We start from the raw sequence: 72,089 nt of genomic DNA, 5'->3' as shown, positions 1-72,089 counted from the left end.
CCTGCAGAGCAAGAAACAAGGGCTTGGGGCAATTCTTTCGGGCTGTTAAGAAATGTGGTTTGGGCCTAACTCAACCCTACAAAACCAACTTGTAGGGTAAGGATTGCCGCCACTTATAAGCACATGTCCAGGCCATATATTGTCCTACATGAGATTCTTAACACACTCCCTCACGCCCGGGACTGGACAATTGGAGCGTGGAAATAAATGGTGGGTGACCCGATAGCAGAAACCTGATACTAGGTGGCTCATAGGATCTTAAATGAGGTTCTGATATCATGTTAAGAAATGTGGTTTGATCCTAACTCAACCCTACAAAACCGGTTTGTAGGGTGAGGTTTGCCCCCACTTATAAGCACATGTTCAGGCCAAGTGGGAATCCCTCACGTGAATGTCATGCTAACCGCCCAAATCAATCCAGTGGCTAACTGCATTCCACGATGTTTCACATATGCGTGCAATTATAAATTGTTTCTTCTATTTAAAGAGGAAATCGCACTACTTCACAAGTATTGAAATTTTTTTCTCATTCAAACACCATATTTCAATTTCATACTAACTTAAGTATTGAAGTCTTAACCTTGCTGGTCAGCCACCCCTCTACCGCATCAGAAAGCTCTAAACTAACTTAACGAACTCTAAATCCATACTTTTCAATCAACTCGAATTAAATCACAAAACAATACTAAATTTAAAAAACTTTTATAATAAAGAAATTAGTCATAAATTTTTCCTTAAACTTTCATTTTATTTAATCTTATTGATAGCTCTGTGTTAAAATTAAAATCAACACTACCGGCGCCTCAAATATAGTTGATCTTTATTTCAATGAACATATGAGTACATAAAAAAAACGTCAACTAAAACATACAACTAGCCATGACAAGTGGGAAAATAGGTGGTGGAGTTATTGCGGTGGTGAAATTTCAACCATTTCAAAAACGAGATATCTTTCAGCACACTTATACAAAATACACATCGTGAGAAAAGGATCAGAATATTTAGATCTTAGTACCAAAAATACATATAATGATTAATTTAACGAAAATAAAAGGAATAAAATAAAAATAAAAACTCATATAGTAGTGTGAAATGATCATGTTTATCGACAAAATGTTGTGCTTCTACACTGAAAACCATTCGAGATATAATAATGTTATTGTAATATTCTAGCAGCCTATGATTGGTCAAGAGTTTCTAGATTTTGACTCATTTTCACCATTCATTCTATATATAATTCCCCATATTTTTTGAAAAACCAAAGTGTGAGGATATTGAGACAAAGATCAAAGATTCATAATGATGATAAACTCTAGGATTATGAACATCAATATATGGTTTGTTGGTTTGATTATGTTGTTTGCTATGACACATGGGAGAGGAATTGATTCAGAATTTAGAGTGAAAGCAGTTAGTCTTGGTGGTTGGTTGGTAACTGAAGGTTGGATGAAACCTTCTCTCTTTGATGCCATTCCAAATAAAGACTTTTTGGTTAGTATATTTTCTTTTACATGAAACAATTACTATATTTATAGTGCCAATTGTAAGAAACATTAATCTATTTTTAAAGTAAGGGGATTGATTTTGTTATCTAAAAAAGAGTAGCAGCGCAGTTTATTGTCCGTTTACTTTCTATTTCTGTATAATATTATGATTTATATTTTATTTATTTAAAAATATTATAAATAGGTCCTAGAAATATTTATGATATTTGTCTTACTATAGTCCCATATTTTCATTCATGAATCATATGATCATGAGAATTTTTTTATTTCTCAATATCTTTTTATAGGATGGAACTGGTCTTCAGTTCAAATCAGTGACAACAGGGAAATATCTATGTGCAGAGTCTGGAGGAGGCACTATTCTTGTTGCAAACCGCACAAGTGCTTCAAGTTGGGAAACATTTAGAGTAATATATATATAACCTAATTACTATTGATTTATCTATAAGAATTTGTTCATGATAATATTAATATGCTTTGATGATATGCAGTTGTGGAGGCTAAATGAGGAAACTTTCCGGTTCAGGGTTTTCAACAAACAGTTTGTAGGCTTAGATGAGATCAAAGCTGTTGCAGTTACCAATAGTTCCACTGAGTCTGAAACTTTCCATATTGTTAAGCAAAATGATAATTCAACCCTTGTTCGAATCAAAGCATCAAATGGATACTACTTGCAGGCAAAATCAGAGGAGTTGGTGACAGTTGATGTTTCAGAGGTTAGAGGATGGGAAGATAATGACCCAACTGTTTTTGAATTGACAATTGCTGCAAGATTGCAAGGTGATTTCCAGATAGCAAATGGTTATGGCCCTACAAAAGCTGCACAAGTTATGAAGGTAGGTATTAGGTACAAGAAACATGTTTTCGCAATTTTAGTCTGGACACATGTTGCGATTCTGATTGCAGTCGTGACAGTGTGAACAAATTTATAAAGAATATTTAAGTGATTTGTACTTGTGACCGTAACAATATTTCGTAGCCCTAACAACATTTTGTTGCGGTTGTTTTCGCGTTCCCTTTTTTAAGGAGCATTGGAGCACTTTTATAGTTGAAGAGGATTTCAAGTTCATATCTAGTAATGGATTAAATGCAGTTAGAATTCCAGTGGGTTGGTGGATAGCAAGTGACCCAACTCCACCATGGCCTTACGTTGGAGGTTCATTGCACTCACTAGACAGTGCTTTCTCATGGGCCCAGTAAGTCCATTAAGTGTTTATAATCTTAGAAAAAACTAAACTCTAAAATGCAAATATTTATAATTTTATGTATATGCAGAAAATATGGATTGAAAATCATTATTGATCTTCATGCTGCACCTGGTTCTCAAAATGGTTTTCAACATAGCTCGACAAGAGACGGATCACAAGAATGGGGAAAATCAGATGAAAACATCCAACAAACTGTTGATGTTATAAGTTTCCTAACTGCAAGGTTAATATATATAGCCATCCTTCAAACATGACAATATATTTGCACATTGTTTTATAAACCACGCATTCTATATTTCAAATTATTTCAAATCGATGATTTACAACATGTGTTATAGGTATGCAAAAAGTCCTAGCCTATATGCAATTGAGCTCTTAAACGAACCACTGTCTCCTGGTGTGACACTTGAGATCTTGAACAAATATTATAAAGCTGGTTATGATGTGGTGCGGAAACACTCGACCACGGCTTATGTGGTTATGTCGAATAGACTTGGACCATCAGAGCACAAGGAACTCTTTCCTCTTGCTAATGGTTTTACGCGGTCCGTGATTGATGTCCATTACTACAACATTTTTGATGATTCGTTTGAAAACATGACTGCACAACAGAACATTGATTTTATTTACAACAACCGCTCATCAGATTTGAGTTTTATTACAACATCAAATGGTCCTCTTACTTTTGTTGGTAAGTCTTAAAATGATTCAATTTAATTTTCCATATGAATGTGTTAAAAATTTTGTGTCCGGTAAATAAAAATTCACCTTATTAAAATGGATCCATTTTGAATTTAAGGCGAATGGGTTTCTGATTGGCGAGTTAAGAATGCTACGAAGGAAGACTTCCAGAGATTTGGCAAGGCCCAAATTGATGTTTTCGGTCGAGCAACATTTGGTTGGGCTTACTGGGCTTTTAAGAATGCAAACCTGCATTGGAGTCTTGAGTGGATGATTAATAATGGTTACATAAAGCTTTAGAAAGTTGTTTCTATATCCTAAAAAAATAAAATTAGATTCAACTTAGTTTTGGGACTTGTAGTTCTTTGTGATTTTTTATGGGTTCTTTGTGATCCACAAAGGAAGAAACAAATAGATTGTTTCATAAAGAAGATTGAAAATAGTGATCCTTACTAGAAATGTATAATTCGACTGTTGCTATCACGGGAATCTATATTGAATCCAAAAAAAAAAAAAAAATTTAGTAAATCCATTTTGTTCGTATGCATACCTCTATTGTGTAGTTGTTCTCCTATAATTTCATATCAACTATCTATGTTTATTCAATTATTAAGTATTATTTCTTTATTAATGCCTATTTAAAGATAAGCCTATGACTTGTTTTAGATAGAGAAGTGTTCTAATTTTTTATAGGTGGCATATTTGGGAATTTGTTAAAGTGCATTTTCTTATCACGGATACAGATAGTATCTATGTGAAAAAAAATTCACATACTAAAGTATTGGATTGCTAACCTTGTAGATCCACTCCTTATCTATTATACTAGAGTCTAATCCACTAAATTGGAAGATTGATCCTCTACATTTGAGCTCTATTCCATCATTTCATCACTTATCTCTAGTTCTTGAACGGAATAATGTTGTCGTTGTGTGAATTGGAAACTAATTTATACCATTTCTTCAACAAAAAAAAAGAACAATTATGACAAATATTGAACTCTTTCTCACGAAGCACCGATATTTTCTCACGAAACACCAATCTCTTTTTGAATGAACCCTCTTCTCACGAAACACCGATCTTTTTCTCGAACGGATAAGATCATTGGTCCTCTTCCCATGAAGCATCGATCTCTTTCCCGAACGAATCAGATATCAAACTTGTGAAACCACGGTGACATCGAAGATTACTAGATGTCACAATGAACATCACGCCTCTGTTGCGGGCGCTGAAGCTAACAAGTTTCCACCTCCTCCGATAGAAGTAGGGGCGGAGCTAGGTACACTCGAGGGGGTTCACTTGCACCCCCTGGATTCTTTATATTACACTTGTTTTCTATATTATATTCAACTTTGAACCACGTACCTTGTGCACCGCTTACTTTAATTTAAATAAATTTGAACCTCACTGACATATCTACAAGTACAAGCGTAGATTTTAAGAGGGCAAGGATTTGGTGCCTTTGTGGCGCCAAAGGCACCATGCCTTTAGTTCATTTTTCTCAATTTTGAAGAAAGAGAAAGTCAATAAAAAATAGAAAGTAGGATGAGAGAGAATATGATGATGAGAGAGATAGACCTAAAGGTATGGTGCCTTTGGCGCCTTAAAGGTAGCAAAACTCATCTCATTTTAAGATTGACAATATAGCTCTTTCTGCCTATTGTTTTCTTTTCATCGTTTATTATTATTAATTAATTTTGTTATTAGAATATTTTATAAAAAATTATAAATTGTCAAACAAAAAACATAATAAATATACATATTCTAATATGATTTTTTTAATGAAGACATATTTAATAGAGTCAAAATATACTAAGAATTACTTATTTAATAGAATGAAAAATAATAAAACTAAAAATACATATTTAATATCATAATAATTTGTAAATATGTCAAATATATATATATATATATATATATATATATATATATATATATATATATATATATATTAATTGGGTAGAAGATGATCCAATTATATGACTTCTCCATCAATTCTTGCATAGAATATTTTGTTCCTCTGATAGCTAATCGAGGAACTTTTCAAGATCTTCCGTTATTCCAACATTTACAACATCTTTTCCAAGCCCAATTTTCGCAAGCGTGCGACAATATTGAAGTAAGAAAAAGAGTTATTGTCCTCATAGACCAATGATTAATTACGGTTCTCTATCGTGTCTATGTTATGTGATAATCAGTTTGTTTGAGCAAAAAAGAAATAATATTTGATTTTCTTAATATAAAAAATAAGAGTCCAAGACTATAATTCTTGTCCCCTTACTTCACTCATACAAAATTGTCGTATTGATTGCCACGAGAATTGTGATTTTTGTAGAAAGTACTAAAACTAGTGGTAATGCCCACTTTTGTCGGCACGTCACTAGAGTCTGGACTCTAAACCCAAAAACATGATTTGAAAGTTTAAATACCTTTTATAAAATAAAATCGATTTCTCAATTAGCTTAGAAATGTTTTCACAATCTCAAAACTAATTACTTGAATTTCTAAGTCAATTATCGTTTACGCCCTTTCAATGCATAAACGCCATCTCTACGTTCCTAATTTCATAATGAACATCTTTGTTTTTAAAATAGAAATTACAAAACAAATCTTTCATTCTCGTAAAGATTAATACTCATACAATTTGTATGATAGTTAAATGTTTCATTCACTATTTTCATTCAATGGCCTTAAACAAATATTTGTTGTCCATATAAAGGTCATCAACGCTCAAGAATCCACCATTAGTGATCCATAGTGAATATCCATTAACAAATCATTTTGTTTTGTTTTGTTTTGAGATAAGAGGTTTCCACATCCCAGTATTTGATCTTGCCCAGAATATCAAGGAATTGAAGATCCAACATATGATCTTCATGGACAATTAATGTAATATTCTTTGTAAACACTGTGACGAGTTTTATTATAATAAAAACTAATGACCCATCGGTTTTTTTGATAAACTGCAATAAAAAATTCGCTAGTTTTTGTAAATAATAAAAGTGCAAAAACTGGGGTTCGGACATAAGCCATAACAAACCTTTATCTCGGTGTTTTAAAAACTGAGGTGTTAAGTCATTACTTTTCAAGATTCCATTCGTTACCTCGATGCTTTTTCTGAGGTAAAATACATTTCGCGCCCGATGTTAGAAGCGCTTTTTGTAGTAGTGACTAGATTTTTGTGTAAAAAATACTTAGGCTGGAAGGGGTGTAACTCATTGCACATTTACTGCAACCTGTTGCTCCAAATCTCAGTCTGAAAACGAATCATTGCAGAACAGGGGTGTAACATGTAACATATTTACTGCAACCTATTGCACTGACTTGAATCATATTATTTTTTTCAACATACCACCTTAATTCAAGTCCTCAAAATCTCTCATACTCATGCGCTCCTTCAACCTTTTGAACACTTTAAATGTTACTCTTTTGGTTAGCGAATCAGCCACTTGGTATTCACTTTTGCAATATCCCAACTTCAATTTTTCTTCACTTACAAGCTCTTTCAAGTAGTGAAATCTCATCTCTATATGCTTGCTTCTCCCATGTGCAATGTGATTCTTAGCTAGTTTATAGCATAAATGTTATATATCATCAAAGTCACAAATTCATACTCTTTTTTGCACAAATCTTTCATCAAATTCATCTACCATGTAGTTGGACATACACACACACAGACGTTGCAATATACTCAACCTCGCAATAAGAGAGTGCAACAACTGGTTCCTTCTTTTAACACCAAGAAATTGGTGTTTTGTTGTACATAAATATGTATCCAGTAATGACTTTTCCATCATCTTTATTTCCACACTAGTTTGAGTTGGTATAACCAAGCAATTTGCAACTTCTACCTTTATCTGTTGCGGGAAATAGAATTCCGCGGCCAATCAAACCTTTAACGTATCTCAGAATTCTCTTGATTTCTACCAATTATGATGCCTTTGGCTTCCCTATAAATTAACCCACCATGCCAACACTAAATGGCTAGTATGGTATCGTATTGTACAAGTACCGCAATGATATAATCAGTTTTTTATACTACATTGGATTAATATATTGTTCGCCTTCATTCTTTTCCAACTAAAATCTTGGCTCTGCAGAGGTAATTGTCACATTACAATGTTCCATTTATAACTTATTCAATATCTCAAGAGCATACCTCTTTTGATGCATGAGTAGTCCCTTTTCGGACATGTGAAACTCAATGCCTAGAAAATATGTCATGAGATCAAGGTACTGTTAGCTGAAGATTTCGTTTTACAAATTTGGTTCTTCGAAGAAGTAAAAATTCGAAGGAAAGATGGTTACTGATGACCATCCCTTAAAAATAAAAGAATGGCTCCTGATGGCCATGCTTCAAGAATGAAGACTTCTAAGTTCGTTATGAAGATAATGAATACTGAAGCTAGTAGAAGTGTATGTCTTTGAGGACTTAGACAAAATTTATGAAATATGTTCAAGTATTACTACTTAGCGTGTTTTCGTAGTGTTTTTAAATACACTGCCACGCGTCGAAGAAGGACTCAGGCGGGAAGATTTGAAATTCGAAGACGGTTTCGTAACTGTCTAAATAACAGATGGCGTCCCTGGAGTTCTTATGAGAAACGTGGCATTAGATTAGCGTAGGGCCGTTAAGGTCGAAATTAGTATAAATAGGAGTCTTAATGTTAGGATTCTGTGTGTTTATTTTGTACAAATCACTCACATATTACTCAAGTATCAAGTGTTAAGAGAAAGAGTTCGCTGAGAAAATGTACGTATGACACCACCATTTTAATACATGTGTATTCTCTTTCGTTTTCAAATATCTTTCAGTATTATTACATTTCATTTACTTCTTGCCATTTACATTTCTGTATTTTTACTTTCATGTCATTTACTTTTGAAGTATTTAATATTCCTGCATTTTAAGATTCTTTACGCTTTAACAATACTTTCGTTTCATATGTTATTTTACTTATCCTTTCACTGAAATTATACTTACGTATAACCAAGTGATTGTCAAGATTACTCGTTTTATTCGAAACAATTCTTATTAACGAAGACGAATCATGACTATGGTTCGAATGACCATTGATAACAATCTTTTTGACTATGTGTCCTAGGATCAATCTAGTCGATCCTGCGAGTAACCAAATCATATTTATTATAGTTTGGAAGACTAGCGGTTGTTTACCGGAAATCACCGTATACAAATTGGCACGCCCAGTGGGACAGTGTCAAGCAGATTGTTTTTAATCAATTGTTTTATTTTTTGTCTAGACAATATCAAGACCTTGTATGAACCTTAGGAACGGTAAGTTAACGAACAGTGCACAACCGATTCCCAAACGAAGGTACAACAAGAAAATGGTCGTTACGGCCAGTGCAGGGGGTGACCAAGGTCCCCCACAAGGTTCAGGATCAGGAGCGGCAAATTCGACTTCTAGTCAGGGAACACGGGATACACCGGGTCCAAATGGATCGAGACCTGCAGATAATTCCCAGGCTATGCCTGAAAATAATACAGGACCTTCAGGGACTATTCCAGTTTCAGTATCGACAACCGCACCTTCATCCACAAGCGCAGAGGAAATACCGTTTTCCTCGACAAATGCTGCAAATAACTTGTTTGGTCAAGGCACGAATTCTACTTTCGAGTGGAGGCCAAATAATCCATACGGAATGCCATATCCATTTGGAACAGGCGTACGAGGGGCAGGGCCCACATATGCCACAACTAACAATGCGACGTTTTCACCGAATGTTGGTTCAGTGGATCGAAGTGCACACAACACTAGTTTTTCTACCCAGATGCCCCATTTTACCACAAATAACCAAGCAGCATTTCGGCAAGAAATGGATGCAAGCAACCATGATATGTTAGGGGTCTTGGCCAAAGAATTGGCTTCAATTTTGAACCCACTAGCCACAAATATTGCTAATACAAATCGGGATAATGTGGAGACTTTCCAAAAGATATCATCCCAAATGAATCGAATGGCAGATTTCATGGGAGTGCCACAACCAAGAAGGAAAGACAAACAGCCTTCGAATCAAGAAGAGAGGCCCATTTTGGAACGTATACAAGATGTGGTTCCACCATCTAGGACAGCCACTAGAGATGTAGGCCCCTCACGAAGAACAGAGATGACCGAAGGAACTCCAGTAATTAACTTAGAGGCTTCAAATCAAAGAGCCATTCCCGTTCGACAGGAAACGGAAGAAGAGAGACCCAGATTAAGGATCGTGGGTAGGGACGAGCATCCAGATGAGATTGTCCAAAGAGTCAGAGGAGAAAATCTGGCTACAGAAAATAACTTAACTGCCATGATAGAAAGGGTTATGGCCAATAATGGCCTTAGTACTGGACTTCGACGTCCAAATTATACATCCCCCGTATCAGATTATATCATGCAGATAGAGTTGCCTAAGGGCACTAAGGTACCCAAATTTACAAAGTTTTCAGGCGAAACTAACGAGTCAACGGTGGAACATATTGCTAGATATTTGACAGAAGCAGGGGACTTAGCAGGAAACGAAGATCTAAGGATCAAATATTTCCCTAGTTCGCTAACAAAGAATGCTTTCATTTGGTTCACTACCCTGCCACCAAATTCAATAGATGCATGGGCACACTTAGAAAGGCTGTTCCATGAACAATTCTACATAGGCCAAACTAAGATAAGTCTGAAAGAATTGGCCAGTATTAAAAGAAAGTTCACAGAACCAATTGATGATTACTTGAATAGGTTCCGTCTGTTGAAATCAAGGTGTTTTACAACAGTCCCAGAGCATGAACTAGTCGAAATGGCTGCGGGTGGTCTAGATTATTCAATTAGAAAGAAACTAGATACCCAATACCTTAGGGATATGGCCCAGTTGGCAGATAGGGTTCGACAGGTCGAACGCTTGAAGGCAGAAAAGGTTAGAGCAAATAAAAGTTATAAAAAGGAAAGGGTAGCGTACGTCGAAGCCGAAGACGCTGATGATGAGTCTTTCAATGACTCGTATAACCCTGAAGAAGTCGAAATAGACTTAGCTGAGTTGAAAGAAGCGCCACCTTATGCCTGCAAATTGCTAAACCCTGCAAATGGAAAAAATCCAGTAGAAAACGATAAGAATGATAGGTTCCCTAAGAAAACTTATACATTCGACGTTACCAAGTGTGATGAAATATTTGATTTACTGGTAAAAGATGGCCAAATGATACTGCCTCCAAATTCCAAAATTCCTCCGTTGGAACAACGAAAGAAAAGAGGTTTTTGTAAATATCATGGTTTTTTAGGCCATAAAACTTCACAATGTTTTTTTTTCAGGGATCTAATTCAAAATGCTATCAAAGATGGAAGGTTGAAGTTTGCTGACAAGACCAAGAGTCACATGAAGGTCGACACCAATCCCCTGAACATTGCTGACGCTAGCCTCTGTGAGCTAGAAGATATCAACATGGTGGGGGCATCTGAAGTCGAAGTTGCGGAAACCAAAACAATGTTCAATGGAAAGCAGGCTACTGAGAGCCTAAATAATGATATAGTCTTCAATACTGATGTTGAAGAATCTTCCAAGACAGAGATACCTGAAGGGTCGAAGGGAGAGAACAGTGAGGCCACTGAAGACCTCAGAATGAAACTCCAGAAAATCCAAATCTCTGAAGTTCCTCCAGCAGTTGTTAACATGGTCAGCGCCAGACGTCCAGTGTCTGAATTTGGCGAATTAGAGACATGGATGACGAGGCAAAATGGGGGCATCGAAGCTCCTCCAAAAGGTGAAAGCCTCAAAGACTACCTTTGGAATTGCCATGAGAGGAATGGTGGAAAACAATGGATGTGTCCAAGGTGTTCGATCATGCTGGATCGAAGGGTCGAAGCTAACTTCGAAAGGGCTCGACGCGAAAGATGGGAACACCCAGGGAGAGAACCAAGTCCCCTACTACAAGTGTACCCAAGGATGGAGGAAAGCTTAGTAGGATTTTTGGTCAGATGCCACAAAGGAAACACTGAAGTTGCACTATGCCCCAGATGTGGGGCAGTCTATGATGAAATGCTGGCAAGATCATTCGAACGTGTGTACTGCTACATGGGTCGAGAAACTCAGGGGTTGCGTCCTAACCTATACGGTTTCGACATATGGACTCCAACGAAGAGGCCTGATAGCCCACACCCTAGAGCTCGAAGGGTAACATTCAAAGTCCCTGCAGATGCACCCAGGGATAGATGGGTGCAAGCTAATGCAAGAAACAACAAATGGCGAAGTTGGGACCAAGGAGGAAGAACTGCAATGGCATATAGGAAGCAATTTCAAAAACCAAATCGAGAGGCGTATCGATTGGAGAATTACAAAGGAAAAAATCCTATGTCCCGATCCCAGTGGAGAAGGCATCAGAGAATGAAGAAGGCCCAAAGAGAATACAAACCAAGGGAGATTGGAGAGTCTAGTAGCAACCAAGTCCCACACCAGGGGGCAAAGTCAAACAAACCTCCGGTGGAACGCAGGCTATTCGAAGCTGAAAAGATCTTGGACGAAGAAGAAAAGATGCGCTCCAATTCCTGGAAAGAAGAGGATAGAATGACAAATGATTTCGATTCTGATGGAGTGTCGTCTATAAACCTCAATTGCAACGTTGTATCCGTACTCCCTCATGAGTTTAATCAGGAGACTGAAGTTGAAGACTGTGAAGAGGCTGATATCGAGGAAATGGCGAAGCACAGGCCTGTGTGTTATTATGTGCTGAATAATGGTGCAGTTGAAGAACAGAACGCTTTCTTCGAAAGGCCTGATGAGGGTATGCGAAATCATTTGAAGCCACTCTATATCAGGGCTAAAATTGAGAATGTTGGCATTAATAAAGTCCTAGTCGATGGGGGAGCAGCGGTGAACCTAATGCCTCAATACATGCTAAAGAGAATTGTGTGAATACAAGATTACAATCACAAAGATGTTTTTGATTCATGGCAAACTCAATAAGCATACAAGCAACAAGGTGGAAGCAGAAAACTCAAAGAAAAGCAAGCATTGATCACTCATGTCAGAACAGGTCGACCTATTATGCTTATAGGTTGACTCAACACAAGCAAAACAAGAAGAATGCAGAAAAGCAGCAGTTAGGTCGACCTACTGTCAACCTAGGTCGACCTAAAATGGAGAAAAATCCATATACTTCTGCTAGGTCGACTCACACATCATCTAGGTCGACCTAAATTGATGAAATTTACATACCAGTCTGCTAGGTCGACCTACACAACAACTAGGTCGACCTAATCTGAGAAAATGTCCCCAGAATGCATTTGAAGAGGATTCTGGTCGACCTACTCCTTAAACAGGTCGACCTAACTGGGAGCAAAATTCTGCAAGCACTGCTAGGTCGACCTAAGCTCTACAAGAGGTCGACCTAACTGATCAAGAATGCCAAAAATTCTGTTTCTCTCATCTCCAACTGTTAAGCTATCATATATATTATCAAAGGTTCATTATTCTAAACAACACCAACGACTGAAAGATACACAAACGCTTCTCATCTTCGTTCTTCATCATCTCCAACACAATTACACATAATCATTCTTGCGTTGCGGGTTAGTGATGAGTTCGATAACGTCCATGGAACGGAATTGAAGATTCCTAGTGGGTGAAGGTTTGTGGGGTTTGTTGGTGAATAAAATCTGCGGGTTTTGTCCTCCACGACGGGTGGTTCTTGGGGGTTTTTATCAAGAGACGTTCATTGAGGATTCGGCTGAGTGTAACGATTGAGGAACGGGGAGTTCAAGGAATTAAGACACTGCAGAAGGGAATCAAAGTGAAGCTCTTGGATAACCTTGATCTTGCTTAAGATTAAGGGGGAAGAAGATTCAAAGGATCGACATAATTGGTTTATCGTTTATCGCTTTGCTATCTTCTTTGTATATACTACTTTCAACATTAATGAAAGATTACCCAATTTCAATTTGGAATTGGGGGCAGACGTAGTCGTAGCGAGGACGATCGACGAACTGCCTAAACAAATATCGTGTTCTTGTCGCTTTTACTTTTTCATTTACATTCTGTTCATATTTGGTTATAATAGCAAATTGATCAACGATTCGAGTGTTAAGATTGTGAATTAAGAACCTATATAAACATCACAATCCATCACATATTGAATCACCATCAATTTGATCATTATCACCAAGTGTTTGTATATTTGTTTCTATCACTCTTACTGCATTGCAAATATTGTCCATCATACAAGAAGTTAATCTGATTTTCAATAAGAGCAACGCTTTGATTCTGCAACATATACTCTTATCACTTATCTCAAGTCTTCGACTGGCTTTAAACACATATACAATCGTTTCGATAGTGGTTTGGAATAGACGCGAGTCGATTCAGAATCACTTCCGCTGAAAAGTCATTTAACTCCGCAAAACTGTGAACGATCTATTCACCCCCCCTCTAGATCCTAAGGCCAGCGTCTAACAAGTGGTATCAGAGCTCTGGTTTATTTCGTGCTACGTGAAACACTTATTGGAAAGATGGCTTCCGGACCTAAAGGGGCTCACAATAGAGCTCCAGTTTTCAACGGTGAAAACTATGGCTATTGGAAGGATTGTATGTGTGTCCACATCAATGCAATTGATAGGAACATCTGGACAGCTATTGTCAATGGTCCCTTTCAGATCACCATGACAAATGCAGCTGGTGCAGTTGTTCCAAAACCAGAAAATACTTGGGATGCTGAAGATGAAAAGAGATATGCATACGATTGGAAAGCGAGAAATATTCTAATCTCAGCTCTAGGAGTTGATGAATACTATCGCGTTTCCCATTGTAGATTAGCTAAAGCTATGTGGGACACATTGCAAGTTGCCCACGAGGGAACGGATGATGTCAAACTAGCTAGGATCAATACGTTAACTCAAGAGTTCGAACTCTTCCGCATGGAAGATGGTGAATCCATCGAAAACATGCAGAAGAGATTCGTTCATCTGAAAAATCGGTTAAATTCTCTTGATAGACCTGTTTCCAATGCAGTTGCTACTAACAAAATCTTAAGATGTTTGAACAGGGAATGGCAACCCAAAGTTACAGCAATAAAGGAAGCAAATGATCTAAACACTTTAGACATCACAACTCTATTTGGTAAACTAGAGGAACATGAACAACACCTTAAATGCCTTGACATGCATGAGAAAAGGACAAAGAAAGAAAAGAACATGGAGAAAGAGGTAGAGAAGAAGTCAATAGCTCTAAAAGCTTCGAGCTCCAAGACCTCAAAACGAGAGCCAAAGGATAGTGACACAAGTGATGACGAAGACTCCGATGATGAGGAAATGGGACTGTTTGTGCGAAGATACAACAAATATCTAAAGAAAAATGGAGCAAAACATTCCGACAAAGGCTTGATCAACTATAGAAAGCAATCAAACATGTTCAAACAAGATGACGACAACAAGGGAAAATCAAAGGTCTTTGCTTCAATTGTGGGAAAGCCGGTCACTACAAACCGGATTGTCCATACCTTAAGAAAGAAAAGGAGAAGAACCAAAGCAAAGGTCATAACAAATCTAAAAGAGCTTACATAGCATGGGAAAGTGATTCATCTAGTGAAAGCTCATCAAGCGATGAAGAAGAATCAGCAAACCTATGTTTCATGGCTCATCAACACAAGAAAAAGAAAGCTGTAAGTCATCTTAAACCTGAACTCGTAGATAAGGTATCTCATTCTCAACTAAAACTTGCTTTTGAAGAATTACATAGAGATGCAATTAAAGCTTTCAAACTTTTGGCCTCAAATAAGAAAATATTTTCATATCTTGAATCAAAAGTTGAGAAAACCGAAAAGGATATGGAAGCTTTAAAACAATCTATGCTAGACATTCAAAAGGACAAAGTTGAAATAGATCCTACATCATGGTTTGGTTGTGAGACATGTCACATTTGGCAAAAAGAAGTAAGAGATCTAAAAGCCAAGTTAGACAAGGCTCTACAACCAAAAGTGACTTTTGCGGTTGATCCAAATAAGTTCAAAAGATCGTATACTCCTTTATATAGTAAATACACTTTTGTACCAAAAGTATCAACTAGCAAAACTCCATATTCTCATCATATTACCTGTCATTATTGTTGCAAAAAGGGACATACCATTGAAAAATGCAAATTTAGGAGAATTTTAGTTCCTAAAGGAGTATTTCAATGGTTGCCTAAGTGCAACAAATTGTGTACTCACTACCAAGGACCCAATGAAAATTGGGGACCTCCCTCTTTAAATTAATCTTGCAGGAAAAGTGTCTTGACATCGCCGAAAGGTTGTGGTTCCTTGATAGCGGATGTTCAAGACACATGACTGGAGACCTATCTCTTTTCGTTGAGTTTCAAGCAAAGAAAAAGGGGTATGTCACCTATGGAGATAACAATCGGGGAGCCATACTTGGTAAAGGAAGTGTAGGTCCGTCCACTGAAGACATTGTCAAGGATAAGGAAGACGAGAATGAAAGTATTGTAAAGAAAGATGCTGAGAGAGAGAAAGATGAGTCTCACAATGAAAATGAAAAAGAAAGCATCTCAAACAATGAAGAACTTCCCAAAGCCTAGACAAATGTGAAAGACCATCCAATTGACAATATAATAGGAGACATCTCAAGGGGCGTTACAACACGCTCAAAGATAAGTAACTTCTGTCATCATTTTGCTTTTGTTTCACAAGTTGAGCCGAAAAACGCTAAGGATGCATTACTTGATGAGCATTGGCTAATGGCCATGCAAGAAGAATTAAACCAATTTAAACGGAATGATGTTTGGGACTTAGTCCCTCATTCGGGAGATCATCAAGTAATAGGCACTAGATGGGTTTTTCGTAACAAACTTGATGAAAACGGCGTTATTACTAGAAACAAAGCTAGATTAGTTGCCCAAGGTTATAATCAAGAGGAAGGTATTGATTATGAAGAGACATACGCTCCTGTAGCACGTCTCGAAGCTATTCGTCTCTTACTTGCTTATGCTTGTTCTAAAGACTTCAAACTATTCCAAATGGATGTTAAAAGTGCCTTTCTAAATGGCTATATAAATGAAGAAGTCTATGTTGCTCAGCCACCCGGCTTTGAGAATTACATGTATCCAACTCATGTCTATAAGCTGAAACGTGCTCTATACGGTCTTAAACAAGCCCCTCGGGCTTGGTACGAACGTTTGAGCAAATTTCTCCTTAGTCAAGGGTACTCTAGGGGTAAAGTTGACACTACTCTCTTTATTAAAAGAAAAGATAAATATATTCTCTTAGTCCAAATTTATGTAGATGACATTATATTTGGGTCGACTAATGCAAAACTTGTCAAAGATTTTTCTAAGCTTATGCAGAGTGAATTTGAGATGAGTCTCATGGGTGAGCTAAATTTCTTCCTTGGCCTACAAATCAAGCAACTCAGTCATGGAACATTTGTGAATCAAACTAAATACTGTACGGAGCTGCTCAAAAGATTTGGAATGAGTGAAGCAAAAGAAATTGACACACCTATGGCAACAAATACTAATCTAGACAAAGATGAAAAAGGTAAAGAGGTTGACGTGAAATTATACCGAGGTATGATAGGTTCACTATTGTATCTTACTGCCTCAAGACCAGACATCATGTTTAGTGTGTGTATGTGCGCAAGATATCAATCTTGTCCAAAAGAATCTCACTTGAAAGCTGTCAAAAGAATTCTGCGATACTTACGTGGAACTACTACATATGGCCTATGGTATCCAAAGGGAAATGAGTGTCATTTGGTAGGATTCTATGATTCAGATTTTGCTGGCTGCAAATCCGATAGAAAAAGCACCAGTGGAACGTGTCATCTATTCTCAAATTCATTAATAAGTTGGCATAGCAAGAAACAAGTATCGGTTGCATTATCTACTGCTGAGGCAGAATATGTAGCTGCTGGAAGCTGCTGTGCACAAATATTATGGCTCAAGCAACAACTTCTTGACTTTGGTATTAAGCTTGATCGCATACCTATCATGTGCGATAACACAAGTGCCATAAACTTGAGTAAAAATCCTGTCTTACACTCACGTACCAAGCATATTGAAATAAGACATCACTTTCTACGAGATCATGTAGAAAAAGGAGACGTTACATTTGAACATGTAGAAAGCAAGAAGCAACTAGCTGACATCTTCACCAAACCTCTAGCAACGGAGCAATACTTCAACATTCGTAGGGAATTAGGGATACTCGATATCTCTAATTTGGGCTAATTACGTTTGTTCTCTCTTAATATTATTCCTTTACTTTATATATATATATATATATATATATATATATATATATATATATATATGTTTTCTTTTGCTAACATTTTTCTTAGCGTAAAGGTAGTTCATCATCTAGCCAGGCGTCATTCCACATTGATTAAAGGCTGCCATTAAAGTTGAGAAAGCGGTAACGTTATTGTTGTTCACTTCCAAAAATATTATTGATACTATAATATGCTATCAATTAACATGCTTATAGTGACTTCATACATATATCGCTCTTGCTCATTTGACTCTCATGCTATAACTGGCTACCTTTTTATGAATGCTAGCATTTTATCTATGTTTCTCCCGTTACTTTTCTCTTTTCGTTGTATCTCTTTTTGATGTTGACAAAGGGGGAGATAGATGTTGAGTGTACGGGGGAGCTTTGTTGAGAGATTGCCTTGTCGAGAAATAGATGCTGAATGTACGGGGGAGCATTGTTGAGTCTTTATCTCTTACTACCAAAGCCTCGACTACTGGTTTGTCATCATCAAAAAGGGGGAGTATGTGAATACAAGATTACAATCACAAAGATGTTTTTGATTCATGGCAAACTCAATAAGCATACAAGCAACAAGGTGGAAGCAGAAAACTCAAAGAAAAGCAAGCATTGATCACTCATGTCAGAACAGGTCGACCTATTATGCTTATAGGTTGACTCAACACAAGCAAAACAAGAAGAATGCAGAAAAGCAGCAGTTAGGTCGACCTACTGTCAACCTAGGTCGACCTAAAATGGAGAAAAATCCATATACTTCTGCTAGGTCGACTCACACATCATCTAGGTCGACCTAAATTGATGAAATTTACATACTAGTCTGCTAGGTCGACCTACACAACAACTAGGTCGACCTAATCTGAGAAAATGTCCCCAGAATGCATTTGAAGAGGATTCTGGTCGACCTACTCCTTAAACAGGTCGACCTAACTGGGAGCAAAATTCTGCAAGCACTGCTAGGTCGACCTAAGCTCTACAAGAGGTCGACCTAACTGATCAAGAATGCCAAAAATTCTGTTTCTCTCATCTCCAACTGTTAAGCTATCATATATATTATCAAAGGTTCATTATTCTAAACAACACCAACGACTGAAAGATACACAAACGCTTCTCATCTTCGTTCTTCATCATCTCCAACACAATTACACATAATCATTCTTGCGTTGCGGGTTAGTGATGAGTTCGATAACGTCCATGGAACGGAATTGAAGATTCCTAGTGGGTGAAGGTTTGTGGGGTTTGTTGGTGAATAAAATCTGCGGGTTTTGTCCTCCACGACGGGTGGTTCTTGGGGGTTTTTATCAAGAGACGTTCATTGAGGATTCGGCTGAGTGTAACGATTGAGGAACGGGGAGTTCAAGGAATCAAGACACTGCAGAAGGGAATCAAAGTGAAGCTCTTGGATAACCTTGATCTTGCTTAAGATTAAGGGGGAAGAAGATTCAAAGGATCGACATAATTGGTTTATCGTTTATCGCTTTGTTATCTTCTTTGTATATACTACTTTCAACATTAATGAAAGATTACCCAATTTCAATTTGGAATTGGGGGCAGACGTAGTCGTAGCGAGGACGATCGACGAACTGCCTAAACAAATATCGTGTTCTTGTCGCTTTTACTTTTTCATTTACATTCTGTTCATATTTGGTTATAATAGCAAATTGATCAACGATTCGAGTGTTAAGATTGTGAATTAAGAACCTATATAAACATCACAATCCATCACATATTGAATCACCATCAATTTGATCATTATCACCAAGTGTTTGTATATTTGTTTCTATCACTCTTACTGCATTGCAAATATTGTTCATCATACAAGAAGTTAATCTGATTTTCAATAAGAGCAACGCTTTGATTCTGCAACATATACTCTTATCACTTATCTCAAGTCTTCGACTGGCTTTAAACACATATACAATCGTTTCGATAGTGGTTCGGAATAGACGCGAGTCGATTCAGAATCACTTCCGCTGAAAAGTCATTTAACTCCGCAAAACTGTGAACGATCTATTCACCCCCCCTCTAGATCCTAAGGCCATCGTCTAACAAATTGGTATGTTCGATACTGATATAAGGCCACATAACATGGTCTTATCTAACTACGAAGGCAAGATAGGACAAACATTGGGAGTCGTTCAGGCCAATTTGACAGTGGGCTCAGTCACAAGGCCAACTATGTTCATGGTTATACCAGCAAAAGCAAATTACAACCTTTTGCTTGGTAGGGAATGGATTCATGGGGTGGCAGCTGTGCCCTCGACAATGCATCAAAGGGTGACAATTTGGAGGGAAGATGGTATAGTGGAGAATATCGAAGGAGATCAGAGTTACTATATGGCTGAAGTTAACCAGGTGAATAAAACCAACTTCGATAGGAACCTGGCAAACATAAGTCCTTGACATGCTGCAGAAGAGATGTATACCCCAAATAAGAATGCATTGTACTATTTAACTTTACACCCAAATGGATTCCAGTGGGATAGAGAGATCATGGATGGTCCAGCAGATACAGCACCATTGGAGAATTATCCAGCAGTACGGCCAACAGGCTAGGACGATGACATTAATAATGTCTGAGTCTTCGTTCTTCGAAAAGATTTCGGCTTACGTGGCCGAGAACAAAAGGAAGGCGGCTCTCGAAGCCGAACTATCAAATGCAAAGATGGACGCAGTTCTAACCAAAAAAGGAGTAACAGAGTCAGAGATACATACGAGTTTCGAATTCTGTGAAGACCCGGTTCAAGTCGAAAAGATCGTGAGAGAAGAATCGAGTCAAAGGTTAGATGCAATTTACGACGAAGAACCTTTGGGATTTGAAAAAGACCCAATGGCGTCGAACATAAAGATGTTGGCTCAAGATCCACTTGAAGAAGTAAATCTTGGAGACAAGGATCAAAAAAGAATAACATACATCAGCGCGAAACTAGAACCAGAACTAAAAGCAACGGTCATCAAAATGTTGAAAGAAAACAGAGATTGTTTTGCTTGGGATTATGATGAGATGCCTGGTCTAGGAAGAGACTTGGTCGAATTGAAACTACCAATAAAAGAAGGGAAGAAGCCTGTAAAGCAAACTCCCAGGAGATTCGCGCCAGAGATTCATTCGAAGATTAAAGCAGAGGTCGAAAGGCTTCTACGTTGCAAGTTTATCCAAACTACAAGGTATGTTGAATGGATTGCTAATATAGTACCTGTAATTAAAAAGAATGGTTTATTAAGAGTATGCATAGACTTTCGTGATCTTAATGCAGCCACTCCTAAAGACGAATATCCCATGCCTGTAGCAGAAATGCTAGTAGACTCAGCCGCAGGCTTCGAGTATTTGAGCATGTTGGATGGATATTCTGGATACAATCAGATCTTTATTGCAGAGGATGATGTATCCAAAACAGCATTTCGTTGCCCAGGGGCAATAGGCACTTACGAATGGGTTGTAATGCCTTTTGGTTTAAAAAATGCTGGGGCAACTTATCAAAGAGCAATGAATTCTATATTCCATGACTTTATAGAAACATTCACGCAAGTATATATAGATGACATTGTGGTAAAATCTACCTCGGGTATGAGTCATCTCGATCATTTGAGCCAATCATTCGAAAGAATGAGGAAACATGGCTTGAAGATGAACCCCCTCAAATGTGCTTTCTTTGTGCAGGCAGGTGATTTCTTGGGTTTCGTAGTCCACAAAAAAGGAATAGAAATTAACCAGAACAAGACGAAAGCCATAATGGAAACCAAGTCTCCGTCCACAAAGAAAGAACTACAATCATTATTGGGAAAGATAAATTTCTTAAGGAGATTTATCTCTAATTTGAGTGGACGCACGCAAGCTTTCTCACCTCTACTACGGCTTAAGCAAGGAAAATTTGAATGGCGTGCTGAACATCAAGAAGCTTTCGATCAGATCAAGCAATACTTGACTTGTCCACCAATCTTATCTCCCCCAAATGGGAAGAAGCACACGCGCCTATACATTTCAGCGTCGGATAAAACAATAGGCAGCATGCTGGCGCAAGAAGATGAGAATGGCATCGAAAGAGCCATTTATTACTTAAGTAGAGTACTCAATGATGCAGAGACTAGATATACTGCTATAGAAAAGCTCTGCCTTTGCTTGTATTTCTCTTGTATCAAACTTAAGTATTATATAAAGCCAGTTGATGTCTATGTTTCATCTCATTGTGATGTTATTAAACATATGTTATCCAAGCCAATACTACATAGTCGAATTGGTAAGTGGGCTTTAGCCCTTACTGAATATTCATTAATATTTCAGCCTCTCAAGGCAATGAAAGGTCAAATTGTGTCAGACTTCATTGTCGACCATGCAGTAGTTGAGAGTCATCAACAGTATGTGGGTTTAAAACCCTGGAAGTTATACTTCGATGGTTCAACGCATAGAGAAGGAACTGGAGTTGGAATGTTGATAATTTCTCCTGATGGAATTCCAACAAAGCTCAAGTATAAAATCGAAGGTCCATTATGCTCCAACAACGAAGCTGAATACGAAGCATTAATTGCTGGACTTGAAGCTTTGTTAGAATTGGGGGCAACCAGAGTCGAAATTAAAGGAGACTTCGAATTGGTCATTAAACAATTGACAAAGGAATACAAATGCATCAAAGAAAATTTGATCATGTATTTTGTCATAGCAAATAGGCTACTCAAGAAATTCGAATATGTGGAATTAAAACACATATCAAGGATAAATAACCAAGAAGCAAACGACTTGGCACAATTAGCTTCAGGATACAAAGTATCAAAAGAGAAGTTAGAGGAATTGATTGAAGTAAGAGGGAGAGCAATGTCTACTAAACTTTCCCCAAGTGACCTAGAGAATTCGCAATTGGGTTATGCCAACAAAGAAGAATTCAAAGTATTAAACATAGACTCATTGGCAGATACAGATTGGAGGAGTCCAATAATAAACTATCTAAAAAATCCTTCGACGGATACAAACAGGAAAATCAAGTATAGAGCCCTGTCATATTTCCTGATGGGAAATGAATTGTTCAAGAATCCGGAAGGGGTATTATTGAAATGCTTGGGTGAAGCAGAAGCATATCTGGCCCTGTCGAACGTACACAGTGGAGCATGTGGTGCACATCAAGCAGGGCACAAAATGAAATGGCTTTTGTTTTGTTCTGGGATGTACTGGCCTTCGATGTTAAAAGATTGCATAGAGTTTGCAAATGGGTGTCAAGAGTGCCAAGAACATGCAGGTATCCAACACGCTCCAGCAAACGAATTAAGTACAATAGTGAAACCTTGGCCTTTTAGGGGATGGGCATTAGATTTGATTGGAGAAATTCACCCCAAGTCGTCTAAAGGTCAAAGGTACATATTAGTAGGAATAGACTATTTCACGAAATGGGTCGAAGCAATACCACTGGCGAATATGGATCAAGAGGCCGTGATTGAGTTTATTCAGAAACATATTATATATAGGTTTGGAATCTCAGAAAGTATAACAACTGATTAAGGATCAGTCTTTAATGGACGAAAAATGCAAGACTTTGCCAAAGAAATAGGTTTCAAGTTATTTACTTCTACACCTTACTATGCTCAAGCAAATGGACAAGTTGAAGCAGCAAACAAAATAATAATTGGCCTTATTAAAAAACATGTGGGAAAGAAACCCAAGAATTGGCATAAGACTTTGGACCAAGCACTTTGGGCTTGTCGAACATCTCCAAAAGAAGCTACAAACACAACTCCTTTCCAGTTGACGTTTGGACATGATGCAGTACTTCCAATCGAGATATATTTGCAATCAGTAAGGATACAAAGACAAGCAGATATTCCTCCCAACGTATACTGGGAGTTAATGATGAATGAGTTGGTAGATTTGGATGAGGACAGACTTCGAGCGCTGGAAATGATAAAAAGACAAAAGGAAAGAGTGTCCAGAGCATACAACAAAAAGGTTAAAGGTAAAACATTTATTAATAATGACCTAGTTTGGAAAGTTATTTTACCTATAGATCGAAAGAATCAGGCACTTGGTAAATGGTCCCTACACTGGGAAGGACCCTTTCGAATCTTAAAGGTATTTTCGAACAATGCTTACGAAATTGAAGAGTTGGCAGAAGATCGTAGGATCTTGAGAGTAAACGGGAAATATTTGAAGAGATATAAACCAAGCATGTACGAAGTAAAGATTGCAAAAACGTAGACATTCAGGGTACTACGAAAGCCAAAATGGTCAGGCATGTATCAAAACATATGCGTTGCATTGATCAAAATGGCTTTACAATCAGAATGGGTTGATAAATTAAAGGAAAAGAGTCAAAGAAAACACCAAAATATTTTCATTCAAACACAGAAGTACATGCATTACAAAAAGGATCCAAAGAACATGATCTAGAAACTTCTGAGATTACAAAAAGAAAGCATAAAAACCTAAGGCAAACACTTGCTAATTAATCCTTTGGTCTAAACCCTCCAAGGACAGCACAGGCAAGCTTACGACTTCGAACATGTCTATGGATCCAGAATTGCGCATCCTCCTCACTACACCTTTCTTAAGGAAAATGTAAGAGAGGAGTCTCCCATAGGGAAGACAGGTCATAGTCCCTTGACGTGTGACACCTATGGAAACAGCCTTAACAAGGCCTTTGAAAATCATCAAAGGTAAGTTAATATTCTTCCCTCGAAGACCACAGAGAATAAACTCCAAATCTTCAACCATGATGCTGTTTTCATCAAGCCTCCGAGGATGGAAGTTACCCACAAGCATTTGATGCCAGATCCTGATAACCTTGGCACTGAAGGGGTCGTTGTCCATGAGAGTCCTCAACATGAGATGAGTAGTCATGTTGAAGCTGTTATCATCAAAAGTTTCCCCAGAATTATTGCATCTCATTAGGTTGGCAATGGTGGTGGGAATGATGCTGATATGAGCATGTCGAACCTCAGAAACAATGGTGGTCCTACCTTCAGGATCTATGCGTAGAGACGCAAACATCCAGAAATCTGCCAACATGTTGGGGTAGACAGGACCCTCCAGGATTTCTTCAAAGTAGAAGTCCAGTTCTTGGTTGACAAAGAGGTTTTCGAGGCTGATGAAGTTGTTATCAAGTTCATCTTCAGAAAGTTTGAATTCTTTCTTGATAAGAGCTTTTATGTTGGTGAAAGAAAGAGGTGCAGCCATTTCAGAAAAAGGGTTTAGAGAAAGAAGTTGGTTTTTCTTTTCTGTTGTTAATATGTGAGAAAGCACAGGAATGAAGAAATGAAAGTAATATTAGACCCTTTATATAGACCTGGGATACTAAAGGTTGGTTTAAAATGTTGATGATTGATTAGACTGCATTTGGTTTTCCAAAAAGGGAGTTAAGGCTTCCGCCGTTTCCCGCCCTTGGAAGTTGAGAAGTAATCATGAAACTGACGCACGCACGTCTCAAATAGACGTTTTGAAGAGAGTGACGTCACTGTTTAATAAATAATTATGGCTAGAGAAGTGGAAACGTCAAGTCTAAAAGCAAGGATGCTGCGAAGGATAGTCAGGGTCTACATGTTGCATTAAATAAAATCACTATGGAAAATCTGAAGATATATTCTGGCAGAACTTGAAAGATTTGCTAAAAGATAGTGCTTGCGAATATTAGAAACATAGACGGGATGAAAATAGAAGTCAAGCATACAGATAGATGTTTCTACAAAAGATTCGATTACAAAACGAAAATGCAACAAAATACAGGATTGGAAACAGCTAGTTAAAATCCTCAGGGAGGCTATTTTTGATCTTCAAATATTGAGTTTCCCATGAAGACATACGAAGCTCAAGTAACGCCCGGTGTTTCTTCAATCTTTCAATCTCTGGCACTAATTTCTGCGCAGTTTCGAAATGTTTAATCCCCGATTGCACCACTTCGAGCAAATCCTGTTGGTTGGCTTTTTGTATGGCTGCCTGACAATATTCAGCTTCCTTTATCTTTTCTTCGAGGGCCTTTATCTCTTGCTTCCAGGAGTTGATGTTCTTCTCGTAGTCATCAAAAGCCTTCTGATTTTCTGAATGTTTAATCTTGAGGGCCTCACCTTGTTTCGTTGCATCCACAGCAGAATTCCATGAAGAGTCATGAGAGGCCATTTTCTCAGATAGTTCCTTTTCGACATTTTGCTTTCGAAGAATGTTGGCCTGGAGTTGTTCAACTAGAGAACCTAGCAAAACAATTATCTCTGAAACTTCTGTTGAGACTTGAAACAAATCCACTTTCTTTAAGAGTTGATTTAAGTTGTGACTCTTAATAGGTTCCCGGCTAAGAACATCCACGAGATTGACCCCAAAGAACTTTTCTTTTATCTGTCAAAGGAGGTTGGGAATGTCTCCCTTGTCACCAGATTCTATAACGACAGCTGGAGAGACATCAAGTTCTGAAGGCGAAGAAGTATTCACATTCATAATAGCCTTTAGAAAACTAAGAGGATCAGTTTGCTTAAGCTGTTCCAGTTCCAAAGGAGTAGGCTTCGCAGGGGCAGGCTTCGAAGTTGTCCCAGGAGTAGTTTCCGTGTCTAGGGCTGAAGTTTCTTGAGGATTGTGTTTTTCTGGTTTAGAAGTTTCCTCCATAGCATCTTGTTCCGATGCAGTGTCTTCGTTGTCATGTGGTTGTGGATTCACATTGTCGCTGCCTGAGAATGGATGATCTTCTTCCAAATTTTTGTCTTGATGAGTAGGTGGGGATTCGTCAGTAGATTGGCTTTCTTCGACTGGTTCATTAGGCAGTATGGTGGTGAGTGGCCTAGCATCTTCGAAGACTGGTGAGAGAACATGAGTTTTGTTTTGAGAGATATCTGTGTTAAACAAACCAGAATTAGTCGTAAGGATAAGGCTTTGAGGAGTTTATCGACGAAAGTGAAGGAGTTATGATTACCGTGAAGTTTATCAACATTAATAGTGAGGTCATGAACCTTAAGACCTGAAGTGGCAGTGCCAGCATCATCCTGCAATAACAAGGTAAGATATCGGTTTAATCATTTAGTTAAAATTACAAGATAGTATGTGGGTTGAAACCCAAATACCTTGGTTGGGATATTGTCTGGACTTGAATTATGGCTTTCGACAACGAAAGCATTACTGGCGGTTTTCAGAGGAGATTCTTCAGAAGATGCCTTGTCGCTAGGAGAAGCAACTTTGGAGGAACTTACCCCTTTCTCTTTTCCTGAAGGGGTAACAGCTTTTTGTCTCTTTCTATGTCCTTGTCTGGTACGAGGAGGAGATTTATCTTCGTCATCTGAGACAACTGTTGAAGAAACTTTCCGTTTCGAACCTGTCGGGGGTTTCGAGCTCTGGAAAATATATATATTAAGCAAAATGAGTACTGCTCACAGATTATACAAGATTAAGAATATAAAGTGGGTATGTACCGTGGGCTTCTTGTCAGTAACAATGGAGTCACTCTCACTTGGTTTGTTGCTTTTAGATGCCCCAGAATCCTTTTGGGTAGGAGCTTCTTTAATCTTCCTCCTTCGAGCAATAGCTGTAGTTGAAACTGAAATCAGTATATCAGCAAAGAAAAGAAAAGTCAGTCGAAAAATTGTCTGAATCCAAACCTTCAGGTATTGGAGTCAAGACACGAACATGTTCAAGATATATATGAAGATGTCCTTTGAAAGTATCCAAGGTATGCTTAGTCGGAACCACTCGTTCAGCACGTTTTTTAGTACTTTCTTGAAGATCTTTTAAAACGTTGCCACACACAAACCAATTTGGAAAAGGGGGGCTCAGAGCCACACCAAAATCCGCACTTGGCAGTGGAGGGAATTTTGGAGGATTAAGTTTGAAAGCCACTTCATAACGTAGTTCTGGTCGAACATACGAGGGCAATTTCAACTTATCCAGTTTGGCGGAAAACTTTTCGCGCAAAATGACTGCAGCCTCACGAACGGTCCGACTAAGATCATCAGGCCTGTAGATAGTTTCAAAGAATTTTTGAAAAGCTTGGATTTCTTTAATGTGAGTCGAAGTACCTTTGTGAAAATTCTCCTGCACATCAGCAAAAGCTGCAGTTAGTTCTTGAGTAAGACTATCGGCATCAAAGATTTGAGAAGTATAGTAATCCGTCCACCACTGGTGAAAGTCTGGTGTAGAATAAAAAGCAGGTTCAAAAGGAATAGGAGAAAGATTGGTGATGCCAACGTATTTGTTGATTTTTGATTCACATTCTTCTTCAGTCAGGTACAAGGTATGGAAACACATATGGTTCCTTTTCTCATATAAACACTTGGGTTTTACTTGAACCAACCCAAACTGTCTCGAAACCAGATTTGGTTGGTAGCATACAAGGACACATTGACCTTTTGATGGTCGAAGGCGATGAGAAAACAACCTTGGGGTCAGAAAGGCCTCCCAAATTTCCATAGACTCAGGTTGTTGATCCTGAGATGTTGATGGGAACCTCCGAGTAAACCATTCAGGACCAATTGTTCTGTGAACGAACGGAGCCATAGAAGGATCGAACTGATTGCGCTGGGCGAACATCATTGTATATGCTAGAAAATGTTCACGAAGCTTCCCAGTTTCTTCTTTTGGAGTTAGGTAAGCCAACCTGGTTCCTTCTATAGTTCGATTCTTAATTTTGTTATCTTCTTCGTTGACATTGCCTCGAAAAGGAAGATGAGTTTCGAACGTAGCATTAAGCCACAGTTGCAGTAGCCAGAAAGGACCAGCAAAAAGCAGAGTGCCAGTTTTGTAGTTTTTGGTAAGGTTCAAGGCTTCGCTAAGATTTTCATAAAGAGATCCTAAAAGTAACTGGCTTAGGTTGAGCTTTTTTCCAGCATGTAGCTGATTAGCCATGCAAAGGTATCTCTTTGCGACCTGTATGGATCTTGAGCAGAAGGCACATCGTGAGAGCCATAATGCCAAGAAAGCAATATGTTCTTCATCAGAAACTTCTTCTTGCGTTTTGTCATGGTGCTTCTGGATGAATGCAGTGTAAGTAACTGTTGATTCATTAAAACCAATAGTATCAGTATCCATCTCATTAGGATCGAAGGTTTCCCCGGTTGGTCGAAGTCCTGTAATAGCAGCTATATCAAAGAGAGTGGGGGTAACCATCCCACATGGGAGATGGAAAGTGTTGTGAGAAGCATCCCAAAAGTGAACCGCTGCTACTAACATGGGTTGGTTATATTCTAAGCCTGTTTTTGACAGTTGAATCAAATCATATATGCCTAACGATTTCCAGAAAGATCCTTTCGTTCTCTCTACTTTTTCTAACCAGGCATAGTACAAATCAGGATCTTTGGCTAAAGGGATTGACCTAAACACTTTTACAAAGTTGGTCATATAGTTTAACCTAATTTTCGCCAAAGCCAAAGGGGTCACAGTTGAAGTTTCTTCAGTATTAGCAGATTCTCCTAAGGGGGAACGACCATCTTCGTCTATCTTAATCTTACTAACTAAGGGTCTAGTTTTGTAATAAGCGGGGAAGAATCTGTTCATAGATGAATTGTTTTCATCTGGTAACGGACCCATAAAAGCAAGAGGTTTTCCAGAAAGTTCAAAGGGAATGATTACCTGGGAAGCGTAAATAGCGCGCACTTCTGCGGTATTAGGGTTTGGAATGTGTTCTTGTTCCCCAGGCCGCATTGTTGTTTGGAGCTTCAGAATAGGTTGAAGAACATTTGAAGATGAAGCCATGGAGAGGTTATGATTGGAAAAGTAAGCTTTTTGAAAGGGTTGAGAGTGTTTTTTTTCTTTTTTGAAGAGGATGAAGAAGTAGGAATGAAAAGTTGTATAAAAGTGCAAAACCAAGTATTTAAAGGTTTAACGGAAACCCTTTTTAAATCTTTTTTGGTAAAAACCAAGGGACACGTGGCGGCTAGTGATTTAATCCAACGGCGGTCGAATAAATTAGCTTTACTCCTAGTATGTAGGAGTAATGATCAAGAAGTAAGGTCAAAAACGTGGGAATGTAAGTTATGAGAAGACATCTTTGAAAATGACAAGACGTTTTGGAAACAGGGTCAGCAATGATTATGACGTTAGTCAGCAATCTTGGAACTTTCAAAGATCAATAAGAGACGAAATCTTATGATGGCAAGAAACGCCTATTTCTCTTGATTTTCGAAACAGGCATTTATTGGGGGCAATTTGTTAGCTGAAGATTTCGTTTTGCAAATTTGGTTCTTCGAAGAAGTAAAAATTCGAAGGAAAGATGGTTACTGATGACCATCCCTTAAAAATAAAAGAATGGCTCCTGATGGCCATGCTTCAAGAATGAAGACTTCTAAGTTCGTTATGAAGATAATGAATACTGAAGCTAGTAGAAGTGTATGTCTTCGAGGACTTAGACAAAATTTATGAAATATGTTCAAGTATTACTACTTAGCGTGTTTTCGTAGTGTTTTTAAATACACTGCCACGCGTCGAAGAAGGACTCAGGCGGGAAGATTTGAAATTCGAAGACGGTTTCGTAACTGTCTAAATAACAGATGGCGTCCCTGGAGTTCTTATGAGAAACGTGGCATTAGATTAGCGTAGGGCCGTTAAGGTCGAAATTAGTATAAATAGGAGTCTTAATGTTAGGATTCTGTGTGTTCATTTTGTACAAATCACTCACATATTACTCAAGTATCAAGTGTTAAGAGAAAGAGTTCGCTGAGAAAATGTACGTATGACACCACCATTTTAATACATGTGTATTCTCTTTCGTTTTCAAATATCTTTCAGTATTATTGCATTTCATTTACTTCTTGCCATTTACATTTCTGTATTTTTACTTTCATGTCATTTACTTTTGAAGTATTTAATATTCCTGCATTTTAAGATTCTTTACGCTTTAACAATACTTTCGTTTCATATGTTATTTTACTTATCCTTTCACTGAAATTATACTTACGTATAACCAAGTGATTGTCAAGATTACTCGTTTTATTCGAAACAATTCTTATTAACGAAGACGAATCATGACTATGGTTCGAATGACCATTGATAACAATCTTTTTGACTATGTGTCCTAGGATCAATCTAGTCGATCCTGCGAGTAACCAAATCATATTTATTATAGTTTGGAAGACTAGCGGTTGTTTACCAGAAATCACCGTAAATAGGTAGGTCATTTCAAACTCCTTCATTAAATCACCCTTGAACTTGAAAATGTAAACTTCATTGTTGTATGTAATCAATAAATCGTAAACGTAGACACATATGATCATCACTCCTTTTCTTGTATCCTTTTCTTGTATCCTTCTTCACATACACATTATGTTCGATATATATTTATCAAATCCTATTGTCTTTAGAAACTCATCAACTCTTTTGTTCCAAGTTCTCGGTGCTTGTTTCATCCCATACAACGCCTTCTTGAATCTAAAGAACTTGGATTTTTTTTTCCAATAAAACCAGGAGGTTTTGCCACATACGTTTCTTCTTCCAAAGGGCCACTCAAAAATGAAGATTTGACATCCATTTGGTCGATGGATTAAATATTGTTATTTGCAATAGCAACAACTAGCCTAATGGTCTCAATTCTATCCACCGGAACAAATGCTTCTTAAAAAATTCTCTTTGCAACTAATCGAGCCTTATGCTTGATTATCTCACCTTTAAGATTTGCCTTCACTTTGTACACCCATCTTACATCCATTGACTTCTTTTTTTTCCAGTAGATCAACTAGTTCACATGTCTTATTTTCATAATTGACTCTATCTTCTCCTTCATAGAACATATCCACTTTGGATCACTCAAAACCTCCTCAGTTTTTACGGGTTCGGATTCAACCATGAGTGCAAAATAGACAAGATCACCATTGCTTTTACTTCATTATTCGAGAACAACTCAGAATCTTGTATTCTTAGTCATAATTGGAGAATAGAACATATGGGTAGTGAATTGGAGTGAGAAGGAGAGATCATAGTGGTAGTGATGTGGAATAAAAAAGGTTATTGCAATCCTTTAGCATTGAAACGCCAGGCATTAACTAAGGTGATTGAAGGAGCTAATAATATGAGTTTGAGGAATATTAGAGTTGAAATTGATTGTATTTCGGTGATAACAAAATTGCATTTAAAAAAAAAATCCATATCGTAGCCATTTGAACATCATTCTAGACATCGTGAATAAAAACCTTATGGATTTTAGAAAGCATAAAAAAATTCTTTGCTATTAGATGTTTAAACACAATGCATTAGATGTTTAAACACAATGCACTCCTAGAGGTTGGGTTAGTGTGAAGGTTTGATGGGTTTCTAGATGTTTAAACACATGGCAGATATTATCTCTCCTCTAATTATTAGAGTTTGACCTAACTCATCCTTACAAAATCGGACACTTTTTTTGGGCTTGGTGCGTGGATATTAATGGTGGGCGGCTCATTGTCCGATCGATAGACTTTGATACCATATTAGAGTTTGACCTAACTCATCCTTACAAAACCGGTTGGTAAGGTGAGAAGTGTTCCTCTATATAATACTCTTTCAATGTTCTATCTCCAACCAATATGGGACTTTAGGATCTTCCTAATACTAATTAATTTGAACACAAGTAATTAATTAGATTAAGTTAAAAACAAAATTTAGAAAAATTTAAATTCTAATTGAAATTTAATGATCAATGTTTATCTTCCAACTCATATTGCCATGTCAACAATCCATTTCACCCGAAAATAGCAGGATTAGCACTAGGAAAAAAATTAATGAACTTTTATTATATTTTTTGACCAACTAAATAATTCATTTAAATATATTAAATTTTAATTTTTTTTACTGATATTGATTAAATTAATCTATAATAAATAACTATGTTGAATTTCAAACTCTTCAAATATAGTTTAATTATAACTTAATACCTTGAACATCAGCATGATTCTAGAATATATATATATATATATATATATATATATATATATATATATATATATATATATATATATATATATCACAATTTTACAACACCTTTGTATTAACAAACCAATGGCAGAAGCAACAAAAAGGTACCACAAATATTATTTGGCTCACTTTGTTCAAATAATATGCATTTTATGACCCATAAGTTTCATAGTTCATATTTTAAAATAATTTGTTTTATTGGTTTCAAGGCTTGCAGTTGTGACAGGAGCAAACAAGGGAATTGGATTTGAAATATGCAAGCAATTGGCTTCAAATGGTATCAAAGTGGTGTTGGCAGCAAGAGATGAAAAGAGAGGTGTTGAAGCTGTTGAGAAACTGAAAGAGCTTGCACTTTCTGGTGACGTGGTTTTCCATCAACTTGATGTTACAGATTCTGCAAGTATTGGACCCTTTGTTGGTTTCATTAAAAATCAGTTTGGTAAAGTGGATATCTTGGTAAGATAATTCTTTTGGCTTGTGTTTATTTTTGTTGGTTTATCTTGTCATGTCATCAACTTTATTTCAAATTATCAACACATATGATATGTTAGGATGATTTCAACTTTATTTTAAATTATCAACACTTATGATATGTTAGGATGATTTTCCCAAATAATAATGTGGAAAGTGCAATATTAGTGGAAAATTGAATTGGTTGTGTTGGTAACAATGAAGATGAAGTGATGAAGGGAGTGATCCTATTACATGATTTTAGGAGAACTTTGGAAAAAAGGAAATATGAATAGAGGAGGGTGTCATGCCCTTTTTGGTGGGTGAATATAGACTTCATTTATAAAAAAATTACAATATTTTATTTTTATAAAAGATAGGCACAAAAAATAAACCGATAAATTATGTGTTCTTAAGAGGAAGTCAAATATTTGACAATGCAACTAAGATAGAATTACATAGGAGTATTTACATGTTAAATTATGTATATGTTAGGTGCACTTATTGATAATGAGTTAGTGAAAATCGCAAGTATGAGTATATGTCACATGAGAAAGTGTATGTCCCTTTCCTTTATGATTGTATCTTTTATGTTTTTGTCTTGGTCTGCATCATATTAAGACTCATAGAAACCATTTAAGGAGATTGTCTCATTTTGATGGACCTTAATGGTGCTTGACAATCAAACTTAAGTGCTAGATTCTAAGCCATTGTATTTTCAATTTGCTCATAAATATAGTCTCTCGATCTCTAATTTGAATACTCCATGTAGGTTCTAGGTCACCTTGATTGACTGACCAATTAGTTTGTCTAACTCTAACATATCTTGTTGGACAGATTAGAAATTTGGATGAGTTTTTTTAAGTTCGGGTTTAGATTCAACCCAAACTACTATACATGTACACAACCCCTCAAATATGAGGTATGTAAGGGTGAAATAACTTATGGAGAAAGAGTAGAATATACACAATCTCTCAAATATGAGGTCTATAAGGGTGAGATATTTTATGAAGAAAGATTGGATTGTTCACATCCCCTAAACTATGAGATTAATAAGGGTGAGATGCTTTAAAGGAGAGACCGGATTGTACATGATTTTTCATGAATATTTTCTATCTGTGAGGATGAGAAATTCATTTTTTTTATAAGGATGGAAAGCTCACTCTTTTCGTAAGTGTGAGATACCCACTCCCTTATAAGGGGGATGTCCATTCCTTTATAAGGGTGACCTGAAGTCGCAATCGACCATGTTGAGGTTATTTTTTTGTCTTTTCTTCTCTCTACTTTCACTAGGTACTTAACCTTTGTTAGCCCTAATTATTGCTAACTTTTTTGGAGTCACGCAGAAGTCAGGTTATCATTAACCTTTACATTCCTAATCGGCTAGCATTAAGTGAGGTCGGCCTCTATTCTGTCACTCGCGCCTTTAAATAAACGACACCCTTTCGTATTCAAAATCATTCAGTCTGTGTATCCCTACATAGAATTCTTCCGCCTTCTATGTTCAACTCTCTTTCTCTTTATGGTTCTCTATATGCTAGCAATCATAGGTAATTTCTCGACTATTTTAATATTTTTTATCTCTTTCTTAATTACTTATGGTTTTTATTCGGGAGTGTGATGCGTTCAGGAGATATAGAACCCCAAACTGCTTTAGAGAATGTGAGCTATAGAGTCGATGTTTGAAAGTTTCAAAACTTATAACAAAAATATTTGATTGGAGATATGTAGAGAGGGAGATGCTAGGTTTTTCCTCTAGTTGATTTAGCGATAGCAACACTGATGGATGTCTTTTTCATCAAGTTCTAGCGAATTCATAATGGAGTTTCTCTCTTAAGCTTCTTTTGCAAGGAAATTCTATGGACTCCATTTGTCTTAAAGATGATTGGGTGAAGGCTTTAGAGTGGGCATGTCAGCCACAATAATAATTGCATAATAATTATTTCACAATAATAATTACATACACTAGTTAAAATTTGAATTGAAAATATAATTTTCTCTTTTTATTTTTCACCCTTTTAATGTATATTGATCCGTGTAAATGTATGCATTTTTGTTTTTAGTCTTACCAAGTGTCATCCATTGGTTGATTCTGTCATGTTGTTGCACAAAAATCTAAGACTATGTACAATGGGGGTGTTGAAATGTTTTTCAACTGTTGAATTCATGCAATGATATGTTTAATAGCTTGTTTAATATGACGTGGATTACTTTGTGTTGAAAGAATTCAACATGTTGAATGAATGAGAGTGGGGCCACATACAATATTTTGCAAAATCCTATTGGTTGTTGTGATTATTTGAATTTTTAGTGTGTTGTGAATGGTGGTAAAGTAGGGTGTTGAATTTTATTAAACAAAATTATTGTAGTGAGTATAAGTTGAATGTGTGTTGAATTATTAGGTGGAAAAGAGAGAAGATGATGTGGGGTATAAAAAGTGAAAAAGTAGGGTGTTGAATTTGAAAACCATTGTAAATAGTCTAAAGTGAAATGTCATGTCACTATGTCAAATTGCTTTCTATTTTCCACATGACTTTATTTAGATACTAAAACAATGAAAATATTACATAGAATAACTCAAGTTTTCTAACTTTTCTCGCTCAGATCAAAATTGATCGTTTCCAACTGATATGATAAAAAATATTTCATATTTTCTTTTTATAGAAGGATTACTTTAAAATATATTATTTTTATAATAAATATATTTCATTTCTGAATTATAGCTCATCTGTTTATATTGACTCGCCGGAAATATTTGAAAATCTGAACATAGGTAAACAATGCTGGAATGGGAGCAAATGTGGATGGTGAGGCTTTGGCTGCTCTTGGTGTTGTGGTATGAATTATTTTTCCATAAAACTGAGTGAATTTCTATGTGCATTTCTTAATTATTTCATATAATCAAAATCAAATTGAATGAATTTCTGTTTGCATTTTTTAAAGAAATGAATTAATGTTGACTAATGTTTAAGAAGATGATAAATTTTATTTACTTCTTGTTTTGGGTTGTGCAGGTAGATCCTAAGAAAATTGATTGGACTAAAATATTTTATGAAAACAATGAAATAGTTGAAAAAATTCTTAGAACAAATTATTTTGGGACCAAAGAATTCACCACAGTTCTAATTCCCCTTCTTCAATCTTCTACCTCATCAAAAATTATCAATGTTTCTTCATCTATCGGAAGATTAGAGGTACGAATTAGTCGATGCTTCTTCTTTTTTCCATTGATAGTTGTTATGAAATGAACTAATCTAGATGATATATAGTACTATATATTTAAAATTAATCTGGTGTAATTTTTTCTGCAGATTTTGCCTAATGGCCTACCTAAAGAAATACTAAGTGATGTCGAAAATCTCACCGAAGAAAAGATCGATGAACTTATGAATGAATTTCTAAAGGATTATAAAGAGGGTTCACATGAAACAAAAGGTTGGCCTCTGGCAAATTCTGCATACATTGTTTCTAAAGCTGCTCTTAATGCCTACACAAGAGTTTTGGCTAGGAAACATCCTTCTTTTAGAATAAATGCTATTTCTCCGGGTTATATCAAAACAGATATGAATGGTGGTAATGGTGCTTTGACATCTGATGAAGGTGCTGAACCTATTGTGAAATTGGCATTGTTAAAAGATGGTAGTCCTTCTGGCCGATTTTTCTCTCGCGGTGAAGAGAAATCGTTTTGATCATCAAAGTTTTGTTTGAGATTGAGAATAAAATGATTGTTGAGGAATAGTGAGACAATTTTATGATAGGTTTCAACAATCTTGATGTTTGGAATAAGTTTTCATGTAATGAGTATGGATGTTTTTTTTTTGTTAATGTTAAACTTGCTTTGCATCTTTTGATTGAATGTGTTGGAAATAATGTGTTTAGGAACTCTTGAATATTTTTTGAATTTTGAAATTGCTAGAACCAAGAGAGACCCCTATTTATGTCCAAGTACTCTTTTCCCTTGCAACTCTACATTGTCTCTAAAAGGTTAATGTAACTTTGATTGGGGGTGCATGTCATAACACTAGAAGGTCCACAACCAATTTTTGCTTCTTCCTTGGCTCATCACTTATCTTATGGAAAAGCAAGAACATCCCATTGTTTCAAGATCGCCGTCTAAAGAAGAATATCGTGTCTTGGCTCAAGCAACGTGTGAGGCACATTGGTTACTCTATCTACTAATTGATCTACAAATACCCATACTGCATGTAAACATTTACTACAATAACAATTATGCCATGAACCCGATTGTTTACAAACGCACTAAATATATTGAAATGGACTGCCACGTGGTTTGCGACAAGATACAAGCTACTATTTTACAATTGTTACCCATTCCCGACATCTTCACTAAATGAAAACTAGTAAGAGACCCGTGCTCCCGCACGGGTAATGGAATTATTATATTGTATAAATAATTAAAAAATGTAGTAATTTAGAATTTTCAAATAATAATTATGAAATAAAAAAAATAAAATATTTGTTAACGTGATAACACATGAATGAGTTTTAATATTATAACAAATACAAATGAAATTTTTTAGATATAAATGCAAAATTTGAAATGATTTACTTTTTTTAAAAATGAACATTAATCATATAGATTTAATTATATTGAATAAGCATACACAAAGAAGAAGAAATATAATTGTAAGGAGAAAACATTAATATTTAAAAATACAGATTTTGTCTCTTAAATTAAAATAATGATTGATTGAACTAAAATAAATATTGTTTTGTTAGTGACCCGTAAGATAAATACATTTTTAATATTATTAAAATTAAAAAATATATTATACTATCATGCAATGGATATTGTTTAAAATTCTTTAAATACAAATAAATTTGAAATGAATTATTTAATTATTTAATAACTATACAAAGAAAAAAATTGACCCATGAGATAGAAAGAGAATAATTTTTTTTTAACATTTAAAAAAATAAATAAAATATATATTTTGTTGATAATGACCCGTAAAATACAGCCTACTAACATGTAAATTTATTTAATATTGCATAAAATATATTTAACAACATGTGAATTTAAAATGAATGATTTAATTAAAAATAAATAATAATCATAAAAATTTAACTATATCAAATATCAATATTTAAAAAATAAGTAAGTTAAGGACACATGAGTTCTTTGTTGGGGTTAAGCCCCACCCACATGTCCAAGAGATGCATTACATGTCTGTTTTATTGAAAGATGATATGTTAAGGAGAAAATCAAGAGGAGAATGAAAATGTACTCAGTGATACAAAATTACAATATTTTATTACAACTTTTTTTTGTTTGTTAAAATAACGATACAAATTATCATATCCCTCGCCACTGGCCACCTATTAGTGGCTTAGTAAATACAGAAGATGAGATACATGGTTGGAAAACCAAATAAGACAAAAAAAATTAAGGGTAGCTTAAGCATTTCTACAACAAGTAGCACCAGGAAGTGAAAATTTCAAAATGCAAATCCAAGCTTGGCAATCATAGAACCATGGTCACTAATTATGCAATGGTAAAATGTTGCACAGTTGTCCAAGTTTGTTTTGGCTGTAGCTGGACACTTCCATTATGAAGCATTAAAAATAGAAGAAATTATAGTTTAGAAGAAAAAATAGAGAAAACTTAAGCATTATTCCAAATATATCATTATGTAAATGGATCACCTTTGCCTTAACTCATTTTCTAAACCTACTTCATATCCATCCCAACGTGAAGCTTATAGCACCCAACTTTACCTCTGCAGTTTTCATCGAAAAATTAACTTACTTTTACATAACTTTACAGTTTCCCCACCACATACTAAAGCTTTACATAAATGCTTTCATATACCTCTGCAGTCCAAAAGAAAATCTTACATACTTACTCCAAATTTGACATCAATGCTCGCCTTTCCATTGTGAAAATAAAGAAAACATGAAACAAAAATATTTAATAAAATGTATTGGAAAACATAATAATTGAAAATGTTAAAATTTTTTACATTTCAAATCTAATGTGTAAAACGAAAAGTTTGAAACGTAACATGATATCATTTCTATATTATAAAAAAATCAGATACACTTCTTCCACCACAATGCAACACAACTATGATTAAGGTTGCATCAATTGCATTTAACCGTGATATCAGTTGCAATATCAAGGATTATGCCGTGAACAAATTTTAACCGTGATTACAAACCTAATCAAATTTTATCTAATATGAGCTTAATGGTTAGTGGTAAAATTACCTGACAAAATCTTCAACATCACCTATGCAATTCGAAGGTACTACTGCTCCTTCACCCTCTTCAAGAAGCATACCAATCTCAGATAAACCATCAGGTTCATTGAAACTAAAGAGAAAATACAGAAAAATTGCAGCTAAGTTCTTGTCATTGTGAAATAGAACATCACTTAATTTTGTAAAACATATCTTGGAACAAATTTTTTTTCACATTAACATCAACTATGCAAAATGAAAATAATCCAATGGTAACCAAAGATAGAAACAACATTTATACCTGGAAAATTTGATTTAAAAGACTAAGAAAAATAACATATGACTCTACAAAGCCTTTAGATAATACAGTAGTTGCTGAGAAACCAATTCCATATATGTCAATTTTCCTGTTCTTAAAAAATTGTCAATTTCAGCAGTTGTTGATTGGACAAAGGGAGCTTTTGATATCTGAAACCCAAATATTTCGATGAAATAGCAGTAGTGAGCCCACCAAATAAAATAGATATTGAATAACAACTTATTAGTAATAGAGAACAAAACATAATTCTGCAGATAATTTATTGCTTACCACAAAAGATACTTCTTGTAGGCGACATATGCCCGTTACAATGCCATAGCTGTAACTAAGCCAGCAAGAACAACCGATGCAGTTCCCTGGAACAAAGTAGGCACAATGTTAGACACAAAACTGATACGATTTTGAGCATTGTTATAAAAAATACATGAATTTAATATCTAATATAGATATTTATTACCTGGAGTCTACCGTTGAAAACCATATGTGTTGATCTACATTTTTCAAGCAAATCAAAAGCATTGTGGTTCGCAAAGTCTTCAAACTAATTATGTCGCGTAACAGATACATAAACCAAAAAAAGTTTGAATCAGTAGACTGCAATCATTTAAGTCAAGAAATAATTTTGTGCTTTATCGCATTGCTTGATACCTGAATTAGGACTTTTTCACAGTAAGTTTGCTTGAGTGCAGTCATAAACTCGTGTATGAGTTCGGAATATTCTTGCCCGGTTGCTCGTCTTCGCTTTAGCCCGATATATAACTCATCATTGAGCAACTTCTCATTGTTTCTCCCGACTTCAACAATTATCGACTATATTCATAATATATACTGATAGAGATTCATATTTGATCAAAACTAACCTCTTCAAAACGAAGATGTACAAAAACATATTTACCACCATTAATGGCATTATGCTTTCTCATTCTTTCAACCAAAGATTCGCCTATGGTATATATACACCTAGAATTTTGTTTTCAAACCATAATGATTCAAGTTATAGAAATCAATTAAGCACATAATATAACCAAATCTTAAATTTAGAAATGAATTCAAAACAAAACTTCAAAACCATAAATTTGAAAATTGCATAAAGCTTCCAAATGTGTTACAAAGGAAACATACCAGGAGCAGCAACAGGCAGCAGGAGTTACAGCCACTGCAAAAACAACAATGTTTCATTAATATCATGTCACAAACCTAAGATTATAATTAAAATTAAAATAAAAATTTTCTTCATCCTAATAAAAATATAAAAAAAAACAAACAAACTTTATGATAAAAAACAACCTTAATCTGAGTTAAGCAGAAAAATAAGACAAGTGAATAAAAAACAAATGATACAAAACATAAACCTAGGATGAAAAAAAACAGCCATAAATCAGGAAAAGAACCGTAAATCAACAGAAAGTCAGTAAATCAAAGATGATATCTTCACTGTGTGAATGTACATGTATTTCTCATCATCTCCCCGAAACACCGCGTATCAAACAACACCACTCCATCGATTACAAGCATGGGATGGGGATTTTGGGTTTCCATGATTTGTTTGTTGATAGCAGCTTCAGATTCAACATGAAATTTATGGCGAGCAAGAGAGTTAGCAGCCGAGTTATCAAAACTACTTGGACTACAGAAACAACAACATCAACAACAACACCAGGAAAAGCTTTTCATGTTCCAAAACCAATTGTTGTGGTGAGCGTTGCGTGGGGTGAGGTGAGAGGTGACTCGGCGGCGGCGGCGGTTTTAGGGTTTAAAGAAAAAAGAGAGTAGAGAAGAAGAGAGAGAGAACGAAATTAATGAGGAGGAAGAAGAGAGGTGGGTATGATTTTGAAATGAGGGGAAGAGGGAAAAGTAAAATCGGACCAATGATATTGCAACACTTGGTGAATTTGTTCTAAAAAGTAGTAGAAAGAAGGGTTTATTTTGTTAATTACGAAAATGACCAATTGTTAGTGAAATTTATTTTGAAGGAAAGGGCATTTTCGGTACTATGCTCAATCTTATAATAATGAGTAGATAGTAGAAGTAGATTATACCTCATACCCCAATAAATATCCCTCTACCCCTACAATTAACTTAGTTAGACCAAAATACCCCTGTATTATGTTTTAAAAAAACAAAAAAATTTGAAAAATTACATTCATAAATAATTGAAATACCTAAAATCACATTTTAAGAATAACTATTTTAACAAATTTTTTATTGGAAGTTTTTGTAAAAAGTTTCTTTGTAAAACTTTTTTACACAAAATTATGTAACACTATAAAAATTATTTTTAAAAAAAACCAAAACAAACCGGCCCTTTATGTCTTGAAAAAATGGCTTTCCAATAATTTATAGGTAAGTTATGCAAACATAAAAACAAAAATTAGTTAAAAGCAACGGTTAAAATTCTAATAAAAAGTAAAGAAAATGTGACAAGAGCTATAATCCGTGTCATTTAGGATAGACAACGCTTTTTTTTAAATTATTTTTTAAAGCAATTTTCTTTATTTTAAACCACAGTTTCAATCAGTAGCCTGAACTAAATTTCTTTTATATCACCGGATAACTTACCTGTACGATATCCAAAACGCTATTTTTTGTTATTACAAAACGCTATTTTTTTGTAGACATAACATAAACCAGAAAACTTAATAGAAAGATTTTTGGAATTGGTTTATTTACCTTAGGCCACGCTTTTTACCTGTTGCCAAATTTAATTTTTGGGAATAAGATAAGTTATCTGGAATGTAATTTTTTCAATTTTTTTTAACATAATTTTTTCAATTTTACTTTGCTTTTTTTAAACATAATACAGGGATATTTTGGTCTAATTCAATTAATTGTAGGAGTAGAGGGATAATTGTTAGAGTATAAGGTATAATTTTATCACTAAATCTATTCTTCAGCTTCCCTTTATTCAAATTCTGCCCAAACTAGAATTGTTCGATATCAATTCTAGTATTTAAGATTTGATTAGTATATTGTCATAACTTGTCCTTTTTGGTCTTTTCTCTCTTTACTTGATCAAGCCTCAAACCTGTTGAGAAAGGCTATTACCATCAGAGAGTGTTACATATTGGTCTTACTCTTAATTTTGTTCAAGATAATAGAGGGAAATGATGCTACCTCCTTCCACATGACCAATATATAACAACTCTCCTTTGGTTGTATGAGTTGAAGCGTATCAGAATTCATAGAGATGAGTTACTTTCATGTTTATTTCCTAATTCCACAAGTGTTGGAGTATATAACAAATAAATAACTAACAATAAACAATATTTCCATCCATGAGGGTAGGGCAGAATACAGATATATATTCTCAAAAGTAAGCATTCCATGCCTATTCAAAATGTTAGAATTTTAATCCAGCAATTAAAATCATCTGTCATCTTAAATCCAACATCAAGTTAACAAATGGTCTCTTGAATCTAAATTTCAAGCAAGAAAATAATGTCCCAGCATTGTATAACCTCGGTGCCTATATATAAATTTCGGCGCTGAGTTGTGTTATTTCTCATTCTAATGCACAGCAGCACTCACATTCACTTCCTCTTGATTAACTGAATTTTGATCGGGGTTGACTAATCTGGTGTCCGCCACTGAGTCAGAAGAACGAACTATTTTCTCATTGTCAGAAGCATCAGAATCGGTGTCTAGTTTAATGGAATCTAAAGAAGGAACATCAATTGGAACTGAGGATGGAGAGGTTTCCGTTGTCCAGAAAGATGGAATCTTCTTATCATCCTCTTTCATTCTCTCAGCATATTTATTTATATCGAATGGTGTATTATCGTTTCCACCGAATGCGGATTCAAGATGGTCCAGATCAAACAAATCCTCCATAATCTTCTTGGTGTTTTGATCATCAGAATAACCAAACTTGACTTTGTTATAGGTCTTGGTCTCTAATATGGGCTTTACCATCTGCAAAAACAAAAGCCGTGTGTTTATATAAAAAGCAGCAGCGAGAAGATATTGAGGCGTGAAATGCCAGAGTGGAAAAATGCGGTTACCGTGAAGAATGGCTCGAAGATTTTTGGTGGATTGTAGAGTATTGCCAGACCCAGCCTTTCAGGATAATGTTCTTGTAATACGTGAGCAGTTTCGCGTGTCACTTTGATAGATATATGTGACATATTGAAACCCTGGAAATCAATCAGCCAAACCATCTGTTCCTGTTCGTTTTGAAGATTCAGAATAGCGTTCTCCATGCAGTACACCAAATACTTAATCTGTCCTTTTGTTGACTTCGAATTCTGCATTTATGCACGAATACTATATTTAATATCAAGGTCAAAGCATAAAGTTGAAGAGCGCTTTCGAGGATTTACAATTGTAGAAATAAAACCTGGTAAGGTAAGTTAAACCCTAAAACATCTGACTAAGACATTCTAGAGAGCGAGGGAGTGACTTTTTGGAAGATACCTGACGAGCGGGTCTCATTACAAGTACTGTTCTGCCATGTTTGTCGATGTAATTTGATCTGTAGATCTTTCCAGTCTCGGCTTCTTGAGCAACATCTTCCTGCATCAACAAAAAAATATAAATCAAAATCATTTAAGAAAAGAGATAGTTTTACCGAACATATAAAGATAACAAACATTCTGGACAAACGAATTCAGATAGTGAAGTCTTAAGAATTAAGATCAATATAGTATTCAGTTGCTGGTAGGAAACAAACATTATATCGCAAAAATCATTAAAAATTTGAAGAAATGTAGGCAGCCGCTTACCCAGCGGATCTCTTCTGGTTTATATTCTGCTCTCCATTTAAGGGTCTGCTTCAACATTTTAGCTGCCTTCTTGACATTCCAATTCCGTGCCCTTAAATACCTCGCGATGGATGCATCAGAGCAATAAATCAATGCCTTACCAGAGAGTGGCCCTATTAGCTTTCTCATCTCATTGATCTAGAAGGAAAGAAACATAATGTTACAACCTCAAATGAGAATTTGTGTTCTAATAGATAATTGGCTAATCAGATGCACAACCCCATTAGATGGAGAGTTATGTTATCAAAGTATATGAAAGGAGAGGAAAACAATGTGACGTGGCAATTAGTGACAATGAGCAAATGGTGTGACCAATGTAGTCAAGCACGAGAGCTTAAGTAGGATCGGTCGGCTTGTCAAAGATCGTAAAACTCGGATCGTTAGCACGGCACGTAATACTCGGTTGACCAATTGTTTAATCGGGCTCAAATTCCCATTTGAGGTCCTAGCATATTGTGGGATAAAATGTTTTTTTCTTATATTATATAACAGTTTTATAACATTTGATGCTAAGTGTCAAAACAATGTAAGAGTACGCCATATTGACATGTAGAATACATACCTTTGCCTGCTGCTCTTGCGGTATTAATATTTTCTCATGGCCATTAGTGGCAGTTTTCGTCAGATCTACACTCATGTTGGTCAACGTAGAGATTCTCTAAATGTCAACAAACCCTGCAAAAGTCAATACCAAGTCATCCATGTAATTACTTATCTTCTAAATATTTACAGAAATAAAGGAAAGGGAAAATTGGTTTGGGTTTGGTTCCTTATCATTGGTTACATACTTATTTGAGCATAGGATGCTACGAATCTATGAACATCAGGCCGAGAAACCATCAACATAATTCAGCAGAACTTAAAAACAAGAGAAAAATTCATGCAAAGAATTTAAAGGAGAGGGGTGTGAGTACTATACTCTGGTTGTTATAGACATAACATGTTTAAACTTTAAAGAACTCCGCTTACATTGTGACAAATGGACATTAAAGCATCGCGGTGAAATGTTTCACTTGTTACATAAATAGAAGAGATTAGTCCAATTTCCCCTAAAACAAAGATAAACAGAAAGCTATGTTTTTATTCAATAGATAACCATGAAGACCTTCTATAATTCTTATATGATTAGAGCCATAAATATAACTTTATATCATTCAATGTGAAACTCTTCACAACATCCAAAGTTATGATCTCCAACACCGATTGTGGTTGCATCAATGAAGCACGGACACTGAAAACATGACACCGACACTGACATGTCGACACCAATAATAATTTGAAAAAATGAACAAATTAAACGTATTACATATGTCTGTGGCGGTTTCAGACCATGACACTGACAAAGACACACATATTTTTGAAAAGTGTCGTGCTACATAGAGTCGCATAGACACTTACCTTCCCCTAAAATCATGCTTGCCCCTAGAATCGAAGTCGCGGACCTTTCTTACAAAACCATAGATTTTACCATAGCTTCTGAGTTTAAACGTGATTTTTAAACTAAAATTTGTTGTTCAAGTCACTATTACATAAATCTTGGTCTAAATATACTACTATAAGATATTAATCAAAACGCATCAGAGAGTCAAATCAACACAATTGAAGGAAAAAACGCCACATAATCACTCATTTGTATACCACAGAACCGAAGCATTTCACATACAAGTATAAAGCAAAACAACGATTCAAATCTAAACAAAAAAATTCAGAAAAAAAAAATAACAGTTTAATCGAAAAGCTTGAACTACAACTAAACAGTTGTAAGAAAATCGTTGGCTAACCTGTTTGGCGCGCGCGATTGTGTTTGAGCTGGAGGAATGAATTTTGACTGAGAAAGAGAGAAAGAATGAATGAAATCGGAAAAGTCAAAGTCGCTCGCTCTCTTTTTCTTTCGCTATATACAGGACAGAACAACAACTATGGTTTTGGAGATAGTGATGCCGATAATGATGCTGATTCCGATTCTGATTTTCGTACACACATGTGATTTTTAGCTGAATAATCCATGTGATAACGTGATTTTTTTTAACTTTTTTATTTATTTTAGTACAAAATAATTATTGTCTTAATAATCAACGATGGATAAATATTATTGCTAAGTAATGCGTAATTGCTGAATAGATCGGGGAGCATATTTCATCCGGTTCAAATGTAAATAAATGTGTTTTTTTTATAATTTATTTAATGATTAATATGTTTGGTTTTTTTTATATATAAACTAAAACTTCATTAAAAAGAAAAAAGGAGCACAAAATACACATGGGGCACCAAGCCAAGACCCCTTAGGAGCAAAGTCTAAGTCTATGGGTATCTTCCTTGTCTAAGAGGTATTTCCGAACTAAAACCGAATGCAAAAAGGAAAACCAGTGATAATTACGTAAAGACAATCCTAGGTTCGCAAGGAGATCCGCACAAAAATTGGCCTCTCTATATGCATGAGATATCATAAACTCAATAGAACGAGTATACTCCAAACAACCGAGCCAACGAGATCTAATCTTCCAAGGAACCAGGCTAGTATCAGAAAAAGCTTTAACTACCAACAAACAGTCGGATTCCAACCAAACCTTTTGAAATCCCAAATCTTTAATTTTCTCAATAGCAATAGTGGCTGCAAGAAGCTCAGTCGTAGCAGCATCTCCTTCACCGAAAAAATCACAAAAACTCCCAATATGTTCAGCCTCCATATTGCGGAAAATACCTCCACACGCCATAAGCGATGACATTCCTCTAGCTAGCCCGTCGACATTCACTTTAATCCAATCTTTGGGAGGAGGGCTCCAAATGACATCAAGCATATGCATAGGTTTACCAGGGTGAAGGAAAACATCAAAACTCTTAAGAATGGTAAAGCTGTCCATGTTATTAGTTGAACACTTAGCAGTATTGGTCCCTGCTAATTTAGCTCTAGCGATAATGTTGACAATACAAGTTCTCCAATGTGTATTCCTATCTTCAAACCTATTCTTGTTTCTGGCTTGCCAAACACAGTAAAAAACACTACATATGCAAGACAAGGCCACATCTTTGGCTTGAGGAGACCACCAAGATTTGATCATATCAGCACAGTCTTTAAGACAAGTAATGTTGCCCGAGCAGTGAAGTTTTTGTCTTAACCAAGCCCAAATATTATAAACAAACTTGCAGTGGAAGAAAAGTTGAGAAGATGTTTCAGCATTACCACTGCAAAGTGAGCACATGGAAGGAATCTTAAAACCTCTAGCAGCTAGATTATCATCCGTAGGCATTTTACCATGATCCAACCTCCAAATTAGCATGGAATTGGAAGGAGGAACATTTCTGTCCCAAGGGTAAAGGCCCAGATTTTTGGGATTCTGCTTTTTACAACAATCATAAGCCATTTTCAATGTCAGCTCACCATTCATAGCATCAGTCCAAGCTAAAGAATCTTCTACCTCGCTGTCATTAATTGTGACTTTCTCTACAAGTAACCTCAAACTAGGGTAGGCTGCATGCACATTAAAAGGAATGTGCCAAACTTTGTCCACAATCCAATCCTTAACCTTAACAGAGAAATGCTTGCTAAACATCTCAGGGATCTTGAATAAAGAAACAAGAGGCTCTTCCAACCACCTACAAGCCAAAAGTTAACATTAGCTCCATCACCAATAATCCAATGAGATTTGTTTAATACCTTCTGATAGCAATCTTTAATGCTAGACCATAGAGAAGATTTGATGTGATAGGATATAGATCTTCTGTTTCTTATAACTCGAGCTGCCAACAAGTGACTCTATGATTTACCACCTTTTACAAATTGCCAGCAAAGATGAAGATTGGCTGCTAAATTCAACACCTCAAGAGATTTAAGCCCTAGGCCTCCATCCTTCAACCTACAACAATGCTTCCAAGCCACAGTCACCATTTTTTTCTTCTCAAGGCTGCCACTCCAAATAAAGTTCCTTATCCAAGTTGTTAATTGTTTTGTAAGAGCTCCTGGCCAATTGTATATGGAAATAAAATGAACCACCGTGCTTTGTATCACTGATTTCACCAGTTGCAACCTTCCAGCCATAGTGAGTAGCTTAGATTTCCAACTGGCCAGCCTGAGCTTTATTTTATCTGCAACATAGAGAAAGTAAATAGGTTTAGGTCTGCCTACGAAAATAGGAGCCCTCAGATACACAAAAGGAGGGTTGGCCATGGAGAACCCAATTAGATCAGCAAGACTCTTAAGTCTCACTAAAGACATGCCCCCTGCATAAATTAAAGATTTAGCATTGTTACAAAATTTCCCAGAACAACTAGCATATTCTTTAAGTAACATGTCAATAGCATTGAGAGATTTGTGATCACCCCTACAAAAAAATCATGATATCATCAGCATAAAGAGTATGAGAAGAAACAAAAGAATTTTTAGAAGCTTTTATAAGGTTAATTTGATTAGTGTCCATTAAATGAGAGATGCCTCTGCTCAGCACCTCTTCAGCTATGCAAAAGAGTAATGGTGACAAGGGATCTCCTTGTCTAACACCATTGGTACATTTAAAATATCCAGCTTGTTTACCGTTGAATCCAATAGACAAATGAGCAGAATGGAGGATAGTACTAATCCAACTACAAAACTTGATGCAGAAACTAAAACATTCAAGAGTGCTAAGGAGAAATTTCCAGCTTATAGTGTCAAAAGCTTTTGAAATATCAATTTTCAGTGCAACATTGCCACTATAACTTTTATTATGAAGAATATTTATGGCCTCAGAGGTTAGGCAAATGCTATCCTTAATATTCCTACCCATAACAAAACCATTTTTCTCTTTAGATATCAAAGAAGGAAGGATAGTAGCAAGTCTGTCAGCCATGATCTTGGTAATAATTTTAAACTTACAATTAGCAAGGGCAATAGGCCTATAATTATTTATAGAATTTGGCTCATTAGTTTTAGGAATCAAAACAATGGTATTAGCATTATAATGAGGCATAACCCAATCTTGAATGAAAAAATGGTTAACAGCCCCAATAACATCACACTTAATGATGCTCCAGTATTTTTGGAAAAACAAGGGACCAAATCCATCAGGACCTGGTGCAGAGTCTGAGTTAAGATTCATGACAGCATGATATATCTCCTCTTCACTAGGATCTAAAGTTAGCATAGCATTAGTATTGTCATTAATTAAACAAGGGATGACTCTTTGAATGAGACCTGAATCCTGCAGCAGCATATTTTGGTTAAATAAGGCAGAAAAATGATTAATAAGATATAACTCAATGACCTTACTATCAGTAGTAACTGTGTCATTAACATTAAGAGAAGCAATTATGTTGTTTTTCTTTTTAATCTTGGCATATGTATGAAAAAATTTAGTATTTTTGTCTCCCTCAAAGTGCCACTTTATGTTTTCCTTCTCTTTCCAAAAAGCTTCTTCCAGAATCAGGGCCTTCTCCAAATCATGTTGAGCTTTCGCTTCCTCAACCTCCAACCAGTCATTATAACCAGACAAACCTATATTCCTCTGTATGTCATTAAGAGCCTTTTCAGCCTTAACAACTCTCTCCTTCACATCCCTAAACTTATGCTTGTTCCAATCTTTTAACTTACCTTTTAACAGTCTAAGCTTTCTGTCTAAAATGTACATAGGGCAACCATACACCTTGGTTTTCCAAACATCCCCAATTAGCTTCTCATAATCATCATTAAGGCTCCACATCTTAAGAAACTTGAATTGGGATTTAAACTTATCCCTTTCAAAATCACAGGTGTAAAGGAGGGGAAAATGATCAGACTTAATTCTATTTAAGGTATGACAAACAATGTTAGGGCATGTATCAATCATATCTAAGTTGCACATAACCCTGTCTAATCTCTTCTCAGTTAACTGATTTCCTTTTCTACCATTACTCCAAGTAAAAAAGCTACCAATAGTAGGCAAATGGTGAAGATGATTGGAATCATCCCATTGAAAAAATTCTCTCATGGAGATATTATTAGGATTGTGCCTACCTCTATATTCATCTGCACTGATAATGGCATTGAAGTCACCAATAAAAGATCAGGGGTACTTAGTGTTAGCAATAAGATTATTAAGATTATTCCAAAGTTTTCTTCTTATAGTGTAGCAAGTGGAGGCATATATAACAGAGTAACACAAAATCTGATTGTTAATGTTCACAGAAAAAGACACATGTTGATCATCAACAAACAATAAAGTAAGGTTCAAGGAGGACTTACAGAAGCACCAGAGATTAGGCAAAAGACCATCCCTTTTATTGAAAGCAAATGGCTTAAGATCAAACCTGTTCATCCAAGCCTGCGGGAAATTATTGCAGTCCATCCACGATTTTGCTATAAATACAAACTCAGGAGAGTTGTTTTGAATAAGAGTTTTTAGGGCCAATCTCGATGATCTATTGGCTATGCCCCTAATATTCTAGTAGAGGCATTTCATAATGTTAGATTTTTAGTACCAGCTTTAATCTTGGTGGTAGATGCAGAGCTCAGCTTTTTGTTCCTTCTTTTTCTACTAGAGACTAATTGGAAATCTCTGTGTTCAAGTAAATCCACCCTTGGATCATCCTTGTCAGCCATGTTATCCCAAGATTCTTTTAAAAATTTTGTGACTTGTTCCTTATGTCTTTCATCCAATTGTGTTTCAGGCACAAAGTTAACTAATTGTGTAGCATCTACATACTCACTTTATGATGAGCCCTCACCATCTTGAGAATCAAATGAATTAATAACCAATATTCCATCCTTCACAGTTCTAGTACCTTCTAACTCCACATTAGTGTCATTAGTATCATTTCCATTAGATTTATTTTCTGCATTGTCCAAATGAGTTCATCAGATTTATTTTCTACATTGTCCAAATGAGCTTCGGTAGTAGCATTCACTTCTATCTCCTTATCCTTTTCTGTTGGATTATTGGGATTATCCTTAGATGACTCACCCATTGTGAATTTCTTTCCAATGGGGACATAGACACTTTTGTCTTGTTTTTGTATGGGACTTTTTCCTTTAACTTCTGCCTGCTCCTTCCTCTTACAATTTTCAACAGAATGGCCAATGTTGTTACAATATGAGCAGAATTCAGGTATTTTTTTCATACTCTATGTCAACAAAAAAAGCGAATTCTATCCTTTCAACTAGGATTTTGTAACTTAGTTCTTTTGTAAGGTCAAGATCAACTAAAATCCTAACGAAATGCCCAAAAGGCCTTTCAAAAGCAGACTTATTCGAAGCAGAGTCAATACAAATAGGTGTACCTATGCTGCTAGCAATTGCAAATAAGATTCTAGGCCTTCAATATTCCTGCGAGAGGCCATGAATCCTGATCCAAACTTGAGCAGAAGTTTGCTTCAAGGTTGCTGGAATAAAATCCTTTGTCCACGGGAATAATTTTAAACTACCGTTAGGAATCGACCAAGTGTTTACTGACCTGACTCGTTGAACATCTTCTAGAGAGGAGAACGCAAACTCAAAAAATCCTTTGCCTAGCGAAGACACACCCCACTTACCCATGGAAGGCCATATCTCCATAAGTTTACTTTTGAGATTTAACACCGTGAGCGGTTGAGATCCTTTTGTCCAGACCACCCGGCCATGTAAGTGGTGCTTACATGCCTCCACTCCAAGTGCATATTCCTCCTCCGGAATCGTAATAGCTAACATATCCCCTTTCATACAAGGAGTAGGCAGCTGACTTAGCGGAATGTTACAAACATTATTTGAGACAACTGATGCAAAAGACTTTGTCTTCACCGTGCCCATTCCAGACGCCTTGTGAGTTTCATTGTTATCCTGTGTTTTGTCGCTGCTCAAATGTGTTTCAGGGAAAAGAAAAGTGGCATCCATAAGTTGTTTTTCAGATAATCAGGAAACAGAATGGAGATGATGAATATGTGGAAGGAGAAGAGATGCTTTAGTTTGGGAAAGGAGAATGAGTAAGGGAGAAGGAAGAGATCGAGAGATAGCAACGGCCAGAAACTAGCCGTTATCGGTGAGCCACAGTAGTTAAGTCATTCTTTCCAAGATTGTACATTGACAATTAAAAGTTTGAACAATTGATCAGTCCGAAAAAACACTATTCAGTTTTCAATCATGTTTGATTTCAAATATAGATCAACTATATTTATTATTCAATAAATTTATTATTTTTATTTAAAAATAAAAATAGTTTAATATTAAAATATTTTATTTTACAAAATGGAACTATATTAAGAATAAATTAATTTTTTTTGATATATTAAAAATAATAATGCAAACTAATGCAAAATAATTTTTTTAATTAAAACTTTTTAGTTTTAAACTATTATTTATAACATTCTAATAATTTATTAAAATAAAAAATATAACTTAAATAGTGCAATGTACAAAAATATTATAATATTTTTCTAAATTTTTTTTTAGTTGAATATTTGTCGGAGCTTATACAACTATTCCATGTATATGAATTAGATCGTATGATTAATGGATGAATCAAAACAATTTATTAGTCAATTAACAATCTATTAATACTTCTTTAAAAATATTCGATTCAATTCATCAATTAAGTAAAAAATTCATTCATTCCATTCAAAAATTAATTTAAATATTTTCAAGGGTTAAGTATGTTTTTGGTCCTTATAAATATCTCAAATTTCATTTTCAATCCTATTAAAAAAATGACATATTTTAGTTCCTATTAAAAAATTTATAATGAAAAGAATTAAATATGAAAATTTTAAATTTCAAAAGTAATGCAAATCTCGATTTAGAAATCAAATTTGGAATTTTTTTTTGAGAAACTTTTTATAACGTTCTAAACATGTCTGTAAAATAAACATTCAAAAATACATATAAGTTTAACAGTAGGGACTAAAACTAGGTGTATAATAATTTTATGGGGACCAAAATATGTTATTTTTTTAATAAGGCCTAAAAATGAAATTTGAGATATTTATAGGGACCAAAAACATACTTAACCCTATTTTCAAATAATTTAAAAAAGTATATATTTTGCATAGAATATTTTTTTTACTTTTCAAAAATAAAATCGATATTTCATATTTTAGAAAAAAGAAACCTGATTATTTTTGATATTTCTAAGTAAATTGATTTTTCGTATTTTCGAAAAAAACTCAGTTTTCATATTTCTAAAAAAAACTTGATTTTTTGAATTTACAAATAACTCGGTTTTTTATTTTTCCAACAAAACTCGATTTTTTGTATTTTCGAAAAAACTCAACTTTTTGTTTTCCCGAAAAAACTCGATTTTTGTATTTCTGAAAAAACAAGATTTTTTTCGTTTTTTTAACTCGATTTTAGTTTTTTTCGAAAAAACGCTGTTTTTTGAATTTTCAAAAACTCAATTTGTTGTATTTTCGAAAACATGATTTTTTGAATTTTCGAAATTATTCAATTTTTTGTTTATCAGAAAAAGCTCAATTTTTCGTATTTTCAAAAAACTCGAATTTTTGTTTTTCCAAAAAAACTTGATTTTTGTATTTTTAAAAAACTCGATTTTTTTGAATTTCTGGGAAAAAAAACTCAATTTTTTTCGTCTTTTTGAAAATCAATTTTTTGTATTTCCAAAAAAAAAGAACTTGATTTTTTCGTTTTTCAAAAAAAATTGATTTTTGTACTTGTGAAAAAACTCGATTTTTCGTATTTCTTAAAAACTCAATTGTTTGAATTTTCGAAAAAAATATCATTGTTTGTATTTATGAAAAAAACTTGGATTTTGTATTTTTGAAAATCGATTTTTCGTATTGGAGGAAAACTCGATTTTTATTTCTGAAAATAATTTAATGGATTTAAAGTATAAGAAAAAATAATCTATTGAATCATTAAGATGTGTTGGATGGATTGGATTCATCCATGTATATGAATTGAGGGATTTAATTCAAATATTTGATGGATTTTTTGGTGGATGGGTGGGATAAATTTTATCTAGTCACCCTAACACACACAATGTAGTATATAAAAATGTTATTATTGAAATAGACAAATATTAAGCTTTAAGCCATATATACAAAGAATATATACAAGGAGATAATTTTTTTACGCATCACACAAAATTAAGTAATGTACCTTCAATCATGTGATATTATTTTATTTTAATATATTTAATTATTTACTAAATAATATATTTACTTACTATTTTCAAAATATTTTATATTATAGATAATTTTATCCAACTTTTTAAACTGAGTAGATAAGAATTCACGTGTATATATTTATTTACAACTATGTTATTTTAACACAAAATATGACATGAATATTTATATCATGTATGGATTATCGTATATACGGTAAAAAATATTCTTTTTATAAAAATATCATTCAAGTTGTGTCACAATTATAACATTATATCCTTAAATAATTTCATCATTTTATTAACAATAAAAAATATTATTAATATATTATTTATTCTTTTTATAATTTATTAACTAGTTTTATTATTTATTAACCGATAAAATATATATTATTTACTACTTTCATATATTAAATTATGAATGATATTAAAATTATTTTTATATATTAAAATTTTTTTATTACTACTTTCATTTTTTTTTTATTTTACTATTTAAAATTATTTTTTATACTTTAAAACCCATTCACTAAAATATGAATGATATTAAGTATTAACTAACATTTTACGCACCATCTATTAAAGTTGATTGATCACATAAGTTTTATTTTTTTAATATCAATGCATTCAATATTAAAATTATAAATTATATTAACTAATTTTCTATATTCAATTAATCAACTCTATTTTTCATTTAAAATTACCTTTTAATATTGTATCACATATTGATCAAACTATAAATTGTTCCTACCTTATTAATTAAATTTGTTTGAAAGAGATAAAGAAAAAAATATAAAATATCAATTATAATAGATATCATTCACTGTATTTATAATAATTATATACTATATAAATTTAAGAATTTTATACCAAAATAGCATTGTTCATCTATTTAACCGTCAATCCACGTATGTAAACTTGTAATATTTCATTTGACTACTTTGGTTTACATAGTTTAATTTTTTTTTTTTTTTTGAGTTTAGGAATTATTGTTTCAAGTTTGGATGTAATAAATTAGTTCATTGAACTATTTATTTTTGTAATAAATATATATTTTTTTTCTATAAAATATTAAATTTTGTTTTTGGTCTCTACAAAAGCAAACAATATATTTTGTTCCCTACAAAATTATTATGCACATAGTTTTAGTCTCTACTGTTAAATCAATGTGTATTTTTTAATGATTATTTTGCACACATGTTTAGAACGTTTTAAAAAGTTTCTTCAAAAAAAAGAACTCAAAATTTAATTTCTATGTCGAGATTTTCATTTTATCACTTGATGTCAGAACAGACTCCCGAACCGAACTATACCGATTATGATAAGCCAAAAATAATCAAGATTTTTATTACTTTTATCACTATCTTTTGAAATTTGAAATTTGAAAATTTCATATTTAATTCTTCTTATTTTAAAAAATTCTAAAATTTGATAAATAAATATTCTACAATATTCTAAACATGTATAAAAGAAATTACTCAAAACTTAAAAAATTAAAGAATAATTAAACAGCTTTTAACATATTTTAGAAAATAACAGAGACTAAAACTGCATGCGTAAAAATTCTAAAAGAACAATTCATTGAAGGGAAATTTTTTAGAGACTAAAATTGAATATTATTTTATTTATAGGAACGAAAAATATATTTAACTCATAAAAATATTCTATGTTATTAGTTTGACTGCAAAAGTTTAATTTTTTATTATATATTAGGAATATTAAGATATTATATTCATTTAGTGTTTTACTTTTCACAAGATTCTTTTAAAATGAAAATCTAAAATTAAGATATTACATTCAATTTTGTGTTTTACTTTTCACAAGATTCTTTTAAAATGAAAATTTAAAATTTTGAATACGTTTTAAGGTTATTGCGAAGTAAAATGAAAATAAAATTGTTAATTGTAAAATCACTTTTTACATTTAATTTTCTTGATTCAAAATTTGAAAATAAATAATACCTTTATTTGAACTCAATGTTTATATTTAATTGGGTATATCATTTTAATTTGTAGAAATTTTTCTTAGAAAATTTTTAATGATAATTTGATTGATATTCTATGAGGCACATATTTTTAGAATAGATATTAGGGTTGAAAGCATATTTTTAGAATATAGTAGTATAGATATAATATTTGTTGTATTGGCATATTAGTAAAAGGCCCATGAAAGTTGACATGGAAGGTAAGTGATGCATCGCCTTGCTTATAAAAGATTTTTTAATTGTCTGTATTTTAGATCAGTCGTCTATTTATTAGATGTGATATCATTTTACTAAATATGTTGTCCACTTTTTGGATAACTCGTCCGAAAGAATAAATATGTGGAAATTGACGTGTTCCTAGTCCACAACGGTGTGAAAGAAGTAAGAGAAAAAATAATCATGCTCTCCTGAATAAAAAGAGATTAATTGTACACTTATTCACACTAGAAACACATAACTTCTCACCTTCTTACATGAGGTAGCTCTAATCCCTACAACAAAGGCTAAAGCTTCTAATAGCCCTTAATCACTAGAAACTGTCATGTATGTATTTTTAGCAAAGTACAATTGACATCCACTGTGGGGTAAAATAAAACAGACCTGGGCCACCATTAAAACATTCAGTCGGATTATTGTCCCCACGTTCAACCTATATATCCATCATGGTGAACAAAAGTACAACAACTTCGGCCAACAAAGAATATGACGGCAGGGAAAGCTTCATGGTAGAGATGTGTGTTGTCATGGACGATCTAAAGACACAGTAATGGAGAGACAAACACTTTTTTTTTCAAAAGTTAAAGAAGATTAAAAAAACGTATAAAATTATTTCTTCTTTGAGAATGAATGATTTCATTATCTATGAGCAAAAATAAATTGCACACCATTTTGTCTCTCACTTCACTACCCTTTTTACCCCATGCAATGAAACTCATGATAATGGGCTCATAGAAGAAGTAATTATTCATTTTGTTTTTGATAACCTTAACTCATTGGTCACTTTGATTCCTTAAAGAGAAGGGGTCCATAATGAAATCTTTACCCTCAATAAAGATGGACCTCTAAGCCAAGAGAATTTTAAGTCTTTTTTTCCAAACTTATTGGGACATTATCAAGGAGAATGTCTTTAATGATTTGGTTAAATTCTTCACCTACATATGGATTATGCCAGGTTTCAATTCAAACACTTTTATGCTCATTCATGAAGTCCATAATGAAAACGCCTTCATCTAGTTCAGGCCAATTGCAATGTCAAATTTCAAGCTCAAGCAGATCTCAAAAACTCTAGCTGACAAATTATTCTATATCTTGTCAAACATCATATCCCCCAAAATGAAAAAGGCTTTATAAAAAATAGACAAATCAAGGAGTGAATCTGTCTCAAATTAGAAGCAATGAACAGATATTTTGGAGGCAACCTAGCTCTCAAAAAAGATATAGCCAAAGCCTTCAATACAGTCGATTGAAGTTTCATTCTAAAGGACCTAAAATCTTTTGAATTCAGCTCAATTTTTCTGTTGGATTTCAACCATTATACACTACTACAAATAACAATTTTTATGACAAAATTTTCACCTCGAACATGTCAAAAACCGAGAGTATAGGTCCTATGAGCACCATGTTTAATTTTTTAAAAAAAGTAAACAACTTTTTCCCTTAGTTTTTCAAAAACAGAGGTAAAATATCTATAAGTGAGCGCCATGTATTATCCATAAAAAAATAATAATAAACCTGTCCCTTTGGGTTTTTTGGAAAACCAAGGGAATGTATTTATAAGGGATCTCGCTTCGAATCTCTGTTACTGCATTTAAAGTCTTTTTCATTGATTTCTCACTTTGCGCCTTTCCAGCTTCCATTTTTTCTTAGTTAATTTTTTTAATAATTTTTTTGTTAATTAGTAATTCTCAAAATCCTTTTTTATCAATAAAAATAATAGACAATAATATGAAAGAAAATATTTCATTGATAATCAATTACGAATTAAAAAAAAACAGGACAACAGATAACTATTCCAAATATTCAGACTTCTCACTCCATTCAACTTCAAAAGTAACCCTATTAACTATACCTAACTTAGAGAAATGTTCATAAAGAACTCTTCCATATGGGATGAGGAAAGTCATTTCCTCTCTAGATATGCGTATCATTATCTTTAAGAAGTTAAAAATAGTAAGAGGGAGATTAACTCTGACGTTATGGGTAAGGAAGTACAAAAGATGTTTGCCATCCCAAGTAAGTGGTTCTAGTTGTTTCTCTCTTGGACGGATATTTTACTCTAGAAGTTGATACCAAACTTTTGCAATTGGGAGTAGAGTAGAAGGGCTGGTGAGCTTATCGTAGTAGGCTTAAGTTAGGCGACGGTGGATTGCGTAGATATTGTTGAATCTATAATGTTTAACACAATTACATTTCTCTTTACACTTTATTGTATGAGCAATAAGTGATGGAGTAATGGTGATATGAGAGACATTGACATAAAACTTAATTGACTCAGCATCATGACGAGATGGCACAACAGAGACATTTAAGCAAAATCCTTTAACGAGGTTAGTGTAGGTGGATCCATGAAGAATATCAAAGCAACCATTCTACTTTTGTTTGGAAATAGTTTTCCTTAGATCAAAACTTTTATCTTTCAAATCATCGAAATCAACAAACTTTTCATTGATAAGGAACAAAAAAATTTCATCTAAGGTTTTTAAAGACATTTTTGAAGAAAAGAAATGACTTTGAAACTAGGTTTGAAGACACAAAGAGTTGGAAATGAGGTGTTAAAACTATGAATGATGTTTAAATAAAATGGAGAATATGAAGTGAAACAATCAGAGAAGCTCAAAAGTCTCCTTGAAAATCCAAAAGATACGTTACATTTTGATTATTGATGATCATTTTTATTCCAATTATATGATTCTAATGTGTGCCACGTTTTTATTTTATTTTTTAGAAATAAAAACCACATATTACCTCATTTTTTCTAATAACCGAGGGGACAATCCACTTATCACCTCAGTTTTTCTTATATTTTTTATTTGTAAACTAAATAACTTATCTCGTCGTTTCCTTAATAACCGAGGGATAAGATAAATCTGATTTTACTATAAAAGCACTCGTAAAATAGATTTTACCCTAATCCTAACTTATATGTAGCCGCTCCAAATAAAATATTCAATGTTCTTCTACCTTGAACAAAATATTTTTGGTATAACCTTCCAATGTTTTCAATCAAAGAAAACATTATTGCTTTCTTCGGTTAACAACATTGAGAAATTTATTCTCAAAAATGGAATCTTGCTATGAACACATTTGCTCAAGATAATGAAATATTGGAACTTAAATAAGCTTGAAAAATTTCTCAATGATGTATTGCATGTGCAGAAAAACATTTTCCAATGGTTGGAACAAATAACTCCTTTAGATGTTGGATGCATGCAATCTATATAACATTTTCTAATGTTTGGAATAGATAACTCCTTATAACAAAGATTTTCTGTTCTCCAAGAATCTGAATTTGCTGTAAAATTGTGTTTTAAAATTATGTGTAAACATTGTAATGTAAAAAAAAATCTCTTTCACCTCAATTTTTAACAAAACAGATGAGATAATTTAGCATGATAGTTGAGGATATTGATCATCGTCATAAAACAAATATGTGTCATCCAATTCATATTGTCAAACCCTTCTAGATAACTCTAAAAGGTTTTTCTAAACCCGAAACCCTTATTTATCCCTTTTACTCTAAAGCTCTCAAATTGTCAGACTGAAATAATAGAAGATATTCATATTTATATAGCTATAACCCAGCAAACAAAGCCTAAAACACAACCCATTAGCAAATGAATCCATGGACATAACCCAAAAGTCTAAAACACGTGAACCAAGAAAATTGTTGATTCATCAAAAAAAACTCAAAAAATGGTATGGGTAGATTTTCAACGCTGTCGTATGGATTGTCGACTGGCCTCCGCGACCACCGCCAACGGGCTTACAGATTCAAGCACCACCGCGTCCACTATCGTGCTCCGGCGACCACCACCGCCTGCCGTCGCCGCCCTTAGACAACCACTGCCGCACTTCCTGATCCGAATTTTTTTATACTTAATCTTTCGACTTTTTGAAATTTCCACTTTTTTAAATTATGCAATCTTCAAATATGTTTCTTTCTCTTCATCAATAAAGATTATACGACATACTTCAACCGTTGGCTTGTAAGCCCTTCCGTTTCTTATGCCTCCTCTCAAGCCTATGCAATTAGAACCTTTTCAGTTTATGTTTATGTTGAATTTGTTTCCCCTATATTCAGATTTGTTGACAAAATTTACAGATGCAAATCAACCCATGTATATTTATTTGGTCAAATAACTTCACTTTTATCTTCACTACCAAAGGATAGTAGTCTTAGTCAAGTCCATTTAGTACTTGAATCATGAGGTCAACGTTGAGAATAGGAGAATTTCTAGCTTCAATTAGTTACTCAAGTTCTTCATTTTGGCAAGATATTGTTCCATCTTCATATCATCCTTCTAGGTGTATTGGAACTCAAATTTAAGGTGAATCATTCGAGGTCCGCTGTGAGCACCTACATGGCTTTGAGCTTCATTCGAAATCTGATTGGAGGTTTGACACTGAAACATTTGAGTTGCAACATCAAGTGTCACAACGTCGTTTAGCCACCCTAGGAGCCTCTGGTCATGAGCTATCCATTCCTCAAAATCAAGATTTATTTTCTTGATTTTATCAATCAAGGTGATGAATTGCTATGGACAGATTTTTATTTCAAACACGTATCCACCAAGCTTGCATCCTCTTATCACAGGTAGAGCCAGTGATTGCGACAGAGAACAGTTATCTCTATCCAACTTGATAGAAACTGTTGATAAGAGATCATTCTTTTGGTTTGTGTTTGCAAAAGAATATGATTATAATTGTATTCGCGTTCACATTGTATAGTCTAAATATACACGATTGAGTAGCAATCTTGATCCTACAAACATGCTAACTTATTCTACAAGCAACATATATGAAAAGCCATTAAGTAGTACTAGTAGATCACTTAAATAGTGTTAGTTACTCCAACAAAAGTATATATATTGTAGATCACAATATCTATGCACATTAGTTTTGTAAATGTAAATTATCATGATCATGACAATATCATTAGATTCAATCAAGCCTTCCATTACATCACCATATGGTGAAGTTGCAACTCAATTAACTAGCTAGCTTTTCTTTGTTGATTGAAAACTCATCAATACATCAAACAGTGACATTTATTGAGTACTCTTCCTCTCCCACAACCAATAAATAACCACCTTCTTCAATCACCTTAACACCATCTTCATTTGCTCTACTAAGATGCTCACAAGGACTCACTTCAAATCCAACTTCACCTCTTCCACCAGCTTCCACCTTCACACTCTCAAAACCAACCAACTGTTTCATTGGATTCCCATTTCTTCCCTTCTTTTGCTTCACAAACAGCAACACAGGATGTTTCCCTGCCATGTTCCCGTTGTTTGTAACTCCCAATCTGACCGAAACAGACATGGTTTGACATGTTTCTTCGCCTAACTCCGAAACAAGTTTGTAACGGATTGTTTCGGAGTTTTCGAGTATTGAATGAGCTGATGATTGGTTGATGTGAAGGTTGTTGTTTGCGACGGAGACGAAGTTGTAGGAATATTTTGAGTAGCTTAAGCCATAGCCAAATTCATAGACCTTTGGACCTGTGTAGAATCGGTAGGTTCTACCTGGATAGCCTGATGAGGGATCAGGTCTCATTCTCATGTCTGTCATTGGTATTTTGATGTAATCTTTTGGGTACCATGTCACTGGCAGTCTTCCCCCTATATTGAAGGCATTTAATCATTAAATTTGTTATGAATGAAGCACAGACTCCAATACAAACACTCCGACTCCAGTAATATCAAAAACATTGGAAACCAACACCGCTATAGTATTTGACCTTGACTTATTCATTTATTATTTAAAGAATTAAAAACATTCTAATCAAAATTAATTTTTTTTTAATTCTTTATTGACAAGATTGTTTCAATATATGTTTAACCATTTCAGATGTGTGTGAGATTAGTCGAAAAATATATATAAGGTGTGTTATAACAAAGAAAAAAAAAACAATTTTTTTGAATTACTTGTCTGAATTGTCTGACACGTGTGTATGAGCGTCGTACAAGTGTTGGACGCCGATTCAACAAATGTCGAAGCAAAAAAAAAAACTATTTTTTGACGACACTTGTCTGACTTTTACGACAAGTATCGTACGAGTATCATACAAGTGTCGAACACTAGCTCGTGTCAGACACGTTGTGACATGCCTACTTCTAGAGTTGTCTGCGCTGTGCTTCAACACTTTTCTGACTTTTCCGACACGTGTCGTACGAGTGTCATACAAGTGCTGGGCACCAGCGTGCTCTGACACATATTTCTAGAGGCCATTAAGAAAAAACTTACAACATTATGATCAGGGTTTTAGTCCTAAAGCATTTGTAGAAAACTAACCTGGGTTATAGTCACCAAAGATAATCTGAGCCAGGGCCAATCCACCAAGTTCACCAGGATAACCAGCCCACAAAATCCCTCCAATCTTGTTATCAAACTTAGCAGAAGTAATATCAACAGGTCCACCACACAAAAGCACCAAAATAACAGGCCTTTTAGAAGCTTTAGCAACACTTTTAATAAGCTCCTGTTGTTTACCTGGCAACTCCAAATGATCTCTATCATGAGATTCCCTTTCTTGAGTTTGATCCAATCCCACAACCAACACAACATAATCAACTTTCTTAGCAACTTCAACCGCCTTGTCAATTTCAGCCGAACTACAATTTGTTCCATCATTACAACCAGGATGATGAATACTATTCTTAGCATAACTCTCAAAGCCTTGTAATATTGTTACCAAATTACAAGGAACACCAAAATAGTTTCCTAGAACAACTTTTGATGTAGAATTAGCATTCGGTCCTATGATTGCGATGGAGTTTGTTGATTTTGGAAGTGGGAGAATTGAGGCAGTGTTTTTTAAAAGTACAATGCCACTTCTTGCAGCTTCTAGAGCTATGTTTAGATTTTGTTTAGAGCATACTTGGTTTGGACCAATTGTTCCATACTTGAGTTTGGTTGGATTTCCGTCGAATAGTCCTAGTCGAATTCTAATGGAGAATAGATTGTGAAGGGCGCGGTCGATTTGAGATATCGGGACCTTTTTTTGTAACACAGCTGATTTTGCATGCTTTGTTAAGTAATCGCCACATTCTACATCCATTCCTGAAAATTTCGATTACACAATAAGTAAATCGTCACGGTTCATCAAAACAAGAAGCGAATATTCAGACCTCAATGTCGATAAATGAAATTGCTTACAAGATCATAAATAGTACGAAACAAGAAAGAAGTCACAACTTGAAATCAGTTTTTTAGGTTGTATTCAGGCCAAATGATAGTGATAGACATTATAAAAAAGAGTAGTTTCAATCTTTGACACAACTGAAGTTTAGCATGTGAATTTTGGACTATTTGCTTAGTGCCAAGGGACAACCATGATGGCTTAGAATGGCATGCGGGATTTATGTGGGGACTGATAAAAATGTGGGCCAAACCATGTTGTGACTTTGTTAGTAATGTGAGCAAAAACTATAAACCGGCCAAATTCCAAGCATCTTCCAAAGGGACCATGGATATAGTAATGATAATCACCCTTTCACATTATAATGGTTTCATTTAGGGCTACAAACAGGGTCAGGGCCGTCTCTGATGGCTCACAAGGCAGGCTACCACAGGTCTAAAATTTGTCAGGATTAAATCGTGTCTACACAAGATGCAAATTAGTTCTAAAACACATAAAACTTGAAGTAAATTATGATAGTCAATAACCTCCCCCATTTTACTAAAGGAAGAGTGTAAATTATAAGTGCTACTTGATTATGACATAAACAAAGGAAGAGTGTGAGTAAATATATATACCGGCTTTGAGTGTATCGGCGACAGCATCCTCTGGTGTTTTTGCATAACCTTGCCTATCATGTATGATAGCTACTGCTGCACAATCCGATGTAATATACCTGTTTTCAACAATCATAAAAGTAAAATATCATTTTCACCTTCTGGTGAAAAATTGAATTGAAAACTATATTTCACTAAATAAGTGTTGCTTATACAATCACCATTGAAACCATTGCTTCAAAACTACTTGTTTTTACTTTAAGTTTTGTAATTTTTAGATGAGAACATAATCTATAATACATTACCCATTGAAATTCCATTCTTGTCTTGCAGTTTTGGTTAACAGGTTGAAATCGGCGCAATTTGGAACACCGTTGACACGGTTGTAAGCACACATTATTCCACTTGATCGTCCTTGTTGTATGCAACTATGAAATGGTGGTTGATACGTATCTGCCAAATCTTGCAATGTTACCTGAATTAGAAATGGAATTGGATTATTATTAAATGACAAAAATCTCAAATTTGTATATAGTACTATAATATCATGTTGCATGTCTTTGTGTTTTCAAATTTCTGTTATTAGGTATATGAAATTATTCTCTTCTTTTTTTGACAAATAAATTATTCTCTTGGGAATTATTTGATAAAGTAAAGTAAAAAATTAAATCATATAAACATAGATAGAAAGTTACTGAAAAAATAGAAAAAAATGTTATAAAGCAAAGCACTCATTAAACATGCAATGATGCAGTTTTACAAATAATCCAATGTAACGTTGTTTGGGATGCAAAAGCAAACCCACTCTTTTTTTTTTTTAAATAAAATTGTTATTAGTATTTATTTCATTTTCATAATCACATCAATTATTTTCATATGATTGACTATTTGTCACAGAAAAAGAAATTAGTGGAATAATTTCTTTTGTCTTAACCCTTGATAACAAAGGAAAGATAGCCATGATAATTCAGAGCCGGCCAGAAATAAATAACATATCACCAATAACATATACCCAATTCCTAACATATACACAATTCTTTTATTATTGTTTTACAAAATTATTATGCATGTAATTTTAGTTTTTATTATCAAATTGATATGTATTTTAGAATAATTATTTTACAGACATGTTTACAACATTATTAAATGTTTCTTGAAAAAAAACTCAAAATTTAATTTGTAAATCGAAATTCACATTACTTTTATCATTATTTTTTATGATTTAAAAAATTCATATTTAATTCTTTTTATTTTAAAAATTTATTTAATTTGATAAAAATACCTATTGAAAAATTTAAAAATTATATACATAAAATTTTGCAAGACCAAAGTATATATTTTTCGTAGGGATTAAAAATATATGTAATCCTACTCAATTTTATTGGTCCCACACGCTTAAACTTCTATTAATTAAAGAAGTGTTTTCAAAAAAGTGAATTTATAATATAATTTTTAGGAAAATATAAAGATTCAAGTTCCAATCGTTCATAATTTTTTTTTGGAAAGCCAAAAAATAGTATCATAGAATACTCTGAGGCATAAGCCATGCCTACAAAATTACAACACAGGTCCGCCAGAACGAATAACAGCTCCCATCCAAACCCATACATCAGCAGCAGAAAAAAACAAAAAAACTAAAAAACTAGCACAGCCCAGAAACAGAAGCACCCCATTACAACAGAAACAAAACATAAGCAGCAAAACACGAAAAACAGAACAAAAAGACAAACCAACCAACCAACGGGCATAAAAAAAGAAAACTTACTTTAGCATCAAAATCAAACCGATCCAGACCGTTCCAATGATCCAAATCATAAGCAGTGAAATGTTTGCAACAAGCAGAAGCTTGAAGACGATCTCCAACAAGCTCCCCACCTTCAAAGGAATCACCTTGAAGACCTCTCACATACGAAACCGCATATTTTGAATTCACCAATGGATCTTCCCCCGCTGTTTCTTGTCCTCTTCCCCATCTTGGATCCCTAAATATGTTTATATTTGGTGCCCAAAATGTCATCCCCTCTGCCTGCCCGGCATTGTATACTCCTCTAGCTTCCGTTCCAATCACCTACGAAAATATTAAGTAAATTAAAAGAGTTTGCATCTAGCGGTGAAACGTTTGGGTCTCGAGAGTGTGCTCTTCTCAAAGTTTCAGGTTCGAAACCCGTTAGATAACAAATTGCTTATTAAAAAAAGTGAAGTAAATGCAAATTCTTTTTTATAATCATACGGTAAAAGAGAAACTAACCTTACTGATTGTAAATGCAAATTTTTTTTATAATCATACGGTAAAAGAGAAACTAACCTTACTGATTTGGTACCAAAGTTTGGTATCAAAGGAAGCAGCGGTGAGAATGACTTGAGGGAAACTAGTTGCGGCTTTAATACTATCATTTCCGTTTAATCTTATTCCTTTACCGGCATTAGCAACACCGTGCAAGGCTTCGCTCCACCACTGGTAACTCGGAATACCGAGCCGAGGGATAGAAGGAGCTGTGTTAACGAGTTGAGAGAGTTTTTCATCCAATGTGAGTCGTGAGACGATGTCTTTGGCTCTTTCGATGATGGGGAGGTTGAGATTGCAGAAGGTGTAGGATTTGGTGAGTGGGTAGGTGGTGTCGCAGGAGTAAGGAGGTTGAGTTGGTGAGTCGGCATGAGCGAGTTGGTGGAAGGGAGTTAGGAAGAGGAAAAGGAAAGAGATGAAGGTGAGGGTGGTGGATAAGTGGCCCATGGTGTGTGAGAAATGGGTGTAGTTGAAGTTGCAGAGCATGTGTGTTTTTATAGAGGTGTGTCATGTTAACAACTGATTACTTTTTTTATTTGAATTTTTTATTGAATAACTTTATCCTTAACAATTTATTTATTTTTTAATTTAAATTTAATTATAATTATAACAAACTCAAAAACCATCTATGTGTTACTGTTGAACATTTATTCTAATATAAAAATTTCCTTAAGAACTTAGTAACAAATATAATTATATATATTAATCATAAGTGATGTAATTCTATCTTAGCTATAAAATAACAAATGGCATCTATAAAATTATAAAATGATGTGAATTAAATTTTCAGGTATGCTATTTATACATCTATAAATATCATATCACTCTACGCCTAATTCACTGTTTACAAATATCGTGGATGTAGTGAAAGAGTGAATGGTAACATGAATAGTACCGTAAACAATGATCATAAATAATACTGTAATATGAATGCATGAACAGTGGTAACACAAAATTTGTTAATTGAGAATAAAAAGTTAGTTAATATAGTTTATTGTTTGATTACTAACAACTCATATTAAAATAATTTTTTAATAGTAAAACAAAGTTGGTTAATGAAGTATAAAACGTTGGATAATAAAGGGAAGAAGTTAGTTAATAAACGCCTAAATATTAAAAATAATTTAGTAGTAAAACAAATTTGGTTAATGAAGTATAAATTGTTAGATAATGTAGTCATGAAGTTGGTTAATAAGCACTCAGATATTAAAAATAAATTTTAGTAAAATAAAATTGGTTAATAAAGTGTAGAATGTTAGTTAATGAGTAATGAAGTTGGTTAATCACACCACTTTTTATATTAGTCTTTTTTAATCCAAAAAAATATTAAGAAAATAATATTTTTTAAATAAAAACACTGTTCACCGTATTGATGAACAGAAAATACGGTGTAGTGTATATTTTGGGTGTAAGAATATCATTTTTCTTAAATTTTTTAAGATCGTTTCTTTCGGTAAAGAAGTTTTTACTCAAAGAAGAATGTGGTATCATATCATCGTTCTCGCATCTGAAAATTTTGACGTCTTTGATATTTCGGTTTAATTGAGGAGGTGGTATATGCAAACACACACTACTGTAAAACATGCAAATAACAACGTCCAAGTCACCACGGTTATTCTAAACACCGTGGTGACATCTCTAAACTCAGGTGCTAACATTTTTTATTTATTTTTAAATTAAAAATTGTTAGGATATAATAACGGTTGTTAAACCCACTGTGGTGATACAATCAAGCTTTCATGGGTTCGAACCTCAGCGCACTAAAATATCTTATTTCTTTAACGTTAAGGCGCGCATTTTTTTTATTTATTTAAAAAATTAAAGGATATCACTACGTTCAACCGTTGTGACTTGTGACACACACACACACACACACACACACACACACACACACACATATCCCAAAACTCTTTTAGAAAACTAAAACTCACTCCATCCGAACCCGGGCTCTTATAGCTATCACAATCCCACACCGCCTTTTTCACTTCCTCCATGGAAAAGGCTTTACCAAATCAGCCCCGTCCTCCCCACTAAAAGTTTTAAACACCAAATTCTCTATGTCAGGCCGATAACCATTAGTCTCCTTAAAATGATTCTGAAAGTGGTTAAAGACCGCAATATTTAAAGATAATATCGTATTAACCCTTTTCCTAGAAGACATATACCCATGAAAAAAATTTGAATTTGCATCTCCCTCCCTCAACTGGACTTCTGTCGCTGTATACTCGAATTTATTCTAGATAACGACATCAAATTCAACGATAACTCTTGAATTTCACTCACCTCATCTTCATTTAAATTACTATGTTCTCCTTTCAAATCAAGGGACTCAATACGCTCCTTAACCTTAAAAATTCTTCCATCTAAGTTCTAAGCATGTTGTAGATGCCACCACTTTAACTTTCCTTTAATAAACCACAATTTTTCCTTAACCACCCCACCCATCCACCTGAAAAGTCCTCCACTGATCAACCACTTATTCATGATACCCCAGAATATCAGCCCAACACTTTAACATGTGTTGGGGGATCGGTCCCCAATTTAAAACATCAATATTCAACAACACAGGACAATGATCAGGTAGGCCTCTAGGAAGCGCCCGCTGAATACGGTTCGGCCACGTAGCACACCACTCTGCAGAAACCAGAAATCTATCCAGACGACTCATGACTCGACCATCTCCATTGTACCAAGTAAACTGTCTACCGCACAACGGAAAATCCACCAAAGCATTTTCCTCAATAAATCTGTTAAAAGATGACTCTTCCACAGATATCTCAATAACCATCATACTCCGCCTTTTAGAATGATGTCTAATTGCATTGAAATTAGGGGTGGCAAAACGGGTCGTGACCCGCCGGGTCGGCCCGCGCACCCGCTAAAAAATGGCGGGTTGGGTTGGGATTTTAGGCCCGCCGCTCGCCAAAGCTCGCCGCCCGCCATAGCCCGCCCCGCCAATGCCCGCCAAAGCCCGCCCTTTCTCTAAAATTTCCTCTTTTTTAGTTAATTCTAGTAATTTTAATTCTTGATGGTTTATTTTATATATTTATTTATAAATATATGTAATATTTTTTTAAGTAAAATTTGTTAAAAAGTTGCTTTTATAAAAAATTGTTTTAAAAAATAAGTGAAAAATTTAATTAAAAGGTTAAAAAAACCTATTAATCTATTAAAAAAAAGAAAAAATGCAAGCCCGCCGCCCGCCTACCCACCATCTTGGCGGAGCGGGCATGATTTTTATGCCCATTTTAGTTGGCACCGCTCGTTTTTTGGCGGGCTTAAGGCTGGGCAGGGCGGGCGGCCCATTTTGCAACCCTTAATTGAAATCCCCTACCACACACCAGTGAACTCCACACTCTGAGCTATTCAAAACAACCCCTAAACTATCCACAAAATTGATGCCCCACCCTATCTCACAATGCATACACATTAGCTAAAGAGAAACTTGCCCCACTCTTAGAGAATATACCATTGATAATCAGGTCATGCTCTAAAGAACGAAACACAAACACCTCCTGTAACAGCCGATTTTATTAGTTCCTTTATTATTTATTTTAATTACTACGTGTCTACTTTTATTAATTATTGATTATATGATAATTGATTTTTTATTGTGTTTTGATGATTAATTGAATATGTGTGTTATTTAATTAATTAAGTGATTATGTGAACACTAGTAGATATCTAATAATGGGCCTAATTAATTAGAATGAGGAGTTGAGTATGTTAAGCCCAACATAACAAAATAGAGTTAGTAAGGGTTGATGAGGAAAAACCTAATTAGAAGAAATAGAAAGAAAAAGAGGCAAGAATAGAAAGAAGAGAAGAGAAGAGAAGAGAAAAGAGGGGAATTGTAGATTCTTGAAGAGGGAGGACTAGAGATTCAAGGTAAGGGTGTGAATCTAAGTCATTATAGGTTTATATGATTGGGTAAAGTTGTGTGTATATTTTATGTAGAATCTCTAATCTTTCAAGTTCAAGAATTGGAAAATGTTAGGGTTTGGTAGATTTCATAAGATTTTGTGAATCAAAGCATGTTTGATGATGTTTGTATGTGAACCCACGGTTAAAAACATGTTTAGGAACCTCATATATGTGCTAAATTGCTGTCAATTGATGTATAAATTGTACGAGGGTTAACAGTTGTTGTATGAGATGAATGGGGAAGGAAAATGGTGATTTTTGGGTTTTTACGCAGCATGAGTCGACCTATACAGAAGCCTAGGTCGACCTAAGCAAACCCGCAGGTTATCCAATTTTTGACAATTTGTAAAGGCCATAACTTGAGTTTTCGGACTCCGATTGATGCACCGTTCGAAGCATTGGAAAGATAACGCAATGAACTATACCATTATGAAATGAAACGATTCATAGGATATAGTCTCCTATTATTTTTATTAGGATTACGTGATGAACTATGTAGTGTTAACATATGAAGTATGCTCTTTGTTATGAATTAACATAACCATGTTGTGGTATAACTTGATGTATGTTTTTCTTATGATGATACAATACTATTGAGATGATGATATGTACTTTCCTTATGACGAGACAACGATGTATCGTGATGAAATCATAAATAAATATGCTCTCATTAAGAAGTTGAATTAACAGTGCCACGTTGTTACTTGACTCGTGTGCTACGATGTTGATAAGTTATATGTTGTTGTTGAATTTGTTGTTGTTGTTGTAGACCCTAAGGTTAATGTTGATAAGTTGTATTGTGTTGATAAGTATGAAGTTAAATGTTTGTATATGCTTGTATACCATAAAGACGTGATTGAGACGTGATAAATTACTATAATAGTAATGATGTTGTTGCTGCCATAGAACATTGGTATTAAGTTGATGTTGTTGAGACGATGTTGTCGTGTGTTGTGAATGTGTATTTTGTGGATGTGCATTATCGAGTCGCATCCATTGCATAAGTGACTATTAGCCTGAGAATGGCAACGACTATTAGCCTGAGAATGGAAACGACTATTAGCCCGAGAATGGCAATGACTATTAGCCCGAGAATGGCAAGGACTATTATCCTTAAAATGGCAACGACGATGGGCCAAGTGCCAAAAGTGACAGCGGGAGTTTTAATCCAAATGGTACCACATGCATATGCATAGTATTGAGCCGCATATTGAGTTGCATTCGAGTCGTTATGATGATGAAGTGATTGTTATACTGTGTTGATGATATCTTTGTGAAGTTGAAATCGTTGTTATGAATGGATGATGAGTTATATATGTGATATATGTGATTGAAACATATGTGATGTAGATGTGAATATGTATATGTAATAATGATATATGTATATATGTGGATATGTGAATCATGTTTTATTGATGATGATACATGTGGTAAGAGATGTGATTACTTGTATACTTGTGATATAAATGACATGATTCCAATGATATAAATATATTTTATGATGTTTGTGAATTAGGATAGAGATGAATATGTGCATTTGGTGATATATGTCCATACTTGCGATATATCGGTGAATTGTGTACATGTCTATATATTTGGAAAACGTGTATACGTGATTATGTGAAGATAACTTGTATATATTGGAATATGATTATGTTTGTATACAATTGTTACCGTGTGAATATTGTTGGAAAGGATATATACTTAGAATCTAT

At 34.6% G+C, this 72,089-nt stretch overlaps 5 protein-coding genes and 1 long non-coding RNA gene across 6 annotated transcripts; 2 read left to right on the top strand and 4 right to left on the bottom strand.

The window, feature by feature from the left end:
* The first annotated feature begins 1,125 nt into the window (after positions 1-1,125).
* On the top strand, positions 1,126-3,924 carry LOC131624124 (probable glucan 1,3-beta-glucosidase A). Its single transcript, XM_058895106.1, has 7 exons — positions 1,126-1,491; positions 1,793-1,912; positions 1,997-2,341; positions 2,532-2,701; positions 2,781-2,936; positions 3,052-3,404; positions 3,513-3,924. The coding sequence occupies exons 1-7, from the start codon at positions 1,300-1,302 to the stop codon at positions 3,692-3,694; spliced, it is 1,518 nt and encodes a 505-aa protein (XP_058751089.1). The 5' UTR covers positions 1,126-1,299; the 3' UTR covers positions 3,695-3,924.
* Positions 3,925-32,530: 28,606 nt separating this feature from the next.
* LOC131624123 ((+)-neomenthol dehydrogenase-like) lies at positions 32,531-36,652 on the top strand. The gene is made up of 5 exons (XM_058895105.1): positions 32,531-32,561; positions 32,667-32,913; positions 35,681-35,743; positions 35,922-36,101; positions 36,219-36,652. Exons 1-5 carry the CDS (start codon positions 32,542-32,544, stop codon positions 36,594-36,596), a joined length of 888 nt encoding a protein of 295 aa, XP_058751088.1. The 5' UTR covers positions 32,531-32,541; the 3' UTR covers positions 36,597-36,652.
* Positions 36,653-38,574: 1,922 nt separating this feature from the next.
* LOC131624122 (uncharacterized) lies at positions 38,575-39,352 on the bottom strand. Its single transcript, XR_009290472.1, has 3 exons — positions 39,139-39,352; positions 38,741-38,798; positions 38,575-38,648 (listed from the first exon to the last, which is right to left on the bottom strand). It is a non-coding gene; the product is annotated as an uncharacterized LOC131624122 (long non-coding RNA).
* A 3,415-nt stretch (positions 39,353-42,767) lies between these two features.
* Positions 42,768-46,180, bottom strand: LOC131624154 (uncharacterized). Its single transcript, XM_058895131.1, has 6 exons — positions 45,971-46,180; positions 44,752-44,864; positions 44,151-44,327; positions 43,843-43,941; positions 43,431-43,673; positions 42,768-43,341 (listed from the first exon to the last, which is right to left on the bottom strand). Exons 2-6 carry the CDS (start codon positions 44,824-44,826, stop codon positions 42,937-42,939), a joined length of 999 nt encoding a protein of 332 aa, XP_058751114.1. The 5' UTR covers positions 44,827-44,864; positions 45,971-46,180; the 3' UTR covers positions 42,768-42,936.
* A 291-nt stretch (positions 46,181-46,471) lies between these two features.
* Positions 46,472-50,739, bottom strand: LOC131624142 (uncharacterized). Its single transcript, XM_058895119.1, has 4 exons — positions 50,619-50,739; positions 48,663-50,166; positions 47,972-48,508; positions 46,472-47,783 (listed from the first exon to the last, which is right to left on the bottom strand). Exons 1-4 carry the CDS (start codon positions 50,737-50,739, stop codon positions 46,472-46,474), a joined length of 3,474 nt encoding a protein of 1,157 aa, XP_058751102.1.
* A 10,532-nt stretch (positions 50,740-61,271) lies between these two features.
* Positions 61,272-66,946, bottom strand: LOC131624153 (probable beta-D-xylosidase 7). The gene is made up of 6 exons (XM_058895130.1): positions 66,472-66,946; positions 65,932-66,234; positions 64,472-64,641; positions 64,188-64,285; positions 62,724-63,491; positions 61,272-62,050 (listed from the first exon to the last, which is right to left on the bottom strand). The coding sequence occupies exons 1-6, from the start codon at positions 66,934-66,936 to the stop codon at positions 61,461-61,463; spliced, it is 2,394 nt and encodes a 797-aa protein (XP_058751113.1). The 5' UTR covers positions 66,937-66,946; the 3' UTR covers positions 61,272-61,460.
* Between the last annotated feature and the right edge of the window lie 5,143 nt (positions 66,947-72,089).

This window comes from Vicia villosa, unplaced genomic scaffold, assembly GCF_029867415.1.
Source record: "Vicia villosa cultivar HV-30 ecotype Madison, WI unplaced genomic scaffold, Vvil1.0 ctg.000106F_1_1, whole genome shotgun sequence".
Lineage (NCBI taxonomy): Eukaryota > Viridiplantae > Streptophyta > Magnoliopsida > Fabales > Fabaceae > Vicia > Vicia villosa.
The sequence above is the reverse complement of the archived record's forward strand: the minus strand, read 5'-3'. Positions and strand labels throughout refer to the sequence as shown.

Bases quoted from the DNA above. Each gene is read 5' to 3' on its own strand.
- LOC131624124 (XM_058895106.1), top strand. From the start codon at position 1,300: ATGATGATAAACTCTAGGATTATGAACATCAATATATGGTTTGTTGGT. The intron at 1,492-1,792 runs GTTAGTATATTT...ATCTTTTTATAG, and splicing joins TTCCAAATAAAGACTTTTTG to GATGGAACTGGTCTTCAGTT. The intron at 2,342-2,531 runs GTAGGTATTAGG...CCCTTTTTTAAG, and splicing joins AAGCTGCACAAGTTATGAAG to GAGCATTGGAGCACTTTTAT.
- LOC131624123 (XM_058895105.1), top strand. From the start codon at position 32,542: ATGGCAGAAGCAACAAAAAG. The intron at 32,914-35,680 runs GTAAGATAATTC...ATCTGAACATAG, and splicing joins TTGGTAAAGTGGATATCTTG to GTAAACAATGCTGGAATGGG. The intron at 36,102-36,218 runs GTACGAATTAGT...TTTTTTCTGCAG, and splicing joins CATCTATCGGAAGATTAGAG to ATTTTGCCTAATGGCCTACC.
- LOC131624154 (XM_058895131.1), bottom strand. From the start codon at position 44,826: ATGAGTGTAGATCTGACGAAAACTGCCACTAATGGCCATGAGAAAATA. The intron at 44,328-44,751 runs GTATGTATTCTA...CTTTCCTTCTAG, and splicing joins CGCAAGAGCAGCAGGCAAAG to ATCAATGAGATGAGAAAGCT. The intron at 43,674-43,842 runs GTATCTTCCAAA...GCATAAATGCAG, and splicing joins TAATGAGACCCGCTCGTCAG to AATTCGAAGTCAACAAAAGG.
- LOC131624142 (XM_058895119.1), bottom strand. From the start codon at position 50,739: ATGGCTGACAAGGATGATCCAAGGGTGGATTTACTTGAACACAGAGAT. The intron at 48,509-48,662 runs GTCACCATTACT...ATTTTTTTGTAG, and splicing joins GTTAGACAAGGAGATCCCTT to GGGTGATCACAAATCTCTCA. The intron at 47,784-47,971 runs GCAATTTGTAAA...TTTGGCTTGTAG, and splicing joins GCCAATCTTCATCTTTGCTG to GTGGTTGGAAGAGCCTCTTG.
- LOC131624153 (XM_058895130.1), bottom strand. From the start codon at position 66,936: ATGCTCTGCAACTTCAACTACACCCATTTCTCACACACCATGGGCCAC. The intron at 64,642-65,931 runs GTAAGTTTTCTT...TTTCTAATTCAG, and splicing joins GGTTTGATTTTGATGCTAAA to GTAACATTGCAAGATTTGGC. The intron at 63,492-64,187 runs GTATATATATTT...CGAAATTTTCAG, and splicing joins CGCCGATACACTCAAAGCCG to GAATGGATGTAGAATGTGGC.